The 70,278-nt window shown below is 36.4% G+C and overlaps 7 protein-coding genes and 3 long non-coding RNA genes across 12 annotated transcripts in view; 5 read left to right on the plus strand and 5 right to left on the minus strand.

The window, feature by feature from the left end:
• The first annotated feature begins 323 nt into the window (after positions 1-323).
• LOC137739777 (uncharacterized) lies at positions 324-4,083 on the plus strand. Its single transcript, XM_068479487.2, has 2 exons — positions 324-3,491; positions 3,584-4,083. Exons 1-2 carry the CDS (start codon positions 656-658, stop codon positions 3,931-3,933), a joined length of 3,186 nt encoding a protein of 1,061 aa, XP_068335588.2. The 5' UTR covers positions 324-655; the 3' UTR covers positions 3,934-4,083.
• Positions 4,084-4,596: 513 nt separating this feature from the next.
• On the minus strand, positions 4,597-11,256 carry LOC137739778 (exocyst complex component EXO84B). The gene is made up of 7 exons (XM_068479488.2): positions 10,837-11,256; positions 10,448-10,545; positions 7,931-8,987; positions 7,312-7,827; positions 6,423-6,608; positions 5,548-5,684; positions 4,597-5,101 (listed from the first exon to the last, which is right to left on the minus strand). Exons 1-7 carry the CDS (start codon positions 10,978-10,980, stop codon positions 4,939-4,941), a joined length of 2,301 nt encoding a protein of 766 aa, XP_068335589.2. The 5' UTR covers positions 10,981-11,256; the 3' UTR covers positions 4,597-4,938.
• Positions 11,257-14,468: 3,212 nt separating this feature from the next.
• LOC137739501 (ATP synthase subunit epsilon, mitochondrial) lies at positions 14,469-17,555 on the minus strand. Its single transcript, XM_068479091.2, has 2 exons — positions 17,296-17,555; positions 14,469-14,749 (listed from the first exon to the last, which is right to left on the minus strand). The coding sequence occupies exons 1-2, from the start codon at positions 17,477-17,479 to the stop codon at positions 14,721-14,723; spliced, it is 213 nt and encodes a 70-aa protein (XP_068335192.2). The 5' UTR covers positions 17,480-17,555; the 3' UTR covers positions 14,469-14,720.
• A 13,827-nt stretch (positions 17,556-31,382) lies between these two features.
• LOC137739938 (putative xyloglucan glycosyltransferase 5) lies at positions 31,383-34,952 on the plus strand. Its single transcript, XM_088700094.1, has 5 exons — positions 31,383-32,677; positions 32,885-33,193; positions 33,288-33,578; positions 33,719-33,832; positions 33,923-34,952. The coding sequence occupies exons 1-5, from the start codon at positions 31,982-31,984 to the stop codon at positions 34,571-34,573; spliced, it is 2,061 nt and encodes a 686-aa protein (XP_088556220.1). The 5' UTR covers positions 31,383-31,981; the 3' UTR covers positions 34,574-34,952.
• Positions 34,953-38,341: 3,389 nt separating this feature from the next.
• Positions 38,342-43,759, minus strand: LOC137740398 (uncharacterized). The gene is made up of 8 exons (XM_068480276.2): positions 43,602-43,759; positions 42,976-43,198; positions 41,655-41,717; positions 41,347-41,483; positions 41,001-41,038; positions 40,858-40,903; positions 39,315-39,479; positions 38,342-38,663 (listed from the first exon to the last, which is right to left on the minus strand). Exons 1-8 carry the CDS (start codon positions 43,711-43,713, stop codon positions 38,488-38,490), a joined length of 960 nt encoding a protein of 319 aa, XP_068336377.2. The 5' UTR covers positions 43,714-43,759; the 3' UTR covers positions 38,342-38,487.
• A 1,392-nt stretch (positions 43,760-45,151) lies between these two features.
• LOC137739834 (glutamyl-tRNA reductase-binding protein, chloroplastic) lies at positions 45,152-48,835 on the plus strand. The gene is made up of 5 exons (XM_068479555.2): positions 45,152-45,873; positions 45,979-46,059; positions 47,349-47,453; positions 47,653-47,802; positions 48,358-48,835. The coding sequence occupies exons 1-5, from the start codon at positions 45,490-45,492 to the stop codon at positions 48,583-48,585; spliced, it is 948 nt and encodes a 315-aa protein (XP_068335656.2). The 5' UTR covers positions 45,152-45,489; the 3' UTR covers positions 48,586-48,835.
• Positions 48,836-49,254: 419 nt separating this feature from the next.
• LOC137740297 (GPN-loop GTPase 3) lies at positions 49,255-52,330 on the plus strand. 2 transcript variants are annotated; one of them, XM_068480157.2, is made up of 9 exons: positions 49,255-49,481; positions 50,049-50,157; positions 50,243-50,324; positions 50,528-50,613; positions 50,907-51,010; positions 51,130-51,260; positions 51,361-51,454; positions 51,860-51,915; positions 52,066-52,330. In XM_068480157.2, exons 1-9 carry the CDS (start codon positions 49,437-49,439, stop codon positions 52,160-52,162), a joined length of 804 nt encoding a protein of 267 aa, XP_068336258.2. In that variant the 5' UTR covers positions 49,255-49,436; the 3' UTR covers positions 52,163-52,330. The 2 variants fall into 2 exon arrangements, with proteins under 2 accessions (XP_068336258.2, XP_088556053.1); XM_088699927.1 differs by having other exon boundaries at positions 49,261-49,507.
• Positions 52,331-56,429: 4,099 nt separating this feature from the next.
• On the minus strand, positions 56,430-57,776 carry LOC148694200 (uncharacterized). The gene is made up of 2 exons (XR_015966492.1): positions 56,898-57,776; positions 56,430-56,683 (listed from the first exon to the last, which is right to left on the minus strand). It is a non-coding gene; the product is annotated as an uncharacterized LOC148694200 (long non-coding RNA).
• Positions 57,777-60,382: 2,606 nt separating this feature from the next.
• On the plus strand, positions 60,383-61,371 carry LOC137741084 (uncharacterized). Its single transcript, XR_011069201.2, has 3 exons — positions 60,383-60,949; positions 61,048-61,119; positions 61,201-61,371. It is a non-coding gene; the product is annotated as an uncharacterized LOC137741084 (long non-coding RNA).
• Positions 61,372-62,875: 1,504 nt separating this feature from the next.
• The window catches only part of LOC148694201 (uncharacterized), a 7,784-nt gene continuing 381 nt past the window's right edge, over positions 62,876-70,278 (minus strand). The window contains exons 2-3 of one of the 2 annotated variants that reach the window (XR_015966491.1): positions 70,003-70,124; positions 62,876-63,131 (exon numbers count right to left, since the gene is read on the minus strand). This is a non-coding gene — a long non-coding RNA (uncharacterized LOC148694201). Of the gene's footprint in view, positions 63,132-69,144; positions 69,401-70,002; positions 70,125-70,278 lie in introns of those variants that run through there. The other variant, XR_015966490.1, reaches the window with a different exon arrangement.

The following is a 70,278-nucleotide window of genomic DNA, read 5'->3' on the forward strand; positions in this document are numbered from 1 at the left end:
TACAATACGTTGTGGTCAAAAGGTGAAACGACCCTGCAGGCAAGCACCCACCTGCCCTGATTTCATCACACAATTTCACTAGAAAGTACTCATCTTTATGCTTTGTTCAATGTTCACACACAAAAAACAAATTTTAGTTTTTATTATTTTAGTTGTCAAATAACACACACAAAACACACTGGAAAAGAGTATTGTTTCTTGGTTCCGTCAGGTTATAAAAGTACGATTATAGTCCACACAAGTCTCCAAAATGTGGCTCCACCGCGTATAAACACTCCATATTCTTTGACCAAATAAAAAAAAAAACACTCCATATTCTACTCAATTCTACGCTATTTAACAGCCTCAACCGCCATGCCAAAAACCCCAACACAATCCTCTCTCTCTCTCAAACATTTTTCCACTCAGTTTCCAACTCAATTCAATATACATGCTGCTGGGTTTTACTGTGAGCTCAAATCAGCATGCTTACCACTAAAGCTCAAATCTTTACCAAAATCCCAACATCGTCCTCTCTCTCTCTCTCTTAAACTGTTCCACTCGGTTTCCAACTCACTCAAATGCAAAGGAAAGCTGAATCTACATGCAGTAGCTAAAGCTCATATCTTTACCAAATAATTTTCATTTTTCTTTTCATCTCATTAGACACCAAAGCATGCAGCTTTCTCTCTCAAATTTCTTCTTCTTATTGTTATTCTTCTTTTCTGTCCCCATACCTCTTGTATCTAGCTTGAGCTCTGATGGGGTGGCAATGTTGTCCCTCCTCAAGCACTGGACTATAGTCCCAACCCCAATATCCTCCACCTGGAATGCCTCTGATTCCAATCCTTGCCAATGGGTTGGAATCCAATGTGATAAATCCCACAATGTGGTTGCCTTAAACCTCACCGGGTTTGGAATTTCTGGCCAATTGGGTCCTGAAGTTGGCAGCTTTAGGTTTTTGCAGACTCTTTCTTTGGGTTCCAACAACTTTAGTGGCAAAATCCCAACCGGGTTGGCCAATTGTACTTTCCTTGAGTACTTGGATTTGTCAGTAAATGGTTTTTCTGGTGAAATCCCTGAACCCTTGTTTTCGATTTCCAGCTTGGTCCATATTGATCTGTATGAGAATAGTTTGAATGGTTCCATCCCTGCAAATGTTGGGAATTTAAGTAAATTGGAGAAGTTGTGTTTGGGTTATAACCAGTTGAGTGGAGTCCTGCCTAAGAGTCTGAACAATCTTGGGAACCTAGTGTATCTTGACGTTAGGGGGAATCATCTCGAGGGTAGGATTGATTTGGGTTCTGGGGATTGCAAGAATTTGTTTTTCTTGGATTTGTCACGCAATCAGTTTAGTGGAGGTCTTCCATCAACCCTGGGAAATTGTAGTAATTTAACACAGTTTGCTGCTGTGAGTAGCAACTTAATGGGGACTATCCCGTCGTCCTTTGGCCAACTAGGGAAGCTTGAACTTCTGTACCTTCCTGAGAACCGTTTGTCTGGGAAAATACCTCCTGAACTTAGTAATTGTACGTCCTTGACCGGACTACAGTTGTATACTAACCAACTAGAGGGAGAAATTCCTAGTGAATTGGGGCTGCTGACCAAATTGCAGGATCTTGAATTGTTTGAGAACAGGTTAACTGGTGAAATCCCAATTAGCATTTGGAAGATTCAGAGTCTTCAGCACATCCTTGTGTACAATAATAGCCTCACGGGGGAGCTGCCTGTGGAGATGACTGAGTTGAAGCAACTGCAGAATATTTCGTTGTTTAACAACCTGTTTTCTGGAGTTATACCTCAAGGTCTGGGGATTAACAGCAGTCTAGTGCAGTTAGATTTTATGTATAATAACTTCACTGGTACAATCCCTCCAAATCTTTGCCATGGAAAGCGCTTAAGGGTGTTGACTATGGCTTCCAATCGACTTCAAGGTTCCATACCTTCTGATGTTGGAAATTGCCCCACTCTCTGGAGGTTGAAGCTTGAACGGAATAACCTCAGTGGAGCTCTCCCGGAATTTGCAGAAAATCCAAACTTCGATTATATGGACATCAGCAGCAATGAGATTAGTGGAGCAATTCCATCAAGCTTGCGAAACTGTGGCAACCTCACAACTATCAATTTGTCCACAAACAAGTTAACCGGAGTACTACCGCCGGAGCTGGGGAATCTTGCAAAGCTCCGTACTTTGGTTCTTTTCCACAACAATTTGGTTGGTTCTCTGCCTCCTCAACTATCCAAGTGTACCAAAATGGATAAGTTTGATGTGCGGTCCAACTTGTTGAACGGCTCCATTCCGTCAATTCTGACAAGTTGGACAGGTTTATCAACGCTGATTTTAAGCGACAACAGCTTCACTGGTGGCATCCCAACTTTCTTGTCGGAGTTCGAAAAGCTTTCAGAGCTACAGCTTGGTGGAAATCTGTTCGGAGGTGTGATTCCACCATCAATTGGAGCATTGAAGAGTATCTTTTATGCTTTAAATCTTAGCAACAATGGATTGACTGGTCCGCTTCCTGCAGAGCTAGGGCAGCTGATAAGGCTACAACAATTAGATCTTTCTCGTAACAATTTGACAGGGACTTTAAAAGCGCTCGACGGTATGAGTTCACTAACTGAGGTTCATGTTTCAGACAACAACTTCACAGGCCCGGTACCGGAGACGTTGATGAAGCTGTTGAACTCATCCCAATCGTCATTTTTGGGCAATCCCTACATATGTGTCAATTACCTTCCATCATGTGGCTCATCGTGCGCGGGAAACAACAGTTTTAAGCCTTGCAACAGCCCACCAAGCAACCGGAAAGGCCTTGGTAAAGTGCAAATTGCATTGACAGCTCTAGGATCCTCGATATTTGTTGTTTTTGTGCTTTATGGGCTGATTTATCTGTTCCTCTGGCGCAAAAGGGCCAAGCACGATCTTGAGATCTCTGCTCAAGAGGGGCCATCTGCCTTGCTCGACAAGGTGCTGGAGGCTACAGAAAACCTGAATGGTCACTACATCATCGGGAGAGGAGCCCATGGAACAGTCTATAAGGCCTCCTTGGCGACAGACCAAGATTATGCAGTCAAGAAGCTTCAATTTGCGGGGCACGAAGGAAGGCGTTTGAGCATGGTTCGAGAAATTCAAACCCTTGGGTCAATTAGGCACCGGAATCTGGTTAGATTGGAAGACTTCTGGTTAAGAAACGACCACGGTTTAATCTTGTATAGGTACATGGAAAATGGGAGCCTTCATGATGTTTTACATGAAATTGAACCCCAACCAACTCTTGAGTGGAGTGTTCGCTACAGGATAGCGCTTGGAACTGCATACGGGTTGGAATATCTCCATTACGATTGTGATCCCCCGATAGTGCATCGAGACATCAAACCTATGAACATCCTCTTGGACTCTGATATGGAGCCCCATATTGCTGACTTCGGTATTGCTAAACTTCTGGATCACCGGTCTTCTTCACCAACGACATCCATTGCAGTTGTGGGTACAACCGGATATATTGCACCAGGTAATTATTCTAGGTTATTTTTAATTCAGAAATGGTTGTACATTTCATGCACTCAATGAACTGAATTGTTATTTTTTCATGGCTTTTGACAGAAAATGCAGTTACAACAGCAAGGGGCGTGGAATCTGACGTTTACAGTTACGGGGTCGTTTTACTTGAGCTGCTAACTAGAAAGAAGGCATTGGATCCATCATTTATGGAGCAAACTGACATTGCAGGATGGGCTAAGTCAGCGTGGAGCAGCACGGAACAAATTGATCAGATCGTCGATTCAAGCCTTAAGGAGGAACTTCTGGATTCAACCACCATGGATCAAGTTATCGAGGTGCTTATGGTGGCTTTCAGATGTACTGAGAAAAATCCGAAAAAGAGACCCACGATGAGAGCTGTTATCAAGCAATTGTTAGATGCGGATTCCCAAGTGAGAAGCAAAAAAGGCTAGCTTTTGAATTTTTCCATATCGGTTGTTGTGACCGGTGTACTTCTAGTGCTGTTTAATCTTACCGGATAGTGATGTATCTGTGAACATGTGCAATGTAGGTTCGATATGCAATTTTAAGGGAAATATTTAACATGTCGGTATTGGCACCTCGATGATAAGCTTCTTATGATGTTAACCATGTGAATGACTGAGTCGAGTGCGGAAGAGAACTTGAGTCGACTGAGTCGAAAAAGTAAGACACAAGTGATCAAAATATTGGATTTTTCTTCAATACTACGTAGCACTGAATGCATGCGAGGAATTAACAGTTGAGATTGGAAATAGAAGATCCAAACAGTTCTGAAAATGAAATCTAATGTCTAAAATAGCATCGAAGTCGAAGATACAACCTTTCCAAGCCAATCCGGAAGTGTGGATGTCAAATTAGGCAGGTTTAAATGAGCCCCGGATCTCGATACACTGATGATTCTTTTTTCCCAGAAAGCATGTACCGGCCAAATGTTTAGTGTGATCGTCACACCGGCACATGACAGGCTATACTACTGGTGGGTTAAAATGAACGATACGTAGAGTATTTTAAACATTTCTCTTTGCACCAGTTGCTAATTCTAAACGGAACGCAGTATACTTTACAATGTCTTCTTTTCTCAATGGAAGGAAATATTCAACCTAAGAAACATATCTTCCATGGTTCCAACAAATAAAACATTATTCACATGAACTCGGGGGTAACGACGATATCAATACAGATTATGCGACTCTGCCCGTACTTGTGAAAGAATTATACAAAGTTGTATTCAGATCAAACAACTGCAATCAACAACTTTACAAACTCAAATCATTCAAAAAGAATTCCTAGCCTTGTGAGACGAAACGTCGTCCTCCAGAAAAAAATGAGGGAAAAGGATGATGACGACCAAAATTATACTGGAGGGGAGAAAGAATTCTAAAGGATCCAAGGATAGTTTTCTATTTAATTTACAGAGAGATGAAACTTGATGTGCCTCAGGAACTCCCATGAGATCTAACAGATGAGATTGATTGTGCTGAAACAGAGGCAGTCGGGCTATTTAGATCCCGATCCCCGTTCACAGCTTTTGGTTTCCCACTTAATCTTTCAATTGCGTCTTGACAGACTTCATTGAACCAGTCATCTTCCGGAAGGACACTGATACAAGATTACAACCCAGCATACAGTAAATCAACTGCTCAAACGCTATACGTCATGTAATCACAACAAAATCAGAACTCGGAATACAGTAAATTACAAAGAATATAATAAATATAGAAAAAGATCGATCAAGATATATCAAATCCCTTTAGATTGCTCTCGTATAAATGACAAAATTAAAAATAAATAAAACAAAACAGATAAAAGCGTCCAGCGTAAAAAAGATGAAGTGCCGTACCGGAAGGTTTTGCCCAAAACCTTTTTACAATAGGTGAATTTTTTTTTTTTTTTTTTTTTTTTTTTTACTGGGTCCAGGATATTTTCCAGGATAATTTTTGCTTAAAAATAGAATAAGTTGCAATTACGACTCAATATATGTGCATTTATGTTATGCATCTACATGTATATGTGTGCGTATATTATTGATGATGATCAAAGCATACCTATTGGGATCCATGCCTGTTGCAGAAAATGCTGCCATGGCTTTAGATATGATCTCGTTAATAGCTCGATTCAAATTTCGAGATAGGAAACGACTTTGAGAAGCAAAGCATATGACAAACTTCATATCCAGATAGAACTGCACACAGATGAAAAAAGTTGCATATAATTGGGTGTTCAGTGAGGAGATCCCCAAAATTAAGACGGGAGAAGACAGCTATCATGTAGTACGAGTCCTCGTTAGGATAACCCTTTTAATATTCTTTGGTATCCACTATCTGGTAACCATTTCCTCTAATCTGCATTATTTCCTCACTTAGCTTTAGATTCGATTTCTAATTTATATCACTATCATCACAAAGTTGCGGGTACCAAATGTTAGGTTGTCTAAATTATTAGTAAACTGGGAAGAAATATCAGGCATAAAAAAAAGGAAAAAACTGGGAATCAGCATATCATTCCGAAAGGCCAGGTTACAAAATACCTAGTATCCTGGTATACGAGGAAGTTCTTTTCATGTTCGATACATTGGGATTCAGTTAGCATGGAAAGAGAGTTTCATAAAAAACTAGAGCGATCACAGTTGCAGGCCTTTTACTCTAACTCCCTCACTCAAAATATACCAATCCTATATTTTTCCTTCCATCCTCGTTTCTTTGTTCTCTACATGTTAGATCTTCAATTATTTCCTTCCTTCCTTGTATGATATAGTTCCTTCTCATGTTACTAAAATAGGAACATCCCTTCACATGATTATGGCTATGTGCTTCTTATTGCTTGTACATGTAAGGTTTGAGTTGTTATACTGGATTCAAGACAGATTATCAAAATAAACCACCACGGAGTAAATCAGATGGTGTGACCAGAAATTACATACTTGTTGTAAGCCAAGAGGACCTATAGGTGGCCCATCCTCAATATCATCCCAAAAGCTCTGGTCTTCCGAGAGCCACAATATGACAGTTTCCGTTAGTCTCATTAGAAGCAATGTAGCATATCTTTCCCTTCCTACAAACATTTCTGCTGCTATGTTGGCCATTCTGTTTAGTTTCACAAAAAGTTCCTGAATTGGGACAAAATAACAAAAGAAACTTAGGAGTTAACAAAATTCAATAATAAAAGCATGTAAATACTAGAAAAAAAACTCAGATCACATACACCACAAATAAGTTGAATATGTATATACGCTATACACAAAAGGGGAAATATCATATGCAACCCCCCCCCCCTCCCCCCAACAAAAACCAAACCCACAAGAACTTTTTGGTCAATTCTCAAGTCCTCACTTTTAAATTGATCAATGTCCCTTTCAAATTTTAGATTCTCTCTTTGTCGTTAGTTCGGACAATCAATAACCAACAAAAAGTATAATTATGGATCATGTAAAGACAGCATGTCACACCTGATAATCTTCAGTTGACCATAACATTCAAGGTAATTAGTCCAATTTCAAGGTACCATGCAAGGAGACATATCTACATGTGTTCAGAAATATTTTGACATAAGACATTTGTTTTATACCAACTTTGACATCCTCCACCAAGAAGTTACACAACAGAAGTCAGAGGGGGAGGTCCTCAAAATTTTTCTTAACCCTTTCTTAAGCATAGAGGACATAAACAAGGGTATGAAACATGCAAAGCATACTAGCAGAGGAATGTGTTGAACCGAATAGCACCAACTATGAATAGCATGACAGCTCAAAAGAAGGAAGAGAAAAGAGTTCAAACAGAAATGACACCAGAGAAAATCATTATTCAGCATACCTGGAATATTAAGGATGGGAACCAATCAACCTCGTCTGCATTCCCATCCATGTTTATGTACATATCAGCAGTAAGATGGCTATCACCATCCTCTGTAAAAATGAGATCTAGAGCATGCTGACGACAGAAACTATCTTTTAATCTATCAACCGAGCTGGCAAGCCGCCTCTTCCACTCCCTTTGCTCAGGATGCCGGTTTTGCCTATCTGATGATCTTCTACGTAGATCATCCTTGTAAGCAACCTGATTCGGTGGAGACAGCTTCATGGCCGCACGTGGAAGTAGTTCATCTGCTAACAAGGATGCATTTGCTAGCAAAGCAATCTGTTGGGCTTCATTCTCAGCTATACTAACAATTTTATTCCCAGAACCTTCAAAGTTTGATTCTTCCTCCATTGAACCCGGTAATGCTTTTATAAGCATGTTCACATATGAATTAAATACTTGGAACAAACCCTCCAATGTCTGACCGCCCAACTGCATACTGAGCAATGGTCCTACATCCTCAAAGAAATCCTGCAATATCAGGTAATCTATGAGGCCACAATAAAATGAGGAATCACACACGCCCAAACAGAAAGTTGATTAATTGATTATATGTGGGAGATAAATGATTTACCTGGACCATGAAATTGAACCGATGTGCACTACTTGTAAGTTTATGTTGGAACGCTGTCATATTACCAAGGGATGTAGTTGAAGGCCTGCCAGGTTGCCGTGTAGCAGTTGAAGGATATGTAAGGACCCAGTCATCAGCAGCAGCTAAGGCAGCAGTGCTTTCCTCAATTCTTTTTAAATTAGCACCTAGTGCTTGTTCAACACTAGGCCTAAAGAGTTTCAAAAGCACAGGACAAAGTGCCAAACCACGAGCTTCCAACAAGGAACAATGGCCTAATGCTATTTGAACACACTCTGCGGCAGCTCTTAACCCCCCAGCAGCAGCTGATGAAGCTAATGCATGTCTTTTAATAAGAGAGGCAAAAGCCTCAGTTTGCTTTATTGCCCATATCACAAGCTCAGAAGTATAATTTGGTTCCATGCCAAATATCGTTGACGAATCACCAGCAGCTTGAGCAATAGCAGAGAACACCAACTGTGAGAGTGCAGCAGTATAAGCTCCTCCATATGAGGTGCTCGATGGACGAAGGCTTTGCATATTATATTGATATCTTTGGAAATGTGCATTGAGCAGCAAACTGTGTGCCCGAGGGCCATCCCCAAGCCTTTTCAGTGCTGAGATAGCTGCACGAAGTTCACCACCACGGGTAGAAGGCTGGCAAGCAGCCTCAGCAAGCTGATCAGCTAACTTTTGCCTGCGTTCAACAATAGAAGTCTGCAGAGACACAAGCAAAGCTTGATCCAGCATCTTCAGTTGTTTTGCTTCAGAAGCCACGCGTTCACCTTCATCGAGGGCATCTAAAGCTTCATCCACTCTCCTTTCGGCCAACAGAACATCCAAGAGATCAGGAAATTCTACTAACCATTTCTCCAGGTCAGTAGGATCTCTATCTTCAGAAATTAATGAACCATTTTCACTAGAACCTTCAGGAACAGATTTAGATAGGGAATCAATGTTTACTCCCTCAGCTAGACCATGAATCAAAGCAGCTTGAGTGGATAGCAGGTTTCTGATAGAAGATAGCTCCCCCTCCAAATCTGATATCTCTTTGGAGGTGCTGTAAGAAATGCAGTTTACATGAAATCAAAATTATACTCCACGAATACTGTGTATCAAAAGGAATGAGTCAAATGACTCCATAACTGAAGAATTAACTGGCTAAACCTTCCAGTAGAATTTGAAAACTACACTCAAGTAAACTAACTACATAAAAGTTACCCCAACAGAGTTCACCATACTAATAGGTAGACAAGAATAGAAATTTCTAATAGATAAATAATCACTTTGACTGTGACTATATTGGCACTAAACTACCTCGGAGACCAAATATTATCAATCGTATAATCTAAAGAAACAAGAACTGAAATTCTAGTAACAAAAACGAAAACATCCAAAATAAATACAAGTTTAAGGACATAAACAATCATTTGATTGTCACTATATCAGCACTAAAACTACCCTGAATGCCAACTTTTAAACAATTGTATAAAGCAACATGAAACAAACAAGGCAAGACCGAAGACGTTTTAACTCTTACTTAAAGAAAAAATTACGATCATAGTATACTCTGCACCAAGTACACATAACATTTTGTATCTCAAGTTTAATTGGTTCTGAACTCTGAAAAGTTCAAAATATAAACCAGGATAAGCTGGAACACTATGCCATAACCACAGCAGCAAAACCCAAACTACTTAGAGAAGAATGGACATGCAACCACACGAAACAGGTGAAATTTATAGTGTGTGAAGATCAAGGTTCTAAAAGACACTAGGCGCTAGTCGGGCAGTGAGCTAGGGCCTAGCGCCTAGGCGCCTAGGCGGGGTCTAGGCGGGCGCCTAGGCGGACTAGGCGGATTTAACTAAATCCATTATATTTCATGCAAATAAGTGTATGTTTATACTTAAAATATATATAATTTCAACATAAACTACAAAATAGAATGACACATATATTATGAAGTATTGGAACATAATGAAAACATGGGGAACAAGCATATAATGTGTGCTCATTTAAGTATTCGATAAGTCTCTTACAATTTATTGGAAAAAAAAATGCAAAATGAAAGTTATCTATTTTCTGCCTAAGTGAGTCGATGCCTAGGCGGTCTTGGTGGGCGCCTCAGTAGGTCTATGGGCCCTTTCTTAATTTTCAAACGTCTAGGCATTAATCGGAGCGGTGACTAGCCGCCTAGCGCCTAGGCGGGGATTTTTAGAACAGTGGTGAAGATGGTCTAAGAGAACCGAAGGAGGTTTTCTTTTACTTTTTACCTAGAGCTGGAAGTGGTGGGAATATTTTACATGGTACATTTTAAAACTAACGAATCTCACTATCCAAATCTTGCGTAAAATCAAATGTATCAAGCTAGGCCACCCAAATACCCAACCATATGCTAAGCATATCAACAAGCAAAGGCAGCGCTGTTATTGCGAAGCACCTCGGAACATTAACCGGTAAAATTGCACATACATTATGAACTCATCAACTTGTCACGTTAACCATTTAACGAAAACTCACCGTATGAATGCCGAATAGTTAGCATAGACACTTCTATGCATTTCCTCAGCGGAAGCTCTCTTTAAGTCCAAAAGATACGAACATAATTGTCTTATTTCCTGCAAGAAAATTCAAATACATACATTTAACATTGGCCCCTCATATGATTCCGCAATTTTGAAAAATCGAACTTTATAGCATATCCCGAAATTGTTTCAAGAAACCAAATTCTACAACTAAACAAAGATAGCATTCCATTCCATCAACAATTCAAGAGTTCTGAAAGTTCGTTCTTTCACTTTCCCGTGGTTTCTCAGCAACCAAACAACAGAAAATATACAACGCTGAACACAAAAAACATGTATGCATATTACATACACGTATATGTACAGGAATAGAAAAAAAGTGACCTTCTCGTTGAGGGAGCATCGTGACTGGACGTAGCTCTGGGAATCGAACTTGTCAGACTTGAAGACATTGAGGCCTTCCTGGAGCTTGGCGCCGTTCTCCTTGACCGGCGTGCCTCTCGACCGGGCCGTCTTCGCCAAAGCCATCAATCGCGGGACAGATCAGATCAATCACCTGAACCAGCAGCTCCGAAATTAGGGCTGCGAGGAGCAAACGGGAGAACGATCCGGTGAGGGCAAAAAGGTAATTTCCAAATTATCCGCCGGCGGAAATTAGGACGTGGAAGTTGAGCTGCCGAGCCAAGCGAAGAGAGAGAGAGAGAGAGAGAGGAGACGAGTGCTGAAGAAGCGTGTTTTGGTGGAAGAGATGGGAAACGGTAATGTGATGGAACGACGGTTTGGTTTGACTCTCTGATTTACTAGATTTTGACAGCGGTTAATTAGACCCAGTTTTTGACACGACTGACACGGTACAAAAACGATACAAAAACAACAAGTTTTGGATCAACACGATAACTAATCGAATCATTATCGGGTGATCTGTTAATAACAGATTCTTAATGGGTATACACGTGAGTAATCCGTTTTGACCCGTTAAGAAAAAAATTATTTTGATAATTTTAAAGTTTAATTACTAAAAGATTTATTATAAAATACAATAGCCATATTAATATATACAATATATTATGTATTAAATATATAGTTTTGTATTATTATTCTATATAAGTTTTTAAAAAAATAATGTTTTAGTCATTATTTACTTTTATTATGAGAGTTCCTTATTATCATTACTATGATAAATTTTACTTAACATGTTGTTGTCCAAAAGTATTTGTATAGGTAAGAACTAAGAAGGCATACATACAAGTATAAAAAATGTGAAAGAATATATAAACACTTGTGATTCATCATTATTCCTCCACGAGTAGATAATGGTTACACTTACATTATCGTTTAAATTTTTAAAATCCCCCAAACCCTCATGAATAATATTTTATATTTGAGAGCAAAATTGATAATAATTATTGTAGAAGTGTAAAAAATGTAAAAAAAAAAATTACAATCGCTCATAGTGATAAGCTTTACAACTTTCATGAAGGGGTCAGCTTCGAAATCCAACACTATAATCTATAAATCTTAAATTTATATTTAACCGTCGATTGTCATTTACGCTTTATTCTTCTTACAAAATTTCATTTTTAAAATTTTCTTTTTTGAAAACATGATTATCTGGCGGATGTAAGAAGATAAACGGTTCAGATTTTTGATATCACATTTTGATATTTATGGTTAATTGAAATATGAGTTGATGTCATATAGTTTGTAGGAACTTTATAAATATCAAGCAAAATTTTCACTAACCGTAAAACTCTGAATATAATATCAACGATCCAAACCATTCATCTTCCTACATCCTCTAATAGATCATGTTTTCAAAAAACAAAATCTGAAAAACAAAATTTGATGAGAACAATGAAGCGTCAATGTAAACAACAATCAACAGTTAAATTTTGATCTATGATTTATATGATTATAGTGGCGAATTTCGAAGTTAAGCTCTTCATGAAAGTTGTAAAGCTTGTCATTATGAGCGTTTATATATTTTTTACACTTCTACATTAATTAAAAAACTATTAAAGACTTTACTTAAATAACAGTCATAAGATAAATGAGAGTTAATCTGTATCGTTGGATTCTATTTCACTTATATTATCAGAACTTTTTTGGACGAAAAAACCCCTTCTCTATTCCAATATTTTCCAATTTTACCATTTGATCAATTTAGGTAAGCGAAAATATACTTAAAAGATAAATGTGTTTTTATGTTTTGGATGTGACAATATGGTATGTATATACTCATTTAGTATTATATTCTTCATTTGATTATTTATTGGTTTAAAATATATTTTCCTTACCGGATAACAGATTGGGTCATATTACCTGTTAATATTATCAAGTTGATTTCAGATCGGGTCATTTTACCCGTTTATTTTAACGGGTGTTACACGACACAACCCGTTAAAATATCGGGTATGACACGAACATGGAAAACACGACATGAATGCCAGGTCTACGGTTAATAATATAAAGGAATGAGGTCTGACTAGGATTTACGGCTCCTAATTTTGTGCAATTAAATTAAAGTGTTAATCCCGTTACCGTTCAGTGATATTTATCTATGTAAGTAGAAAGTTTTTACATTTGATTCTCGTCTATTGCAAGTTTCATATCGAATTACAACTAACTCATTGTTTGATTTAAGTTCACTATCAATGTAATTAACGTTTTACATATCAATTAATTCGTAGCGTATATGATTTCTTGGACTAAAGTTTTGTACATAAGTAAATAAGAAATCACATCAAGTAATACGTAAACTACTGTTTCATAGGGTATATGATTTATATGGTATAGTATTTTTCTACATTACATGTAGAATAACTAACTTCGGTTTTAATTTCTTAATTCTTTTTGGTCAAACAATTTAGTCCTTTTTTAATAGGAAAACTAATGAAAATGGCTTGAAAACTTTGAATTTTAACGATAAGAACAAAATAAAGAGTCAAGTGAATAGTATTATGATTGACTTTTTAATGTAAAAATATGGTTTTTCGTTAAAGTGAACAGTATCGAGAGCTTTTCGTTAAAGTTCCATTTTTTAATTTGTTTGCGTTTGTTAATCAGCTGTTAAGTACAAGTGCTATTATTGTTCTAATCTACGGTTGGTTGAACAGAAAGATCCTAATCAACATGCACCCACAATATACTAGATATTTTTGTGTAATTTATTTTAATTTTTTTATCACTGGAGAATTAGTATGGCTCAACCAACAATTCTTATAATAACAGAATACGTTGCCTTACATGGAGGTGTCTTCCGTTGGGATGCTATTGATCCAGAGTTTTTATTTAATGTTCTTGCTGAAGATGTAAACGTTTATATTAGAATTTAATAAAGTTTACCATTTGACAAAAAAAAAAAAAAAAAAAAAAAGATCCTCTCCAGATCCCTTCCACCAATCCGGAACCTTGAAATTGGATCAAACTGCTTTAAGTTATTATAACTTTTAAAAGGAGTCTCCTGTTTTTAGCCGTTGAATCAAATTTCAATTATCATACTTGAATCATTTTCATATTAAACTGTGACAATATTAATTTATTATTTTTAAATTATTGTATCTTATGTATTATTAGTTTGTATATGGCATGGCAAGAGAGATTAATTAATTCTAGAGGATAGGGATAGTTGTGGTGATGATTATGATGCCAATTAAGGTTTCACAACTTGTAGGAGCTGATCATCTAGGCCTTCCCTCTTTAGTATCTTACCTTACACATAACCACTCCAATTAGTTAACGGTGGCAAGTGGTGCTCTTGGTTTTAGAACTAGGCTTGTTACACACTCAAGTTGGGTAGTCTGCGTTCCATGATCTCGCTTTAAGCGAGGTCTTGCCATAGGCAAGTTTGAGTATATACGTCAGAGTTTTGTAACGTCATTAGCATTCGGGAAACTGTCACATTTGTTGTAAATGTTGGCACATTCAGGTGATGTATACAAAGTGATACATTAGGTTTTTCGATTTGTTTGGAAGAAAAAACAAGGGACAAGAAAAGTATCTGTATTTGGAAACAATGGCGTAATGCGAGAAATGAAATTTAAATGTTTGGTCATAAGGACATTACACTGGTCAATAATCAAGCACTTCATCAGTGTCAATTACATTATTATAACAGAAAGATCATGCAGAAACACAGATTAGACTCCATGTCTGAAAGTTTTGGGCATAAAAAACCCCGTTATAATCACATCTATCAAATCGACAACAAAAACGAAGAAAACATCTGTGTAACACAACCGCATGAGCAGTCCAACATCGCTCTCAACTCATGCTTCAGGTGTATCCGAACGAATAGCTGTTGGAAAGAACCAAAAACATACATAAGGATACGGGCTTGGCAGAATAAAAATTCGATTAACAAAGTTCAAAAATAAAATTACGGTGCAATCATATTCATGTTGTTCAAATCCTACATTCTCAAAGATAACGAAAATTTAAAACAAAATGAATATTAAGAACTCATAGTCATTCTGCAGAGTGCCTTGTATTTCCTTCATCGGTTAGCAGATCATGAAAAAATCAACACTCAGGAATAAAGACAACATTGGAAATAACAAGTCCAATTATCTATAATTTGAATTCAAAACCAGCCTTAAAATTGCATTATCTGGGATATTTTCTTCACTAATTACCAGATCCAAAAACGGCACGTCTTCCAATTAAGAAACAGTTCGGAGGACATTGAGAAAACATAGGACATCAACAAATAAAATCTAAATCCAAAATTTCATATTTCAGCCCACCAACGGTTCACAGTGGACATTTGATAACATACAACCAAAGCATAACCAGCGCACCAACTTACAACGAACATGTACAACATCCACAACAGAAATCCTAGAATACAAGAAATTACAGCCAGCAAGACAAAGTAACCAGAGAAACAAGTAGTTTCTTGATTGTTATCAACATCCCTAAAACATAGAAATGAAGTTTAAAAAGCCTTGTTTCAAGCACATTCCAAGAAATATAAATAAGAAGCCACACTGCCCGAAGGTGTTTCAGATTTTACATGTTGTAAAAGAATTTACATACGCATGCAACTATAGGAAACAATATTCTGTGAAAGAGTTCCTTCCAATCATGAGCTGTAACCCAATGATAACCGTCCCTCTTCTGAGGGAGTTGTCCTGGGTTTAACTACTTATATGCAGGCAGCTGAACACCAAGAGGACTAGAGGAGTTCCTGAAGTACAACTAACTTAAAGCAACACAGTTAAGCGGACAATACCAAAGCATTGCAACTTATTTTCCAACATATGCTGAGATCACAAACTAAGGTCACTTTTATTTCCTCTTGGACCAAAAGATGAACTGCTCTAAGATGCATATAGATATCACCACTCTACACAAGAATATATCATCTATAAACAAGAAATGAGAAAACAAAATGTGGCAACCAATAAGATAAATCTGTTAATTAATTTCATCATGTTCCCTGTTTTTATCCTACTCTTTTGCTTCACAAGTTATACAGGCCTCTTAGAGCATACGATTATCCCCCAGCGAGTGCAGTCCCCGCGTTCCATTCTCCACAGCCCCAAAAGAAAGCAACAACAAAAAAAAAAAAAAAAAAAAAACCATCAGAAGCTACTAACAAATGATCCCAAATATCTTTAAAATTGCAGAAATGGGAGAATTGCCTCCGCACCCATTTAGGCTAACCATAAGGTGCAAAATTCAGAGACACGTTCTCATTTCACAAACACAATATGATCACAACATGTTTTCTTTGACATGGGTGGTTCTATGTATAACAGCCCATATTAATCTAAATGTTAACACCTTTGACAATTTCAAAAAATCTTAAATTTGACGAAAACTCACAACTTCAAATAATATTAATTCAATCAAATACATTTTAACCATTATTTGTCACACTGAAAGAAAAAATACTTGCCAAAAAATCCATCATCTGAGCCACTCATTTCACATCAAACTAACTACACAACCCAAATTGTAAATTGAATTCAATCATCCCATCAAGAGATTAAGTCTCATTTGACAAAAAAAAAACCAAAATTTCACTTCATCTAAAATAATCCCCAAATCCTAAACGGCACACGATAATGCCCCACAAGTTATACAGGCATCTTGCTTGGGTCTTACTACAACTTAACTTATCCGGTCCTCTTGCAGCACAGGATAATAACTTATCCGGTCCTCTTGCAGCACAGGATAATGCCCCATCAAGTGCAGTCCTAGCATTTCCCGACCAAAATCATATGCATTCTCTCCGTAACCAAAAGAAAACAATAGGAAGAAAGATCTGCAGCTACTAACAAATGTTCTCAAATGTCTTCAAAATTCAGAGAGAATTGCCTCAGTACCCAGTTGCGCTAACCACAAGATGCAAAGTTCAAAGACACATTCTCATTTCATAAACACAAACTAAGTGATCGTAATGTGCTTTACTTGACGTCGGTGGTTTTAACTATAACAACCCAGATTTATCTAAAAATTAACACCATTGAAAATTTCAAGAAATCTTAAATTCGACGAAAACTCACTATTCCAAATAATCTTAATTCAATCAAATGCATTTTCCCCAGTTTTTGTCACACCCAAAAGAACAAAACTTTACAAAAATTCCAACATCTGAGCCACTCATTTCACATCAAACCAATTACACAACCCAACATTGCAAATTGAATTCCATCAGCCCATGACAAAATTAAATCTCATTTGACCAGAAAAACCCTAAATTCTAATCGCACAGATTGAAATCAACGACTAACAAAGATCAAAAGATGCGATTTTTAACATCCAAATCAACAAAAAATCACGGAAATGGAAACCCAAGATCTGAAATCCGAAAGAGAAATGAATGGACGAGCTTACTGGGCTTCTCAGGCTTGCCTTCAGCCCACTTGGAGACGGTGAAGTGTACCCTCTCGCGAGAAATGGCTTCGGTCTTGTAAGGCTCCTTGAGGCAATTCCGAACCAGATTCGCACAGATGTTGGAGTAGGTGATGTAGGTCATACCGGCTGCGCGCCAAAACGGTGCCGCTGCGTTCGACGACATTGGCTTTCTCTGGTTTTCGTTCGCTCTCTCGCTCTGTGTCAGTCAACGTGACCTAGACGAAGCACCCCTTTAACTTGCAGTGGTAGCTCCCGCAAGGGCTTTGTCTATAGGCCCGATCGAGTTTTATTTTTCGTGAGGCCATTAGAGAAGGCCCAATAATCTGTCAAAGGCCCAATGATCTGTCAATTCTAGTAAGGGTGGTCGGGGTCGGATTTGGTTCGATTTAGTCCTCAAACTACTAGCATAGATGAACCAAACCAATCAGTTTAGTGATCACTTTGGTTCGATTATTTCATTTCATGTAATCAATCGAAGTTTATATTATGAAATGGGATTTTGTAGACCGCGATTTACCGTAATAACGAAAAGTAATTATGTTTATACATTATTGTGCGGATTCAATCTCCACCGATCTCTCTTCCCCCTAACAACTAATAATTTAACTCACTAATACTATTGTTTGTCAAAAAGAAAAACAAAAAACACAAGATTTTGCAACATTAATGAACAATAGTTGCAAAAATTGTTTAACATGGTTTTTTTTTTTTTTTTTTTGGAAGAAGAGTATGATATTTCATTTATTGAAAAAAAATTACAAATACATATTATGAAAAATTCGGCCCCAAAAAGGGTCCTAAAAACTAGATCTGAAAATGGTATATGAAAGTATCACTAGTCACAAAGCAATAAGTAGACTTCAAGAACTTGTCGGGAACAACAAGATTACACAAGTTCATAAAATCGTTAAACCATGTGTCACACAAAGATCATGTGAAAACAAAATCCACAAATCATATTGGGACAAATAGTATAATGCCAATGAGTCTAATCACATCACCTAATCATTGTCATGATCCTAGAACACCAAGTGAAGTAGATATAGCAAATCAAATTACTCCACCCTTCACACGTAGCTCCAAATTTTGGAGCTGTAGCACACCAAAGAGAAATCAAACTAGAAAAATCTCCTAAAGAGAGAAATCAAAATCGAACTCCAAGAACCTTTCTGAAAATTATTAAACTTAAACAAAATAAAAGGATAAAACCATGTCACCGCTCCACATCCTCCAGACATTCGAGAGCCATAACACTACACCCGCTAAACCCATAACATCGTACTGGCTAAACCTAATCCCAACACAATCCGACATGTTCCCTGGCTTTCAACTTCAACCCCATATCAAAAGTGATAACTCGATCTAAAATTTGGTGTTTACTGTGTGCTTGGGCCAAAATATGACAACTATCATGACAACAATTCTACACCAAAATAAATCAAGGGTTCTTTAGATATAGACCCTTACAACTCTTATTTCCTAGATAAAACCCCGTCTAATTCTAAACATCTAAATAAAACCCAAATTTGAAAAAGACTGTCAAGTAAAAAAGTAATTGACCTTTTATTACCAAATATTTACAGCTTGTGCCACAATATTCAAATCAAATCAATAAATGTCATTACTCACCTTAATTATGATGAACAAATAATTATTGCAAGTACTACTATACGTTCAAATATATATATATATATATATATATATATATATGCATAGTGCTAACATATATGTTAAAGTAATTAATTTACTTTTATGTAAATTTATGATTAGCAAATAATATATATATTTTGTAAGTAAATTAATAATGAATCAAATAACATTACATTGCTTTATTTTGTAAGTAAATTAATTTTGAATCAAATAGCATGTAGATATTTTATTTTATATGTATCAATATCATATATATATTTGGCACATTTTATTATTATATGTACAAATAATAGGTAAATTAGTATTAAACAAAATAATATTGTTTTATTATGTAGGTAAATTAGTTTGCATGTATTTTGCATATATGGGTTTGTTATTATGTAGGTAAATTATTTTTCATGTATTTTACATATATTGGGTATATTATTATTATTTTTTTAAGCAATCTAACATTTTAAAATTTTAATAGTAGGTGCACTATTTGAATCAAATGTTTCTTTTTCAGGTAAATTATTTTGTATGAATTTTACATATATCAGGCATTTATATATATATATATATATATATATATGTGTGTGTGTGTGTGTGTGTGTGTGTGTGTGTGTGAAATAATTTACCTACATTAATATGTAAAATATAATTTTATTGACTTAATTAAGCATGTAAAATAACATATATTAGACATGTTTTATGTTATTATATATTAGGCAATGAATTTATAACATTAATGGGCTTTTTTTTTTTTTTTTTTTTTTTTTTTTTGTAAAATCATTAATTCTCCCTTACCATCCATCCACATTGTAAATTCCGGTCCAAGTCCTCACCACATTCATTTGCCCGCTCCACCATCGTAGCACGATATTGTCCGCTTTAGGCTCCGACCACGCCCTTACGGTTTTGTTTTAAAATTTTAATAGTAGGTGCACTATTTGAATCAAATGTTTCTTTTTTAGGTAAATTATTTTGCATGAATTTTACATATATCAGGCATTTATATATATATATATATATATATATATATATATGTGTGTGTGTGTGTGTGTGTGTGTGAAATAATTTACCTACATTAATATGTAAAATATAATTTTATTGACTTAATTAAGCATGTAAAATAACATATATTAGACATGTTTTATGTTATTATATATTAGGCAATGAATTTATAACATTAATGGGCTTTTTTTTTTTTTTTTTTTTTTTTTTTGTAAAATCATTAATTCTCCCTTACCATCCATCCACATTGTAAATTCCGGTCCAAGTCCTCACCACATTCATTTGCCCGCTCCACCATCGTAGCACGATATTGTCCGCTTTAGGCTCCGACCACGCCCTTACGGTTTTGTTTCTGGGAACTCACACAATAACTTCCCAGTGGGTCACCTATCATGGGAGTGCTCTTGTGCGCTACTCGCTTAACTTCAGAGTTCTTATGGAATCCGAAGCCAGTAAGCTCCCAAAAGGCCTCGTGCTAGGTAGAGATGGGAATATACATATAAGGCATAGAGGATTCACTCCCTTGGGCGATGTGGGATGTTACACACATGGCATTAATTATGTACATCAAACATTCAAATATGGTTTATCAAAAAAAAAAAAATTTCAAATAAGGATATTTTAGGCATCCAAATTTTTTTATATGTGTGAAGTCAAGCATAATTAATGAATTTGTTGATGTGGAATCTAGTCAATAAGTTTTATTCAAGTAAAAAACTTATGTCAGATTTTATATGGAGAAAATTAAATTTTAAGGACTAAAATCATATTTTTGGATAAAGAAAACAGAAAATAAGAGAAGGAAGAGACCCATAATGATTATCAAGAAGATTGCCTCCAACCTTAAAACCAAAGGCAGGAGCCGACAACAAAAATTGCTCTACAATAAAGATGGAGAAATCGTGAGAGAGATATGTCGATAAATTGATGATTACGTATTTTTTTTAGGGTATTAAATGATTGATGTCAATGTAAGAGTTGACCGTTGATAGATTTTCATTCACGTACCAAAACAAATAAAATAATTTAGGTGGTATGGTTCAATTTTACAATCCATTAGTGATAGACCAGGGTCTCTTGAGTTAAAATCTCACATCTAGAGGTTTATTGAGATCTACGTAGGGATAATATCAGTGTATGCCATTCTTTTATTTAAAATTATTGTCTAATGATATTTCCATCTGCTTCGTAAGAGGTTCACAAGCAATACTAATTTAATATAAAAATATTTGGTGAGCTGAGCTTGATACCTAATTATGGTTGTTCCATGTATTAAGTAAGAGGTCTAATAAGGAAAAATCACACCTTAAGAGGTTTGGAATAAATTTTTTACACTGCCAATAATTAGTTAATTATAGATGAATTCTTTAAGATTATCTTCTAATTCTTTCCTTTTCGTTTTACTTATTGCCTACATTTGGTGACCGAAGTGACCTTGCGAAGATCACACCTTGACACTTTATGTTGTTCCAAAATCAATATGATTTTGTGCATTAGCAAAAATAACGGCGTAAAGATCGAATTCATAGCTGTAACAAAAAAGAAATAGGCTGTGATCATAAGTTTTATTCGTTAAGGATTTGGGTACAACTCAATTAAAAGATAAATGGGAATGAAACTAGGGTTTGCCCCATCTCTGTTTATTCATGGTAGCCATAGAGCAGGTTTACGTGTTTGTAGAAGGATGCGGGGGAAGTTTACACTCATTATTTGGATCACAGTAACACATGTTTTTTCCATCTCTGTTCAGGTGGCAAAATCCACAATATATTGCGCCAGTCATATGTTTCTTGCAGTAAGTGTCGCAAGGTGAGAATCTTTCACATGGCCCGATTTCATATGGGGGGATTTTTGCTATGACGTAGCCTGCAAGTTCAATACCAATCATTTATGTTATGACCAACGTTATCTGCACTACATGTACTGAGTATGGGTTCATTTGGATGTGCTTTTAAAATGACTGAAAGTGTTTTTAGATAAAATGTTTTTAGATAAAATGTTTCTTGCAGTAAGTGTCGCAAGGTGAGAATCTTTCACATGGCCCGATTTCATATGCGGGGTTTTTGCTATGACGTAGCCTGCAAGTTCAATACCAATCATTTATGTTATGATCAACGTTATCTGCACTACATGTACTGAGTATGGGTTCATTTGGATGTGCTTTTAACATGACTGAAAGTGTTTTTAGATAAAATGTTTTTTGGTTCCAAAAGCATTTAAAGTTCTTTCTGTAAGAATCACTAGTTATGTGCTTATTTCAGGAAGCACTTTAAGTGCTTTTCCAAAATTTACTTGCATTTTTACTAAGGATTTGTTCTAAAAACAGTTTCACCAAAAATGCTTTCAGTTATTTTAAAAGTACATTCAAACGAGCTCTATGTTGATCAAACCATATCTTTGATAAAAGTAGTGTTGATCGCAAGAGAATTCCTTTACTTACCTGAGCTCAAAAGAAAGAAGGTAATGCAAAATAGCACCGAAAAACGTCCCACAAAGCTGACGGAAACCATATTATCGAACATATTCGTTAATATTGTTTGTTTTCTCGGTCTTTTTGCTATATTAGTAGAATGTGATGGATGACTGAATCATATAGTGAGAGCTTTGTATTTATAGCACATTAGATTTTCATGTTGCAAGACTACTTTTGGAAATGAAAATCTTGTTCTAATTTATGAAGGTAATAAATTAAAATTTGCATCTCCACTAAATCTTTGCATTAAATGTAGGATTATATAAAATCCTCTGTATACGTAATATATGGAGATTAATAAAAATTCCTCCTTATTAGTGTTGATTAGTTAATGGATTTTAGATTTTAGATACATTTATTATTTATAAACTTACCATCCGAAGTTCTCTGCCCATCCATAATGTATCTTTTTTTGTGCCCTAATCATAGTAATTGTAACATCCCACATCGTTCAGGGAGTGGATCATGTAAGCAGTATATGTATATTCACATCTCTACCTAGCACGAGACCTTTTGGGAGCTCACTGGCTTCGGGTTTCATCGGAACTCTGAAGTTAAGCAAGTTCCCGCGAGAGCAATCCCATGATGGGTGACCCACTGGAAAGTTCTCGTGTGAGTTCCCAGAAACAAAACCGTGAGGGCGTGGTCGGGGCCCAAAGTGGACAATATCGTGCTACGGTGGAGTCGAGCCTGAGATGTGATAGGGGCCCGGGCCGGGATGTGATAATAATAGATAAAAGAGTGATTTTGTATAAAATCAATACAAAGTTAAATATTAACAATATTTATGTTGATTATAAATATATCAATCATGTATTGTAATACTTAAATGCATCTAAAATAAACAAAAATTACAAAATCTGCCACTACAACTGGCACCCACTTCAACTTATAGTTTTATATTTTGATTAATTTTTCAACCAACAATATTGTGTACACAAACATGTTTTTCAACCAACAATATTGTGTACACAAACATGGGTTATCCATCCAAATTGGGATTCGATTTTATCTTTCTTCTTTTGGGTTGTGCTCTTATTTACTGCATTTTTGCGAATATTCACTCTTACGAGACAATTTTTCCCAGGGGAAGAAATGACAATTTCAAGAACGTCGTTAATCAGCATTGATACATCCACTCTTGTCTCATAAGTGAAGTATGTTAATCTGTTGCATGCCTCAAGCATAACAAATATATAGGTTCCAAACTTTGAAATCCCCAAATGTGGAGATTATAGAGTTCAAGCACGATTTAAATGACTATCCATAGTAATTTATAATTCAATTCTCTAAGTAATTCATCTTTGTTTGTTTGTCATGACAATAGACTTCTCGAAGAGGCACTTGTACCCAAGCATTAAGAATACTTATAAATAAGCAGGCGCTTGAAAATGAGAATTGTTGGATCACAAATTGATGATACTTAATTATTATGATCATGAGCTCATTTGGAAGTGTTTTTAAAATTACTGAAATCGCTTGTAGAGAGAATGATTTTGGATTCTAAAAGCACTTGAAGTGCTTTCTAGAATAAACATCAGTTATGCGCTTCTTTTAAGAAGCATTTCAAGTGTTTTTCTGGGATTTACTTGCATTTTTATTAGGGATTGGTTACAAAAATATTTTCACTAAAAATGCTTTCAATCATTTTAAAAACATTTCCAAATAAGCCCTATAGTAGCTACTTATATCATCAAGGACTATTCAACCAAGTTTTGCTATTAATGTCGACAAAGTAAAAAGTTCACCAAATTGAAAAGAGACAAATTCCATTTTTAAGAGTAATTGAAAAACGTGGAATAAGGGCCTATAGTTTATACCCCAAATGTCATTCTTGGGTGTTTATAATGAGTGAATAAACTCACTAATATGGCATGATGCTTCATAGTAGAGACATGAGTATATTTGTCATCATATATGTAACCATATTTCTATAAATACAAGGTTTCTTTAGATAGAGACTTATGGCATATGGAGACTGCATACTAATCACTTGAGAATTTATTGTCGAAGAAATTTCTTAAAGAATGAAAATGCCGTGAAATCTTTATCAAAGATTTCAAAGAAAGATCCCAAAGCTCAAAGTATGTACTCAGTAGTCGGTACCAATACATTGTACTCTGTATAAATTTGGTATAAATTGCCTCAATGAGTACTCTTGTTAGTTCAAACTAAATTTACATTGTTGCAATATACTGTTAAAGAATTCACATAATTGTATAGTAATATCGAAAGCCTTATGAGGCTATTTTTATACATGGCTTATATTCGCCATGAGACTTAGTGAAGTGTTTTTTTTTTCTTCAGCTTGTATATTTTGAAGTATATTTTTTCTTTTAGGATTTCTCTAACCTTTACAGGTATACAAAAAGCTATTGTCAACTCCTGATAAACTCATGCGCTTCTCAGGATCAAGTTCTACCTAAGTTCAATTTCTTGAAAACAAAAGTCACATTACTTCAAACTTGACAAAGATGGCTAGTCGAATGAGGGTTTACTATCATTAGGGGTATGCACTTATCCAACGAAGTTATTCATTAGGGGGAGTCTCAATTATATGCTGCAACTGAAATATAAGAGTGATGTGCTCATTTCTCTTCGACTAGAATTTTATCCCACTGGGTTTTTCCTGACAAGGTTTTGGTGAGGTTGCATTATTGGTGTCCAGCACCTTACTAGGGTTGGGTTCGGTTGGCAAAACATGCCAAATTTCTTGTGCCACCTGCCAGCGATATATACACAATTACCAAAAATCAGTTACTGTCAGCCAACCTATCTTTTTGTGGTTGCAAAAAATCGGTTCAGCCAAAATTATTGGTTGGTTCGATTGGTAAATGGCACAACCGATGGTTTGCAAATAATCTACAAAAACAACATCTCAAGACCATGCACCAACCCATAAACAACAAACCAGAAAAGAGAAAAAGAAGTTGATGTTGCAAATTTTCAATTGATGATAAGCCAACATAATCATGACTTAACAAATTAAAATGAAAATCAAATCAAAACTTAATAAGCCAAGAACAATGTCAGCAAACATAATTCAAATAGTTATAAGTTCACAAACTCAAAAGTCTAACTAATATAATTGTTTAAATTCAATTGTAGCGACTAATGCATAAACAAAAAACTCAAAATTCAAAAGTATGGTTCTGGTTATAAGATTCCCTTATTATAATCCCAAAACAAATAACTTCTTGTTTTGATAATACAACATTACTGAAGTTGTGACATCCCATATCGCCCAGGGGAGTGATCCTTATATGTATATTCTCATCTCTACCTAGCATGAGGCCTTTTGGGAGCTCACTGGCTTCGAGTTCCGTTGGAACTCCGAATTTAAGTGAGAAGGGGGCTAGAGCAATCCCATGATGGGTGACCCACTGGGAAGTTGCTCGTGAGTTCCCAAAAACAAAACCGTGAGGGAATGGTAAGCCCAAAGCGAACAATATCGTGCTACAGTGGTGGAGTGGGCTCGGGAAGTGATCCGCCCTGGCCGGGATGTGACAATTTGGTATTAGAGCCTAACCCTAGTCGCTTGTGTGCCGACGAGGACATCAGGCCCCTAAGGGGGGTGGATTGTGACATCCCACATCGCTCAGGGGAGTGAACCTTATATGTATATTCCCATCTTTACCTAGCACGAGGCCTTTTGGGAGCTCACTGACTTCGGATTTCGTCGGAACTCCGAAGTTAAGCGAGAAGGAGGCTAGAGCAATCCCATGATGGGTGACCCACTGGGAAGTTGCTCGTGAGTTCCCAAAAACAAAACCGTGAGGGAATGGTAAGCCCAAAGTGGACAATATCGTGCTACGATGATGGAGTGGGCTCGGGAAGTGATCCGCCCCGGCCGGGATGTGACAGAAGTAGCAACAACCAATGCATGTGAAATCTTCCATGAATCAATTCTTCGAAGCACTTGGAATTGATGTTCCTGCTTAAGATGTAGAACCATCATCTATTTCAATTGAAATGTTACATAAAAAATGTATGATTAGAATAAGAAGTAATATTGAATAATAAATTAAAAATATCAATAAACACTGGATTGAAGTACTATAATTAGAATTAGAAAAAATATAGCAATACTTACATTTTTCCAGTTCTTCACATGTCAAGCATGTAAAAAATACCTAAAATATGTAAATAGAAAAAAAAAAAAAAAATATATATATATATATATATATATATATATATATATATATATATTGGTAGGTATGGCATACCGACGGTATACAAAATCCAATACCAAAGCCAAACCATTAATTGTCAGTTCAGTATAATGCCAACCGATTATGAAAAAATGTCAAAACTATACCATACCATTATGAACCGACCGGTATGGTTCGGTCAGTAAATCGATTTATGGAAAAAAATTTCAACCCTACACCTTACCAATATTTCTTAAAATGTGCTCGATTTTTCTCCCTCATTTTGGTTTTGCCCTACTAGGTTTCTAAGCAAGGATTTATCAAGGCAACTACCACTAATTGGTGAACATCCAAGTGAAAGTGTTGTAAATAATATTTATTATGTGGTTGTTCACTTTTGGGTAAGTATGTAATATGTAGTTAGTTAAGACCTTTTTCATGTAAATTTCAAGCCTATAAATAGGCACTCTAATGAGAAGGAAGACGTTCTGAAGGTCAACCACAAATAGAGACACCTCGCCTCCAGCTGTTATTGAGAGCTAGTTCTTCTTGTTCCTGTAAAAAAGAGTAATCCGCATTGGGTGACTAAAGGCTTTCACTCCCAACCTTCTTGTTTGTAAGCATTGGGAGATAGATGTAAGTTCCAAACAAGCCATTTCTTAGATAGCTTCGTGCCTATTCTTGTTAAGTATTCTACGGGCAGCTCAACCAAAGTATGTCAACTTAAGCCTTTTCCGCTTAAGTATCTAAATATGTTGAATCAATGGATGCCGGCGTACTTTCTCCTCCTAATGCCTGTACATTATCTCTTGGTCTACACATTATTTCTAACACAGTGTTGCATTGGTGGGCGTAGTAATATTCTTCTTTCCTTCCTACTCGATATTGACTGAGGAGATGAATCGTATACATGATTTTGTTTATGTTTATATGTAGACCTGTAAACGAGTCGGGTTTATTAGGTTTGGGTCGGGTTCAATCTGACCCGTTAAGTTAATAGATCACTCGAACCCAACCCGTTAAGCTAATGGGTCACCTGAACCCGACCCGTTAAGCTAACGGGTCACCCGTTTCATCCGTTAACACCTGTTAATAATAATAATAATAATAATAATAATAATAATAATAATAATAATAATAATTTTTTGCATAAAGTTTATTTTTTGTTATTAAGACTTTACTGAAATTACTAAAACATCCTCAACTAACGGGTGCTAACAGGTGTTAACGGATGCTAATGGGTTGACCCAAAGTGATCCATTATTTAACGGGTTCACCCGTTAGCGACCCGACCCGTTAAACATCCATCCAAATACTAATATTAACGGGTCAAGTCAGGTCGGGTCCAAAATGCCAGGTTTATTTATATGGATAAATATTCGCAATAACTTGAATTCCAAAACTCTTTCTTTCACAATAAAATAAAATAATAAATAAATAAAATTACAAAACTCTTTGAAGGAGTAGAGAGATGTTAGGTATGTATTACTTCGAAACATTGAAATTGAGCCTTGGACTCGATTACCAGAAAACTGGTCCCAACACATCCTCTCTCTCAACAGATGATGAAATAATTACACTAAATCATTTGAATTATGTAAAAGGAGATTCGAACCTGGCTAAGTTTGCAACATATTCTTTCATTTGAAACCATTTTTCTTTTCAGTTTCTTTCAGAATTTGCCTTCATTTCACTTCAAACTTTTTTTGGTCAATTTTTTACACGTGATCACAAATCAAATTTCTTCTTATTAGTGATGTTTTAGTGGGCTGATCATGTTGACCAAAATGTTAATTTGAACGTTAAGCTAAAGCAACACCCAACAGCCATGACTCATAGGAATGCTGAGTGCTCCAGTTTTAAATTACAAATTTGCCCACATGAATTGCATTGTCTTTACTGGTGAGTTCATAATATAACTGATTTATTCATCAAAATGAAAATTAAAAATTGATTTTTTTAGTCAAAATGGTCTCTGAAATTGACAGAATTTTTCACTTTGGTCCCTAAGATTTGCAATCGATAGAAGTGTGCCCTAAGTTTGTTCACTATCAGTCGTTTTGATCATTTAGTGAAAATCTCCTTTAAATAAGGATAAAATGACAAAAGTACCCTCACTTTTTGTCAAATCATTTGGCCTATTATTTATTAATTTGAGGGTATTTTTGTCATTTTGGTCCTTATTTAATATAATTTTTCACGGTATGACCAAAATGATTAATGGTGGATAACCACTTCTATTAATTCAAAATCTCAGGGACCACAGTGAGGAGTTATGTCAACCTTAGAAAAATTATAATACAAGTTAATGTCTCCAAAGTCATACAAGAAAGGTGAATGAAGAAGATTTAGTTTTAAGAAAACCCAGATTCCACAGTAATGAGATACAATAATATACTTTTATTGTATTTACTGGTATATTTACTTCTCTAGCTACCATTTGCATTACTGCATTTATTGAAGGATAATTTTCTCTCAATTGAGTAAAATGTAAAACTACAATAATCTAGGGCTGAAAACTTTTTCCGAAAATTCCTAACCAAACAAAAAAAATTCCGATCTCATACTGAAAATTCTCAAACCAATATTACCGAAATTTTCGGGACTCCATATTGAACCAATCCTGAGCTTTCGGTACGGAAATCGGGATTACATATTCAATGGTTCAGGAATTTTGAACCGAAAAAATATATTTATTTATTTATTTTGATTGCATGCATGTTTAATTTAAGCAGTTTGATAGTAGATTATATTAGAAATAGAAGTATGAAATTAAGTAGTTTGAAACTTTGGAACATCAATTTAACTTGGTATGAATGAATTGTTATTTCAATTGGTATATAATTTCAAATTTGTATGAGATAAAAAGCCTAAATTTTAATAAATATGAAATTGAGCAACAAAATTTCAGGCCAAAAGCCCAAATTTTTGCCCTTAGTCCAAAATCTCTAATTTTAGCCTAAAAACCCAAAATCAAATCCCGAAATATCAAAAATATTTTGGTTACCCTAAAAATTGGGAATACCAAATTTTTGGTTCGGAATTGATCTTCAAATTCTCATCCCAAAATTTTCAGTTTAGGCTTCGGGATTCCATTTTTGGTTTGGGATCCCATACCAAACCACCCCCACAATAATCAACTGGCCGTTAGTTCAATGGTGATTGTCTCCACTCGGTTGGAGAGGTTGGACTCATATAAATATGAGTACGGTACATATACTTATGATGATGAGTACAATAAACCAATATTAGAAGCGCAATTTTAAAAAAAAAATCTTTATAAACATTTCATCGTTTGTTAATTAACAATAATTAAAATGAAAAACTAAGATTATAGTAGCAACCTAAAGAGCATCAATACAATTTAGAAATGGGAAGAAACTAGTACTGGTTGTACAACTTAACCATTGCATTTTCTTTCTCTCGTTGCATGATAAAAGCGCAAAGAACAAAAAGCATGCACTCAAACATAGCCGTCCAATACAAACTGAAACTTAAGACGAAAATGCAATGAAGTCTTCCTAGTATATTAATATAAGAAAAAAATCTTTATAAACATTTCATCGTTTGTTAATTAACAATAATTAAAATGAAAAACTAAGATTATAGTAGCAACCTAAAGAGCATCAATACAATTTAGAAATGGGAAGAAACTAGTACTGGTTGTACAACTTAACCATTGCATTTTCTTTCTCTCGTTGCATGATAAAAGCGCAAAGAACAAAAAGCATGCACTCAAACATAGCCGTCCAATACAAACTGAAACTTAAGACGAAAATGCAATGAAGTCTTCCTAGTATATTAATATAAGTTTTTTTAATAAACTAGTGAAATCAAAAAAATATTATTATCCAATATACTAACCATCTCCACTACAGTATGATTCGAGACGCAACATATTAGATTATAGAGAGTCAAATAAATTTTTGGTTTTTTCATTTTTTTCGTGATGAGGAAATTTTAAAGATATATGTAAATTAAGAGTATAAAAACATAATTCGAAGTGCGACTCAGCGTTATTAGTTTTGCTGATAAACTTACTCTAATTTAAAACATATAACTTGCTTAGAAAGAATCTTAATCTCCTACTACTTCTAGACACAGTCAAGTTTGTCGAGCAAACTTCATGATTGTGATTTATGAACATGATGAACAATCTTTTTATTGCTTTACATGAGAAAGAAGACCTAAAAGGATTTTTCTTGTATTTTTTTAAGACCACCGACACAATGTGTGCGTGTGTGAGTGTGTGTGGTTTGCCAACAGATTGAGGTTAATTTTAAGACTTGGGGTCTGCATTGTACGTGGCCATTCCACTTTCTTGTCCTTTTTTATAAAATGGATTATATTCTGATTAAAGTTAAAATTATTTTAATCACATGCTCATCTTCCTCATTGTCTGCAACCTTAATACAAATTCCATACACCAATACCAACAAACTGCTCTCTTTCTTTAACAAGAAGATGGCAGTCAGGGATTTTCTAGTGTATTTTGCAGTATTATATGTTTTTTAACGCTTTAACTGTTAAATTTTTATTTTCAGATATAATAATTAAGATTAAAAATTCAAAGTATACAACACTCCAGAACACTATACTCTAAAATTTATACGGAGTGAGAAATTTAGTGCAATATTTTTTCTTTTCAAAAATCGATATTCTAATATACTTTGAAGTACATCAAAGAAAACTCAATAAGAGCTGAATACATTGTTATAGTTAATTATCTTAACACGTAGTTATCGAGGGATTTAATTATGGCTCATTATAACCTTCGTCATCACTTTATTGTATTTACTGTCTGATTTTAGAAACTATTTAATTCCAGTCCAGCAATGGGTAATATGTGGAAAGGCAACGTTGTGTCTCGGTTTTGTTTCTATAATAGTGGATTAATCAAGCGACTGTTGATGACCCACATGGATTAAACGTTTAACAAAATTCTTATATAAAAAAAAAAAAAAAAAAAAAAACATTTCCCCACAAAAGTAATTTCCCATTTCTGGTAGCTTGTGGAGCTTTATCATATGTTAGTCAGTGTTCAAAGAGACCATTCACGCACTCTCTCTCTCTCTCTCTCTCTCTCTCTCTGCCTTTCTGCATTGCTGCATTTGGTTTGAACTGGTTTTTGTCAAGTTGTGCTGTTTTTGATCGATTCTTTTGTACCTGTCCTCAAATGTGTTTGTGAGTTTTCTCACTTTTGGTTTCTAGGTTTCAATTTTTGTGCCAAATTTTCAGTCTTTAGTGCTGGTTCTGCTTTATGTGCTCAGTTCTGAAATGGGTTTTTAAGATTTTCAATGTTGGGATCTGGTTTCTGTAGATTTACTGTTCATAGTTGGATTTCTGTGTTTTTTTTTTACTACTTCAGAAGTTAAAGTTTGAAGCTTGAGAGCAAAAAATGGCTCCAAGCTTAAATTTTTCAAGGTGGTGGGGAAAGGAGAGTACAAGTAAGGGAAATCCAGTGGTGGTAACAATGGAGAACCCTAATTACTCAGTGTTGGAGATAAACGGTCAAGATGAAGTTTTGAGGCCAGTTGATAAGGACAGAGGGAAGAATGCTAAGCAATTTACATGGGTTTTGCTTCTAAAAGCCCACAAAGCAGTTGGCTTTGTTTCTTGGATTGGAAACATCGTTTGGTCATTGCTTGGTTCAATTAAAAAAAGATTGATTTTTGGGACTCTGGAGACTGAGAAATCTGGGAAGGGGAGGATTTTGTATAGGGTTATTATGGTGTTCTTAGTGATGGCTTTGGCTTTTCTGGCTTTTGAATTGATAGCTCACTTCAAGGGTTGGCATTTGCATATCCCACAGAGTTTGGAGATTAGAGGATGGCTTCACTCGGTTTACTTTTCGTGGTTGGAGTTCCGGGCCGGTTACATTGCTCCTGCAATTCAGGGTTTGACTAACTTCTGTGTTGCTCTCTTCTTAATCCAGTCCGCCGACCGGATGCTGCTGTGTTTAGGTTGCTTCTGGATCAAGTTTAAGAAGATTAAGCCAAAGTTTGAAGTTCCATTGAAGTCAGACGATTTGGAAGCTCCAGGATGCAATTATCCGAAAGTTCTAGTCCAAATTCCTATGTGTAATGAGAGAGAGGTAACAATCCAATTCTTTTTCGAGTTGTTGTTCGATAAAATTACTAACTTGGTTTGGTCCTTTCAGTTCAAATATAAGTAACTTTATAATTGGAAAGATTATTAAAAATGTGTATAACTGTAGAAATTGATGTTTTACTGTTTAGTAGTTTTCATAGGTCATTCATTCTGTTGGTGACAACGAATGTAACAAAAAATGTATATATAGGTATATGAACAATCTATTTCAGCAGTCTGCCAACTCGATTGGCCGAAAGAACGCTTGCTGATTCAAGTTCTGGACGACTCTGATGATGAGAGCATACAATGGTTAATTAAGGGGGAGGTAGCCAAGTGGAACCAAAGGGGTGTCAATATCATCTATCGCCATCGTTTGGTCAGAACCGGTTACAAAGCTGGAAATCTCAAGTCTGCAATGAATTGTGATTATGTAAAGGACTATGAGTTTGTTGCAATCTTTGATGCCGATTTCCAGCCAAACCCTGACTACCTCAAGCTCACAGTTCCCCATTTTAAGGTGGCTAGATCTCATTTAGCTCTTTCTCTATGGTTTCTAGCTATTTCTGCTTTAGGTGACTGATTTTTGTGTGTAATTCTAACTTATGTGGTAGGACAATCCTGAACTCGGGTTAGTTCAGGCTAGGTGGTCTTTTGTCAACACAGATGAGAACTTGTTGACACGCCTCCAGAACATTAATTTGTGCTTCCACTTTGAGGTTGAACAGCAGGTTAATGGGGTTTTCCTCAATTTCTTTGGTTTCAATGGTACTGCTGGAGTTTGGAGAATCAAAGCACTTGAAGAATCTGGAGGCTGGCTCGAGCGTACAACAGTAGAAGACATGGATATAGCAGTTCGTGCTCATCTTTGTGGTTGGAAATTCATATTCCTCAATGATGTCAAGGTAACCTTACCTGATCCTATGTTCAGTTTCCGACTATTTGGATTCTTCGTTATCTATTTTGTACCTTATCAGAAGCCATTTTCCATGTTGCGAATAATATAGTCAAATGATTTCTCAAGTTTAAGAAACTGATTTTTCAGGTCCTTTGTGAGCTTCCAGAATCTTATGAAGCTTACAAAAAGCAACAACATCGTTGGCATTCTGGTCCCATGCATCTTTTCCGTTTGTGCCTTCCAACAATTATTAGTTCTAAGGTAATGTTGCAATTTGATTCTTCTCTTTGATCAATGTATTGCCCTGAATAGACCGTTCTGAGAATAACTCTACAAAATGCCATATTGCAGATGAAGTTCTGGAAGAAAGCAAACTTGATACTACTATTCTTTCTTCTTAGGAAGTTAATTCTCCCATTTTATTCTTTCACATTGTTCTGCATAATTCTTCCTCTGACAATGTTTGTCCCTGAAGCCGAGCTATCCATGTGGGTTATCTGCTACGTGCCTGTATTTATGTCATTCATGAACATTCTTCCTTCCCTTAGATCTTTCCCCTTCATTGTCCCTTACCTCCTGTTCGAAAACACAATGTCCGTGACCAAATTCAACGCTATGGTTTCCGGTTTGTTCAAGTTGGGGAGCTCGTACGAATGGGTTGTCACCAAGAAGGCAGGTCGGTCATCAGAGCCGGACCTGCTAGAATTAGAGGAGAGGGAAACAAAGGCGATGATTCACCCACAACTCTACCGAGGAACATCAGATAGTGGCCTCTCGGAGCTCAACAAATTAAAAGAACATCAAGAAGCCGCTCCGAAACCTCCTCCTGTGAAGAAACTGAACAAGATATACAAGAAAGAGCTAGCTCTGGCTTTCTTACTGCTTACTGCTGCACTTAGGAGCCTCCTATCAGCACAAGGAGTACACTTTTACTTCCTTCTATTCCAAGGTGTGTCATTTTTACTGGTGGGTCTTGACCTAATTGGTGAGCAGATGAGATAGAGATTTGAGGTAAAAAAAAATCATGTTAAAAGTAAAAAATAAAGGGTGAATAAGAGAATGCTTGGTGTCCAAGACTGGAACAGGTAGATGCAAAATAGCTCCTTCTCATTAAAATTGCCCATATAGATTATTTTCTAGCTATTTTTTTGTCCTTGTGAATTTTTTTTCTTGGTTTATTTGTGACATACGAAAATTATCGGTGAGTTTTATTTACGTATAAGAATGTAGGCCTTTCACAGTTTTATCCTATGTATTGCTGCTTCTGTGTGGAGTGTTGTTAGAGGAGCCAGATAGGTTTGTTAATTGTTTGAACTTTCAGATTTTACACATGTATAACTCTGTATATTGCATTAGTTGAATTGATACCGCATTCTCTCTCTCTCTCTCTCAATTTTTTCTCGAAAAAGCGATATTTTAAACTATTGTAATTTAAGAGGAAGGAAAATCGAACTCTGGTGCAACCAGACTCTATTGCATTTGTCCATTTGTAAAAGGAGTTTGTCTCTTGGGAAAAAAAGGGCGAGCAAAAAATAGTGTCGGCAGGCAACGGGGGTGCCTTTAAGTATGCCCTGCTTATGGACATTGAACCCCACAGATCTGTCCTAATTATCTTGCCACTAGTACTAATAAAGGGTTTCTGGTTGTGGATGTGTGCCAATCCTTGTTGCGATAAAGGGACGAATGATGGTTGTTGTAGATGCACAAAGAAAAAGAAGCCCTACCTCATGGAAGCCGTGTGGACCTCTCATCACCCACTTCCAATGCATTCATTTTCTTGTGATTTATATTTGAACACTTTTGAAGCGAAATATTAATATGCTTTGGTGTATACTATATATCTGGACTTTTTGCAGATAAATTTTAGCTGTTAGATTTTTAATTGCAGATCTAATGATAAATAATTCATGTATAGAAGATACAACGGAGCGTAGTAGAAAATTTTCACTTTGAATTCAACTTTTGCATTTGTTTGCCCAAGTTTGACCGATGTTTTGTTTTGCTAAAATGACCAAAATACCCCTCCCATCATAAATAGATTATGGGGTTACAACCGCCCAAGGACAATGTGTTACATGAAGATGAGAGGCAAAGAGATCCTAAAGTAAAGCATCAAAAGATCCCCAAATAAATGCATATATAAGTAGGTTGATGGGGTGTCATGCTTATCTTTTGATTCTTTTATATGCTGTGTGGAAGATTATAAGGAAATGGGGGGCTCTAATTCTATTGCTTAATTAAAGAAAGAGTTGGAAATGAATTTGCAAGAATAGTCAATTTTTTGTTGCATTAGAGAGAATCGAATCCAGAATCTTGAACTTTTCTCGCCACTTGAGAACTGGGGTAACCCAAAGACTTAAAACTTTCCTCTATTCATCCCCTGAACCTTGAACTTTCCTCGACACTTAAGAATTGGGGTAACCTTAAGACTAAAAACTTCCCTCTATTCATGTTGAAACAAACTTTTTGTTTCCTTTATGTCAAAAAAAAGCTTTGGATTTCCTTGCCTTCCCCCATTGACATTCTTTTTCTTCTTTTGAATACAACAAGATGTGAACCTACTTCTTCCTTTCATCCTCACAAACCATAAACTTTACTAACTATTACCGAAGTAAAAATGTCACTTTTTTTTTGTAATCCTTGTGCTATGATTGTTCGAGATCGAAAGCGTCAAAAGCAATAAGACGGGAAAATACTAGCACTAGTCGCACATGCATCCAGATTGATCTTAGCCGTCCATTGTAGCATGCACTCCCCATTACGAGGAGGACATGGTCAGCTTCCCTTCCAATTTATAGTGTGGAGACAAAGCTGGGGGACCTGCAAAACAAGCTAAATAACAAAATGAGGATTTCGATTCGATTCATTCTTTGTAAGTTGCAGAATAATGGGTCCGTTTTACTCTAGTCAATATTACATTGAAGAAAATTATAAAGTTTCCACAAAAGGTGACAAACTGATGATTTGATAACTATTTAGTTTTTATTTTTATTTTAAACTGAAAATAAAAAACGGAAATTCATTTTTTTCGGGGTTTCAAAAAAGGAAGTAATTTTCACACATTATTTTTAATCTTTTACACACCCATGTTTAATCATGATTGTTGCATTTAATTTATTCAATCCGATAACTATAAATAAAGAGGGATGTGTGAAAAGCTAAAAAAGACGTGTAAATGTCACTTAGTAGTACTGTATAATATTCCTCTTCACTTGTAAGTGAGAGGCTTAGGTCCGATTTTTGCCAATGGCAAATTTGAACCATATTATTGCTAGCCCATTGTGAGGCTTAACTCACACCCCCACCCCCTTCGTGTAGATAATATCATTTGTTAAAAATAAAAATAAAAAAAAAAGGTGTGAAAATCACATCCTTTTCAAAATTTGGCTTTCAATTTTTCTTTTCTTGAAAACTGAAAATAATTCCAAAATAATACAAACTGAAACAATTAGCAAACGAGTTTAAATAAATAATTTTATGTGAACAAATTAAATAAATAAATAATACAGAAATACAGAATCAAACAAGTGGAGCCATTAAAGAAGAGTGTCTTGTAGCATCGATAAATAGATGAAGGATAAAACCAGATGAGGCCTACTGGTTTTGGAAGATTCTGGCCTACTGTCACGCGCCATGTTTCTTGCCGATTTACTCCATATGTGCATGTCGATCGAGAGAAGTTGACAGCCCATTCGGCCATTTGCATACTTATCACAACACACCAACACACATGATTACAATACAAATTATTGCAATACATGTTTTGTTTTTTGTGAAGAAAAAACGAATTATATGGTTTTCATATACAAGCGATTTTAATGAAGAAGAGATTTTCGAACTTGGGAGTTTAGGTTAAACAGTGAATGTTCTTACCAGCCGAGTTACAAACTCTTTACAAAGACAAATATATATGTGAGGTAAAAGAACTTTCATGCAACATAGCGCATGAAAAGACGAGAGAAACTTACCTGTAATTCAATGGAGCAAGTTTAATTATATGTTGAGTTGCATGTAAGTTAAGTTTTTCTAATTCTTTGGTGCAAATCAATGTCACATGTGAGTTTCGGTGTACACTGAGTTACTGGTTAGTACCGCTCATCCTTCCGTTTAGTGTGCATTTTTCACATACCTTATTGCTCTCATGTGATTATTGATTTGATTATCAACATAATCACATGCTTCTTAGCTACGTGCTACAAGGAATTTACAACTCGAGGCATCATCCTTTGTTAAATGAAAGTCCATTATTGTAGCTCTCATGTTCTTTAAAACCTTCTTTGCAATTAGATCATACGCCATCGATCATTCCTCTAAGTTGGTGTGGTATTCATTTTAGTAGAAAGTTTTCATGTGCTGCATGTCCTCTACCAGTCTACCGAATGTCCTGCCCAACCCTACTACATATATACGTACAATCACGGGATTTTCTAGTCTGCTCCGAGGCATTCGATACACAGGTGCTTTTGGTTGTTAGATATTTCGTCAAAGACCAGTGACCGAGATCCAACAGCCAACAATCCCGGTGTACATGATATGCCGCAACATTGTAAAATTTTCATATAATCACACCTATTTCCAGCCAGCATCAACCATTTTTAACTTTGAAAGTAACATTTGCCTTGATTCAATCCTTGAATCATTTTATGTTGGAGCAACAGAAGGGTGTCGTATACCTGAATTCATCGAAAATAAATGCAGTGACGTGCGAAAACAAAGGCTTTAGAAACTCTGCTTGTAAATTCAAATCAATGTGAATCACTTACCGTTGGCTTTGACTAACAGGTACTGATCTTTATATTGATCCCTACCCTCTGTCCTTTCTGTGCTTGTTTTCTCAACGCCTTACAACATGAGCTACCGAGGTATAATTGATTACAGCGTAACCTTTCTCCCTTCTCTTAACTTCACGAGAACAGTTACTGATTTTCTCTACGAGCAGAATAATCTTTCACCATCAAAATATCGGAGCATAACTTTTGTGGCACCTGTTGTAATTTCCTTCCTTCCTGCCATGCTTGCCCAACTGAAACGCCTGGCCCCAGATGGCGAACGTACACAACCACCTGATCGTTGAAAGGATATGGATGTTTGACTGAAAAAGCAAAATGAAAACATTGCAAAATTACATACAGTTATATATAGTTTAGCTACTGTTATTAATGGATGTAATACGGATATTACAAACCCAAAACAAACTTCTCATGTGGAAAATACGCTCGAGCTTGGGTGATTAACGGCCCTACTCCTAGGCTTGAGCAAGCAGGCAACTTAATGGCAAACAACCGGTGCCACACCTAATCCCCTTAATGGAAAACACAGCTCACTGGCAGTTGCTATGACGAGGCAGTTTCGGTACTGGCTAAAAGTAGGTAGAGCTGATACAAGAACTGGAAGTGGGAATGTGATGGGAACCGAAATCATAAATATTGTACCTTATAATATATTCAACGTATCGGTAAGAATGGTTAGTCTATTCGAAAAAGAAAGGGTTAGAATGGTCAGGTACACATAATATGTTGTATGCACCACATGCGTATGATTGTACATGCATAGGGCTCCTCCATCTTAGGGCCTCTCTGTCTAACTTAATAGATCAAAACATCTCTTCACATTTGTTTTTCTCTCTCGTATTTCTTAGCTTTTCCATGGGGGAAAAATGGGAGCAATTACCATGACACAATTAAATTCCGAACAAACTGTTCTAATAATACCACATTGCATTGGATATAAAGAAAATATATACCTGGTCTTGGAAAACCTTCTGGGTATTCTTGAAGGTCAAACAGTCCATCCCCAAACTCATACGCTAGATCACAAGGTTGTTCAGTTGGCATTACTTCCTTAAGCTGTCTCACCACAAAGTACAATGGACTAAAGGAATTTGCAAGTCCGGTTAAAAATGATCCACCTGATTCATTACGTTAATTGTACAGAGTTATATAAAAAAAAACTTAATAAGTAGTTGCAAATCAACATTTAGTTTTGGAATTGCAAACCATGCAATGACAGAGTAGATGTAACGTAAACCATACATAATAAACTCATGTTGGGATACTACAGAAACATCAAGAATCGTGTTTAACACCACTGCCTTACACAATTTACCAAACTGTAACCTATCAGAGCAATTCACTCCCTCTGCGATGCCTCCTAATCAAATCTATAATGTTTCTGTTACATCAGCCCATCTGTTGTTGGACCATTCTCTACTTCTCTCCAAATCTCCCAGGTTGCGAAGTTCTCCACTTCTCCCATCACAGAGGATGCAGAACAGTTCTTGCGTCTTTAGTTATACATTGAGATTTCCCCTTTGTCATGTGCTAATCTTCCTTAACGACTCCTAGCCCTCCATCCACACTTGGTAGGAGTTTCCTCTAGTTCCTAATGAAATTATCTTTATACTTGAATTGGGCAGCTTCCCTGAGAGATTTACTATCCAAAAGCCACAACCCATACTTTGAAGAAGTAGCTTCTCAACTTGTTCCTCTCTGTAACTTTAACCTCACCACCCTAGAACTCCTCATCCGCATCCAGTCATAACAGTTTCTGTTCTATCCTAAAGTGTTTGCTAGATGTTTGTAAGTTTGTAACTCATTCTTTCAACTCCTCTCGTTCCACTGAAATAGTTCCCCGTTAACATTGGAAAATCACTCAAACATTCAAACCAAAGAATTAGAGAAAATATTAACATGATTTTTGCACTAGATAACTGCATATTCAATATCCAGATTGATGAATTACACGACAATTTGCCCAATCACCTTCTATGGACACGCCATTGCATCACATTTAAAAAGATTATCAGTGACATGGAAAAGGTTGTCAATACGCACACTTCATGTGCTCAATTCCCACATTACAGATCTCAGTTATGCCCATAATGCTACACAAACGAACTATACATTCTACATAACGGACTAATACACATCGAAATTAGTAACCAAATAATATTAAGGCAAGGTCTGTCAGTCATCACTTGTCTTAACTAATGAAACATGGGAGTGAGGCATTAAACAAAACAAATTTGAATTTATCCTAGCTTTATACGTATGACTTGAAAAGTCAATTAATTGAAACCCTTCTTTATTTGCACATATAAGAATACCCACTCAACTTTAATGCCGGCCTTAATAGTTGAACTGTAAATGGGCCAACCCCCATGACTATTAAGAAGCAAGGGACGGTCCCCAACATAAACTTCAATTTAATGTTAACTTTCAATTTGATAGATGTATAATAACGTATAATAAATTCAATAATAAAATCATAGAGGGTAAAGAAAGTACCAATAAATCGTCCATAAATGTTCCCGTCTGTGCTAGAAAATATTGCCTGAGATTTGCAGAACATCCAATTTTGCAGTCCCAACAATTCATGCATATACAAAGAGATAGAAGAAAGCAAAAATCAATAGGAGTAGAGGAATTACCTTCTGGAAAGAGTTTATCCAAGAAATGGGCATTGGTCCTATTAAAGAGATCAGTGTCAAACTTTTTACAAGGTAACATAATGAACAGGTTAAAATACGCAATCAGAAGTTTGAGAAATGCCAAATAATCATTCAAATGTGACCAGAAATGGGCTATTTGCTCATCTTAATCAGCAGGTGGATTTTTAATGTCATACAATTAGAAGATTCATGTTTTTAACATCTTTAGTTTGATAAAGAGTAAACTAATAAACTACTCCATCAAACGAATTACAGTTATTTTTGAAAAGCACTAATGGGGACATTAGAACTTCCAGTATAAAATGGCTTGATTTACATGACCTACCTCCACTTGTTCGGCAATTATAATATTCAAGAGATGTTACACCATCATCATTAGACAACAATGTAGATGCACTTCTCTTGGCTAAGTTGGGATCGCCGTATCGTGTGCCAGCTATCTCCCAAGCTCTTGATACGAGCCTGCATTACAAGTGCCCAAACATCAGTGACTCTAAAATCTAAATTCCACCTTATTAAAATCATAGAGAGAAATGCTATGCAAAATATCCGTGCATCAAGTGCTTTGATTCTAATTTTCTACATAACTTAGTAGGCTACTACAGTAAGCTGATATTTAATGAATATCATTACCTTGGTTCTAGCAAGCGCAGAAGTCGATAACGCCTTTCTGGAGGAATATCATCAATTTTTTTCCTAACAACACCAGACAAACATTTTTGAACAGTAATAATAGATTAAGAAATCCAAATGGAAATAATATCTACTATCTACCAATTAGAATCAGGGACAAATGATGTTCACTAACCACTCAACCAGTTACTAGTCAAATTCAAAATTGATAAACCAACCTAAACACGACCCTTTTAAAAGAATATATATATCAAAAAATCTGCTGCTAGGCTAGGGGCACTGAAGCCATGAAGAATTTCGTATCTTTCTCATCCGATGAATGAAATTAACTTACAATTGAGCTTATATAATGAGCTAAAAAACTTTGGCTAATCAAAACAGAATCTAACTAATCAAAACTGTACTGATAGTAGTTTTAACAATCCCAACTTATTTGACTAATGTTGACTCTATTGACTTGCTGGCTAGGATCCAAGTGATGACTAGTATTCTTTGACTCTGGGGCTTTCTCTTCAGGTTCTATGTTTTAAACTTTCACAGACATAGGGCCAACAGCCTTCAGCCTTCAAACTGAATCCACTTGCATGATTTTCGCACCAAATAAAAAATCTATGCATAACAAGCCCACACACAGCTCAACCATAACTCTAGTAAATGTACAAACTGTCCGACTAACATGATAGAAAATGTAACAAAATGGACTTTCTTATTAGTAATTACTCACAATCTGCAAAAACTTTAAAGACAGTTAATGTTACCCATAGTTATAAATTATAATTATCACTACTAAATAAACGTTCTTATCTGAGGATTCATGCAGTTAAAGGGAAATAGATGTCATTTCATATCCTAGTCAAATGAACCACAGCCTATTCTGTAGACTCAAAGAAAATAAAAACTTCAGTCAAACTAACCTAATCTTACTTAGTTCCTCATTTAAATTGTTTTCATTTTACAAGATAGTAGTATATCACATATGCAGGATAGTACTATATCACGTATGCAGACAAGGGAAATATGTGCAAGTTTTAATGGCATGCTGTTAATTGTTTAACTGTATGATGAAGTCAAATTGATCAATGGCGTCCATAATCATCATGCGTTGATCTTATGCAAGCAAAAGTGACACTCCCTATACATGTGTGTTATATATACAACACTTGTACTTTTTCTCGGCAATTTCACAACCAAAGGGAATAACTTGAAATTACTAAAATTAGCACTGACATTACATAAAAAAAATAATAAGTCAATCAACTGAATGAGAAAATAACTCAAACAAAGTTTCGGAATGAAAGGGTCATAATAATTCGATACAAACCAAAGATATACAGCAGGATTGTAGGAAGCCGAGTCCAAAGGAATCAACTCCTTAGGAGGATCAAGAAACGTGACAACATCTTGCTCATCCAAGTAAGCTTTTTTCCCACTTGGAAGATATTCATATGGCTTCTCGTCCCACGAAGATACGTACCCTCTCCCGCCTCCATTGACAGCACAAATCACACCACAATGCAAAGACCTATTTCCGTATAATCGAAAACCTACACACCCAATTAAACACAATAATCACTTATCCATACATGTACATACAATTATTGCACCATTAGAACCAACAAGGCAAAACCAAACAAGCATAATTTGCAGTTACAACACACAAATAACATGGCTGTTTGGTTGCCGAGAAAATGCGAGAAAACAAAAGAAAAATGAAAATTTGATCTTCATTTTTTGCAGTTACTCCGGACGTACTGGAACCGAAAGAGTGAAACTTTAGCTAAACCGAACAAGAAGCTGGTTGTTAGCATTTCATTGAAGTTCTGAGTTATCCACTTACTGGGTTAACGTATCTCCGCAACCAAACACGAGGAAAAAAGCTTTCAATTTTTTGAAATTTTTTGGGAAATTGAGTTGTGGAGTTCAGATAGGAGTGAAGAAAGAACTCACCTTTGACGGAATTATATCGAAGAAGCGGAGACCGTTGGCGAGGGAAGTTGATTTGGCGGGAAACGGGTGAAGCGAAGGGACGAACGGGACTGTTGAAGGTTGCTGCCGCCATTTGCTTCTCGTTAAAGTGGAAAAGTTGTAGTTTTGGAGGGGAAAGCAAAATAATGGAAAAGGTTTTACCTTATTTCATTTTTTTTACTCATCTTTCAAAAGGGTGAATTGTTGTCCGACTCCCTAGACTATCATTTCAGATGAAATTGATTCTCTAAATTATATTTTTTTGGTAAATTAACATTATAAGTGTTTAAAATCAGTCAATTAACCCCTTGTTGTTAGATTGCAGAATTAATTCCGTCAAATTCAAGGGCAAATTAGTCATGTCATCATCAATTATTACTTGTCAACTATAACCATCAATAAAATTTTGATACATGAATATATAATAATTCAAAAACACATAGCATAATGAGAAGAAAAAAAAATAAATAAATAAACCAAACGTTTACATAACGGAGCATCACATTATTTTGTCTTCATATGTCATAATTTCAATGGTGGTTATAGTTAACAAGTAAGAATTGATGAAGCAAATACTAGTTTTCCTTTGAATTTGAAGAAATAGTGGATGGAATTTACCGACAAGGGGTCAATTGGCTGATTTCAAATAGTTTAGGACGTTAATTTACCAAAAAAATAGTTCATGAATCAATTTCAACCAGAGTAATAGTTCAAGAGGTCAAATGACAGTTTACCCCTTTCAAAATGCCCCATAATTATATCTTAAATATCATGTTAGCCCTGCTTTTGAAACAGAACCGCATTACTATGCTCTTGAAACATAACCACTTTACTCCCTTTTTAATTAGAGGTTATTTGATGTGTCGTCAGTATGTTATCTTCAGTATTGTTAGTTTACGATACCATGGATTAGAAGTTAAAAAGTTGTTATGAAGTCAACAAAATAAAGTAATGTGAGAGACTAAATGTTTGCTAATGTGAAAAATAACTGCTAATTTGAATAGCTTATGACGTATTTAATATAATTTCACACACCAAATAATGGGAAACAAATTAAAAAAATTAATACTTAGTTTATGCTTCACCACTAGTCAATCACTTTAGTGACCTATTTCATTACAAACACATACAATTAAATAGTACTTTCGTAATTTTGTGTTACCTTTGTGTTACTTTTTGAAAAACCTAAAACGCACAAAATGTAGTTATCACTATCCCAAGAGGTGAACAAGCAAGAGCAAAAACAGTTTTATGTTATAAATAGGTCAAAGTTAGAGAGATAACTTTTACTTGTGACAGAAGCGAAGTAGGTGTAAAATATTACACTGTAACTATAACACAAGAGGATGATAAATAAAGGAGGTAGGAATAAATAATGATGTTATTGATCTTTCCTTTTTTTCTCTGTGTTTTGATTGCAGTCGAGTGCTCTATTTATAGAGCAACTCGCATTATTACATTTTGAAATTTACATCACATAACTTTGAAAATACAATCTTTTTGTTTCCAAAATCTTCATCACATTTGTGAGCATTAAAAAATATGTATGTGGGCATTCATAACAATGCCAATATTTTCAACACTTTAGGCCCTATTGTGTAAAATTACACTTGATTTTGCCCTCATTTTCTCACATTTTTCTGATCCATTTTCCCAATTCATCATCATCATCATCATCCTCATCCTCATCATCATCATCACCTCTTCCAACCCAACTGTATGTCCAAACTGTCACTTTCCTTTTCTTCAAAGTCTGCAGCCCTCTCCATCCCATTGACTGCCAAAACATTTCCCCACCATTTCACTCCACTCCTCTCAAATAAAAAACTCAATTGAATCAACAAACCCTAAACCCCAAATTTACCCTCCAATGCTTCTCCAAACTCAATCTCTCACAACCCATTTGTCCCTTCCACTCCCTCCCTCAAAACCCACGCCCAAAATCCTATCTTTCACTCCCATAAAACAGAACCCATTTCGCAGAACTAGGTTCAGAGCCCTAAGATGCTCGCTTTCGGCGGTTTCGGAGCCGACCCAGTTGGAAACGAAGACTCACAAGCCGGTTCCAGCTGAGGTTTCCAGGACAATTATGGAGTTGGTGTCTGTGGGCACGCTTTCTACTCTGACTCAAGAGGGTTGGCCTTTGGGGATTGGCGTTCGGTTCGCGGTCGACCCGGAAGGGACTCCGGTGTTGTGCTTGAATGCCTCTAATCGGCAGTTTTCTATTGACAGGAGGTCTAGCTTCCATGTCCAGGTGCTTTAAAAGGGTCTACTTTTTTTAATTTGGATGATTGATTATGAAGTTTAAGGTGATTCTTGAGGTTTTCAAGGTGGTGGTGTTGTTTTATTTGGTACACAGTTGGAGCAAAGCGGGCTGCGGACACCTCAGTGCACGATTTTAGGCAGCATTGACAAACCAGAAAATAGGGCAATGTTGAAGGTAAATCGTTTTTGCTCATCTGGAACAAGCTTCACTATGAAGTGGTTTGTTACCTATGGCTTTACCATATGTGTGTTAGAATGCGGCGTGTTGCTTGAGTTGTAAGGAAGCATCTTGAAAACATAATTGTTGCTGATTTATGCGGACTAAAGATAGAATTCACTAAGAAGAATGCAGAATTAGAAAAGTAACACAGTTAATGTTTCGTGTATGTCAGACTTGCATAGTCTTCAACTAACTGTAACTAGTCCATTTCTGATTCCATTGTTTGCAGTAGGATAAAATACTGGATCGTTATGGCAGACTGCCACAGCTTTTGTCAAGTAGATGTTGGAGCTATCACTTCAATGTTTGGCTTGCGTAACATTTGTGATTGAATAATTGTTTACAATGTTATATGCTTGACATTTGGATTGGGTTGGGTTTGGGCTGTGATCTTAGAACATCTCCAATGGAGACCCTAAATGGAGTCCCTACAATTGTATAGTCCCTAAATATAGGGACAAATGACTTCCAATGGGCCGGAATTGAAGTCCTCAAAGTATCTCAATACATAGGGACTCGCCGGATACCTGAAAAGAATTCTCAAATATGGGGACTACATATAGGGACTCAAATAGTGGATTCCATATTAATTTTGAGTTGGAATGGTGCTTCTCTTTATGTTTTTTTTCCTTGTTTTTTGAACCCACCCAAGTGGGGCAACCTTCTCATTTGCCTTTTTTTTTTTTTTTTTTTTTTTTGAATTCTTGAAAAATCAATGGTAGAGATAGTTTTTTTATTTTTATCAATGGTTACAATGTTTCAGTGAAATGAATAATAATTTTTTAATATTTTAGTCCCTATATTTAGGGATTATTGTATAAGGAATTTCCTTTGTAGATAATATTCTTTTAGGGACTCGAATATTCCTCTAAAGCTCATAAATGAGTCCTCAAAGGTTGTGGTGGATTTCCCTAAGTAGGGATTCCCATTGGAGATGCTCTTAGAACTTGGATTTGAATCCAGTTTTTGTACAGACATGAGTTCCAGCATATGTGGCTGGATTTATTTACTGGACTCAGTTCTCCGACAGAAGCATACACAGACCCATGTAGGTGTTACGTGTAGTGGCCTTTTGATTTGATTCATTCTTAAAAGAAAAAAGGAGAACCTTGTGATCCATTTGAAGCTCATAAAAAGCATTAGTTTTTTATCTGTTTTAGTTTCTGCTAGTATCTATTTATGAGGTGGGATGTTATATCGTTTTAGTCAGTATTTCATCTGGATTTCAATGCCATTTCTTTCAGTACCTTCATTCAGTATGGAAAAAGAGGTTTGGAGAAGAAGTTGATGAAGATCTTATATATGTTGTTTCTGTGGAACGGGTACTTCAGTTGGAGGACTTTAAAGAGGTATTATGGTATTTTACTTGCCCCTGTGCTGGGCTTAGCAGTCGTAAGCAATAGGTATTTTCTATACTGGTAGTCTGGTAAGACTGGCGTGGGCTAATGCTTCCAAGTTTTGCCCATAGCTCTTAAGTTGGCACATATTTGAGATGGAGTAGTTATTCAAAAGCAGATCTGTTTTCTAACTTTTCTGATACTCTCACAGGTTGGTATGTGGGTTACATCTTCAGATTATAAAAATGCACAACCTGATCCTCTTAGGGATTTTGCGGTAAAGCTAGTGAATGAGATAAACACCAACAACGTTGAAGATATTAATCGTTTTTGCAACATCTATGCTGATTTGAACTTCCAGGTTTGTGCCAACTCACTTTTTGTGATTGATAGTTGTGTTGTCTATTGCATATTGACAGCTTGTTAAGTTGGTACCAGAAACACTGAATTACATACAAAATTCTTAACTTAAGCTAGAGAGCAGCAATGATAGTTGCAAGGGAAAAACTACATTTGACCAATAAATGTCTTTGTTCACCAAAAATGAAATTGAGAAACTAAGGAACCAATGACTGAGATTTCAAGTTGGGGGTTCGTGCTATTTGATGAAATAAATCATCCTAGACTAAATGGCATTCCCAACTAAACCGCCATGTTACTTTTCAATCACGCGAACCATAATTTGGATGCTTTCAACTGTATGGACCCGTCTGCAAAGTTATAGCACCTTTCATTTTTATTTACAGGGTTACGATAAACCAAATAATCATTCTACTAGAATCTTAAATGCATTTTACCCTGAATTATTGAATCCTTATTGACATTCCTTGAGGACTTTATACATCACTTTATCAGTGAATCTGCTTTATATTGTGTTTTTCTGTTGCAATATGGTCATGGTAGCTTCCTTGTGCAGGTTTCTGAAGCAAAACTGGTTTGGGTTGATCGGTTAGGCTTTGACCTGCATCTTTGGTCTCCTCAGGAAGGTATATTTGAGGTTCGCATTCCCTTCTCCCGGGAGGTGACGGATGAGAAGGGTGCAAAGTCAATGTTTAACTGCATGTCTCAATTAGCTTGGGAGGTGGAAAAGAATTTCCACGCCCCAGATTTCGAAAGGGTGAAACAAGTTAAGAAGATAGCCTAAGAGTAAACTTGGTACATGCCGTTTTTATAAAATGTACGGATATGCTACTTTAGATGCAAAAAGGGCAACTTGGTTGTGCTGTGTTATCTTCGTAGGTTACGACGGCCAACCCCTTGATTGAGTTTGTTGATTATGTACGTGGGTTCCGTATGCCCTTTTTACCAACTCCCACAGATGTCAAGATTCAAAATTTTGAGATCGTATTTGAGTTCGATATAATTCGTGAATGAATATTTTTCTTTCCTTGTTATTGCATAGGTGATCCTGTTATGCTCTAAATGTCTTGAAAGTTTGAAAGAGCCCCAAATTTTATTTCTGATATTTTGTTCGAGGATTGTAATTCTCAAAATTTGGAGTCGACGTTGCACAAAACCATCCTTTTTCCTTTGTAATGTGGTTGCCCGTCGCCTAGCTAAATACGCACTTACAGTTAATAGTGCGATAATGTGGAACGAGGGCCCTCCTGTTGTAATTCAAAACGCCTCTTCCACAACATCAGTTGTATTTGAGTTTGTTCAGTTCAACAGAATCGTTTGTAACAAAAGAAAGTATAGTAAAGGATCAAAATGCAAGAAAAAAACCACGGAGACGAAAGTGAAAGTACAAGTGAACTGCAGGGACTGGTATTGCAATTTAGCTAAAAGAAAATGTAGCGGCCAAAGATAAAGAAAAACGAAGCGAAAAGAAAAGGAACCTTCTTTCAGTGTTCATCTCGTCCTAAAATATCATAAACCCTGGACCCTCTCTCTAGGTAAAGCTTAAATTAGGGGTTTTTTTAATACGGTATTCTCATATCTCTCTATCTTCTTCTCTGAATTCGCAGCCCTAGCAAGAAAACCCAGATTTTTGAAATGGGTTACGCGCAGCTGGTTATTGGCCCTGCCGGCAGCGGCAAGGTGAATTTCACTACCCAAAATTTACTGTAACACTCACTCACTTGCAGCACAATCATATGGGAAATCAGTAAAAGTTAATATTTTTTTTGATGTTTTTGTGTACCCATTACAAGTTTTGATTAGTTTGTTTGCTTGACTTTCCATTTTTTGCTGTAATTTGCACCAACCGTTTGAATGTGGGATTCATAAGCTCATGGGTATTATTATGTTTGTATTTTTTATGTTATTATGTGCCCTTTTGTAGTTTTGATGAGTTTGCTTTGCTTTTCGGAACTTATCGGCTTGTTGATGTAATTTGCGGCAACATTGTTTGTACGTGGGATGCTTCATAATCACATGGGCAATTACTATGATTAACATTTCTTGATGTTTTGGTGTGCCCAGTACTAGTTTTGATGAATTTGTTGACTTCTTGTAACCTGTCAACTTAATGCTCTAATTTGCCCCAACAGTGTTTTGAATGAGGAATACATTATGATCACGTCAGGATCGCTTGACTGCATTGTTGTGATGTTTTTTATATACCCATTGCAAGTTTTGATAAGTTTGTTTGCTTATTGGAAACAGTCGACTTATTGCTCTAGTTTGCACGAACACTGTACGGCTATTGGGAGGAGTATCAATATTGTTAATTTGGATCCTGCTGCAGAAAATTTTGACTACCCTGTGGCCATGGGTAAGTAGTTAATTCATTTAGTTGCTCGCTTGTTTGGTTTCATGAACCGCACTTAACTTGTTCTCTGTTCTTTTCGCTCCTGCAGATATTAGGGAACTTGTTTCCTTGGAGGATGTTATGGAGGAACTTGGTTTGGGTCCCAATGGTGGACTTTTATACTGCATGGAGTATTCTTTTTCCAAATTGTTCTCGAATTTTCTTATGTTCTTTTCGTTCTTTTACTTGGAATGATTGCTATTCTTTTGAAGGGCACCGCATGGAATCTTTGCATGTGATAACAGCAGTGAATCATTTTGTACCACTTCTAGCTGTACTCCTCTCTCTAAATCTTGTAATTTCTTTGGTGAATGTCCTTAATCTTGATTCCTAGACACCTGGAAGACAATCTGGATGAATGGCTCACGGAGGAACTGGACAATTACACGGATGATGACTACTTAGTCTTTGACTGCCCAGGTATCCATACTAATCCGCATGTTTTGTTGTCATTATATTTTGTCATGCATTGTGGTTGAGATCTATTGATGGAAAAGTGGACTAAATTAAGGTTAACTTTTTCATGAATGATATTATTGTTACTTTACAAGGAAACAGCTGTAGTCATAGCTCGGTGACATGTTTCTGGAGTTGACAGTAAGTCTCGTACTAGTAAAAGCAAAATTATGTCTAGGCTCCTAGTTCTCTGTGCGTGGGTGTTTGGAGGAATTTCTGTGAAACATAATAATCTTAGGCTTCCACTTGTGTTATAGGCCAGATAGAACTTTTCTCGCATGTGCCTGTGCTACGGAACTTCGTGGAGCATCTGCAGCGTAAAAATTTCAAAGTCTGTGTCGTCTACTTGCTTGATTCTCAGGTCTGTGATAAGTTTCTGTAGTTCTATCATGTAATCTTTTCTCAACAAATATTTTCGTCCTTCCTTGGAATTACTGTTTATAACCCCAAATAAATATATTTATTCTTCTATTGAAACAGTTCATTACGGATGTGACTAAGTTTATTAGTGGGTGCATGGCGTCTCTTTCTGCCATGATTCAACTTGAATTACCACATGTTAATATCCTCTCCAAAATGGACCTTGCACCGAGAAAAAAGGATATTGAAGAGTGAGTTACTCTATCCTCTACTACTTCTATTAACCCATCCTTATTGATCTGTTTAGCTTATTAAAAAGCTCAATTTTGTTTTGTATCTTTAATGTTCCAGCTTCTTGTATCCGGAGCCTCAAGTTTTATTATCCGAGTTGAATCAACGCATGGCTCCTCAGTTTGCAAAGCTAAATAAATCTTTGATTGAACTGGTGAGTTATAGTGCGCACGTTTCTTATATAATTGTATCCATTTGAGTTTGTGAATTGGAGATAGCTGTTTGGCGAAGCATACTTTCTTCTGGATGAGATTTTCCTTTATGGTTGTTCTGTATGGTTTGATTTGGTCCCTTGGTTGTATTATCTGTATCAGTTATCCTGTCAGTTGGGAAGCCATGTAACCTTCACTTGACTTCGGCTGTGGATTATATAGTCGAGGTTATATATAGTTTAGGGTTGTACCATGTCCTGTACCCGACTAACATCAAGTTTTGTGTTGATGGTTACGACTTGTGGTACTTAGAGGCGTTTGTTTTGTTAAACAAAGTAGTCATAATCTTACTGGCCACGATAAATTAGTGCATTAAGGAGTGACTATCTTGTTGGTTGGTTTGTCAGGTCGATGATTATAGCATGGTGAGTTTTCTGCCGCTAGACTTGAGGAAGTCAAGCAGGTGCACACTCTCTCTATGCACATTTTTCTGTATCTGATATCCATCCATGCACGTTTTCCTCTACGGTCTTTTCATGCATGTATTGACTGTTCGATTGATATCATCTACGATAATGTTGGGGTTTCTTTTGCGCACACATCTTTTTGGCAGCATGAGCTATGTCCTGGCACATATCGATACCTGCATTCAGTTCGGAGAAGATGCCGATGTGAAGGTTAAGGAATTTGATCAGGAAGAAGATGACTGAGCTTATTAAACTTTTTTCCTCTTGATCGTGAAACTACCGTTGCAGCCCCTGCTGCAGCTGTTTTGAATTGTGAGGAGTGAAAAAGGTGACTCAGGGTAGTATTGTCAATCTACAAAACCAAATTATTAACGTGAATTATTGATCGGTATTTCAAAGAATTTTATCTTATATGTGTCTACTGTTAACGTGATTTTGAGTGTCTACTGTTGGATTGACGACATACTGAAAAACTAATCATTTTAACAATTGAGTTTAAAATGCGAACATTTTGGTCAGATTGTCCGTGTTAGAATTTTATTTCCTTTTGGTTGGCAATGAGGCATTTCATCAATTCATCCAATTTCGTATCCGACGATCCACCTTTCTCCACGGCATGACGGACCATGGTCCCCTGTACTCCTGCCCTTTCCCTAGCCCTCCTCCCTTTCTCACCTTCCATCAACTCCTCCATTCCATCACAAATCACATAGCGATCTACGGTCGTGATCTTCTCTGGTTTAACCATCAGCCGGCCCTGCCTTCAGTCCCGTTGCAACATACATGGCATTCAGTGGTTGCTCTGCTCCCATTGGCCAAGCCAGTAGTGGGACCCCCGCTGACAAACTCTCCATCACTGAGTTCCACCCACAATGGCTCAGGAAACCCCCACCGTCGGATGCGCTAGGATGCTCCGCTGGTCCGCCCAATCACGTACAACCAACCCTCTCCCTTCTACCCTTCTCTCCCACCCTTCATCCGGTCTCCACGTCTTTGATCGAACGCCCGATATAAACCGACACCCTGCCATCTCCACCCCGTAAGCGATCTCGTCCATCTGATCATCCAACAATGGCATTTGTGTACCAAATGATTCGTAGGTCACCACACTAGATCCGTCCTGCTTAAGGCCAAATGTCAGACACGTGGTCAACCCATTAGATGGCACACGACACGTGGAATGTCAATTGGAAGACACGTGAGCAGCCCATCCATGCCACACGACAGGTGGAATGTCAAATGATAGACACGTGTCCAACGACCTAACTGTGGAAAAAGTCTGAGATTACACAAAGTTGGCGGGACCCACCGTCAACCATCTCATGCAGAAGGGCTTCAAATCGTGGTTTCATTTTCTCTTTGGCTTCAAACCATGATCTCACTACAACTATCAGAATTAGAATGAGCGGGAAAAGATTTTGAGTTAGGTTTTTTTTATAGAGTTTAAATGGGTTGATTTGTTCATAGGATTTTGTAGAGAGTTTAATACATAGATTTTGTGAGGCGCTACCTTTGTATTTCAATGTATTTACAATTAATCTAGGATTATATAGGTTTCAATTCTCTGTACGTACTTTGCCCTATTTTTGCTGAGTGAGTAGATTCTCTATGCCGATGTGATTACAATTCACTGCACCTAAAGATGATGAAACAAGAATAAAATGTGATTAATTAGGACACCTTCTCAGTATGTTTCATGGACTTTTCATGGATTCAAATTTGAATTTTTTTGCAACAAAGTATAGGAAAATACTGCAAAGTTGATAGTTAGTTTATATCATGTGGCCCGCTAATCAAACTTAACAAAAACAAACTTAAACATACGAGGATTCTCCATTTCTTATTGAGCAATTTTTTTATGTATACATCCGCCTGACGTTTTTAATTCACACAAATTATAACTTGTGATTAAGGGAGACATATTAACTATGTCAACCACTCTTATTATAATGCATTGATAGCACACCATGAGTTGTGTTATCTTTATACAAATAAAAATTGCTCCTACTTTGTTAGGTTTTTTTTTTTTTTTTTTTTTTTTGCATTACTTCAATTCTTCTGAACTTTGGTATCAGGACCTTTTTGCATTACTTCAATTCTTCGTAACAATTGGCATCTTTATAAAGAGATCATCTACTTGAGCCATATTTTGTAAACTATATATATGTGATATGATAGTTTGGTGGTTCGGTTCATTCTTTAAATCATCAATGAGAAAGAATTCAACCATCAACTGCCGGTTTGCAAAATATTATCTAAAAACATGATCTTCAAGGCATTTTCCTACTATATAATATTTGGGGCAGTTGCACACCAGATGCCTGAATAAAACTATGTCAAAATCGACTATGGTGAATACTAAATTATTTTTCCAAGTTCAAATTGGAACTCGTAAAGTAGGAACAATCGTGATGGAGCTGCGTAAGGACAAAAGCTCCTACATCATTCAATGATTTGAAGATATAAAGTGGGGTTTAGTTATTTGTTGTGTTATTATAGCTTGACGTGTTTTGAGATGTTGAATTTGTTTGTACAGCGGAATATTTCAAGTGAAAAACTTGCTTTTAGAGTGTTTTCGCCCCTCTAAATTGCACCACGTGGGTGGTTATATTTTTCAGACTCCAGGTGGTCGTAGGACCACATGGGTCTTTATTTTCATCCACGCCTGAGTCCTGACTACTCCAACAATTGAAATATTGTAAAGATATGTTCCTATTTACTTTTCTTTCTTCAAACGGGAACCTCACTCACACTTGTATCAATTATACGTGATTAATTACGTATGTTGTACACCTCTCCCCAAAACGTAACCTCTAGTCACGATGGACTCTAAAAACAACTCCCTTACAAGCATAATGTATCTCAATATGGCTAACACTCTTCCTCACTTCATGAACAAGTAAATTCTTTTTTTTTGGTAAATACAACTAATTTCTCTGTAATTTATGGTGGTCATGCATTGTTACATATATATATATATATATGCATGCATAAAACATCTCTTAGACGACCTACATTTTGTGGCATTGACACCATATTGATGTAAAGGGGATGCTCCACACTTTCCATAAATGAACTCAAAAATAGGATATTGTCATGAACACTTCACAGAACATCACATGGGAGTCTCCTTCAGTTACGTCACTACCCTGTTAGTAACTATATGTTCAAATAATGCAGGAGAGAGAGAGAGAGAGAGAGAGAGAGAGATGAAAAACTTTGAACAGAAGTAGTACTCTTGGGGAGGTCAGAAAACAAATCTAGATAAAAGGGCAATTCAAAAATCCAAGAAGCAAAAACATGAGGGTCCTCTCATTTTTTTTTTCTCTTCATAAAGACCATGACCTTCCTCTCCTTTTTCTTGTCTTTACATGAAAATAAAGCTCTTGAGTGCAACTTCTAGCATAAATGGATCCCGTTCAAAAACCTCCATTCATAAAAATAGGCCACTCTCCAAATACCCTTGTAACACAATCGCACACACACACCTTCCCTTTTTCCCATACATGAAGAGATGGACGGTTAATGGAGCAAGAAAGCAACACACATCAATGAGAACAACCAATAAAAAAAAAAAAAACAAAAAAAAAAGCACAAAGAACAAAGAAGCTATGTAGACCATTGGATTCCCATCCGTTTTTTTTTTCAAAAAAGAAAAAAGAGAGGAAAGCCTTCACGTGGGTGAGGCTTTTGTCCCACACAAAATCAATTTCAGCCCCCATTTAAGAGTCCCTATCTGTGGCGATTTTTGTGTGTACTCCAGCGAGACACTATACTATTGGGACAATTACTCCGCCCCATTAGAAGTTCTACAGTCCTTATATATAGGAACATATGGTGGTAAAGATGGCTTTGAGAACTCTTATTGGAGATACTCTAAAACTTAAAAGAGAATCTTGTGTCCCAAAAAGAATATTGCCTCTAATAAAAAAAATCTCTATAATGCATATCTTAAATTCGAGATTTATATTATTACAAATTTCATATCAAATTTGGACCGTTGATTTGTAATAAAAAAAGAAAAAAAGAAGAAAAAAAAAGCAGCATGTGATCGCGGGACTCATGCTACAGCTGCGTCAACCGTTGTGCGAGACCGTTGATTTGTGTAGAAGAATATCATCTTGGGTGTTGAATTGGTTTTGATGTATCAAGCTTAGAAAGAAACAGTCAAAGTTATTACCTGTTTGATATAATTTTGGTGTTTTTTTTTTTAATTTTTAATTTCAATGCTTGTCACAATCAGCTTTAGAGCCCTCCGGCTGTATACATTTTGACAATTTTGGGGATGAATGAATTTTGGAATCGCAAGTGGAAATTCAGCAATTTGTTTTCAAAGTTTGAATCTTTACCCAAGTTGGAATCGCAAGTTGAATAATTTTGCTACTGATCGAGAAATATCGATCATCTATTTAGAATGTAAAATTTGCTAAATGTTGTACTGTTGTCACCAACTATTGCACTCAAACACCACAAGTTGAATGATTAATTATTATTTATATGTTTGCTAGAATAAGAAAAAATGTCAATTTATTCATATGTTTATCGAATTACAACCCTTGCGCTTTAGTAGCACAATTATTCGAAGAACATCAGTGAACTCTCAGTTAAGGGTTTCCTTCTCAGAAATTCACTTCGTCTTAAATTTTGCTGAACAGTGACAAGTCTCCTCGATGCATTTGCAGTGATAACCCACCTTGTTGCAATCCTTAGCGACTTTGCATGAAGCGTCGAACTGAAATTTTGCTTCGACCTCAAATTGTACACCTGCGTCGAACTAACAAATATATATATGCATGTGGAAAAGATAAGAAAAAGATGGAGAAAAATTGTAAATAATGTATGCTTGGTTAACTACTATTTTATATTAGCAGAGAATTGATATTCTATTGTTCAATTGGATTCACCAAAGCGAATATATTTTTTAGAAACAAAGCCGTGAGAACAGTAACTACAAACTAAAGAAAGTTGGTGAGAGAACCCATCAGCAACAAAGCCATCGAAGGCAACAAGGCCATCGAAGCAAATCTATGAGAGGTGGTGGTGTGAACACCCGCACCAAAGCTCTACATACTTCCCGCGTCAAAACGCGTTCATGGAAAGTGGCAACATATCCGAAATCATAAGGTTTTGAGGAAATCCATGGAGGTGGAGGTGGGGAAAATGGGGAAGGGAGAATGGAATTGATGGCTGACGATTTTGGAAGTTAAAGCACAGATCGGAGACGATGAACGAAAAAAAATGCAGGGGAAACTAAACTCGGAAAAAAAAAAAAAAAAAAAAACTCTCACAGGAGAAAGACTCTCACGAGAGAGAGAGAGAGAGAGAGAACTCTTGATTTTTTATGTTGTCATGGTTCTCCTCTAATGAGAGATTGATGACGTAAGAATAATGGTTATAATTCCCAGAATTTTGTCTAGAAAATTATTTTCACTTTGGTGTTGGATAATCCATGGGTACAAGAACAACAATTATTGTCTGCAGCTTGAAGCATGAGAACGAAATACTATGATTTGGTCTCAAAATAATTTAGAGAGAATTGGATCCTCTCCTGAGCAGGATATCAGGATCTTCCTGATCTACTAACACGATCCGTAAGATTTTGATCAACGGTTATAAACAGGGGATTCTTTTAAAAGTTATAATAATTGTAACCATTTGATCAAAATTCAATGACCCATGTTAGTGGGTCAGGAGGATCCTGATCTCTTGCTCAGGAGAGGATCCAATTCTGAGAGAGAGGGAGAGGGAAGGAGAGAAAGAAGTGTCGTGGAGAAAAGCGATTTTGGATGGCAGCTTTTGCTTTTCTCAGTTCGGCTTTTGAACAAGTCTCTGGGAATAACTGTCTGGTGAAGGTGAGAAGAGGAGAGCATGTGTGAGATTGTTAACAGATAGTGCTTTGTGGAATCTTAAAAAGCTCCCAACATTTCCAACCCAAAAGCTACCAACATTATGATTAAAATAATTATTATTAGTATTTCAAAAAATATAATTGTGCATTTTAAAATTTTTATATAAAACAAATACTTATATAAAGATTGCACAATTAAATTTTTGAAGTGTCGATAATAGTTTTTTTTGAAAAATATCCTATATATATACACATATTGATCGTATTGCCAAATGATTTTATGGTAGAATATCAACTTTCTTCATAATATCATAGCAGACTGTCATGCGTGAGGCTCAACAGCTACACGTGCCATATAACATCTTTGTGTTGTCCACATGTTCGGTACACTTAAGAGGGCATGTTGAGAGTATCAGTCTCACATCGGAAAACAAATAACCTTGCATGTGCTTACAAATAAATAGATTACTTTCTATATTGTCAATTAATTTTACGAAAAATCTGAATTTTTTTGCATATATAAAAATACATATAATATAAATATTCTGCATGATGTAAACAAAAAATTCAAAACAAAATTGTAACAAAGATCCTCTCATGGTGGTCATGGTGGTTGGTGACCAAATCCACCATTACTTTCATGTCCTCCTCGAGATTCTCACATTCTCATATTTCTTGAAAAAAGAAGACGATGTTTTTGTAATTTTACTGAATGGCCAAGCGCAGGGAATGTTGGATTCCTTATGGTCTCAAGCAAGGCATTTCTCTGTTCCACATACATAATGACCGTTTTGTGTTCAATATTTGAGAAAAATTCAATAAATATCACCGGATAAAATTAAAAAAATATATGAAATAACACCCGTCTCTAGGTAAATGATATGTATGACTCATAAAAATTTGGTTCTATTTGTAGGAAAGTTTATAATATTATTCAGCATTTTATTTTTTGTTTTCTTGATTACCCAATTAACACTCTTAATCGCAAAAGATACAAATTCATTACTTTATTTTTAATTTTTTAATAATATTCGTCATTCAATGGGGATTATGAGATTATCTTTACAATAAAGAGATTATGTCATGTATCAATTTCAATCTCATTATTTGTCTATCTTTTTTATCACGCAATTAAAAAAGTAAAATAATTACGATAAAGATTTACCCTTACAGTGCTAGAAACAACCAATTTTCCTGCAAGGATCCGAGTACCAAATGGTCCAGGAATGGACGGCCATAGTTAATCCTTGAGATCTAATGGCTGATGGAAATAGAGAATTTTTTTACTAATTTAAATCCATTGTAAAAACGAAAAAGTAGTCTGCATAGTTTCCAAAAAAAAAAAAAAGTAGTCTGCATTGTGATGAATGAGTGGAAGAGCCCTCCATAAACTTGTAAAGGCTGTAAAAGCAATAGGCCATGCATGTGGTATCGTGATGAATGACTCAGCATGGGGTCTTTTTGGGACTGTTTTTGGATTGGTGTTTGTCAAGCTGACTGTAGGGGAAATGATCCAATAAACTTGTATTTGGAAACCAAGTCCAAATACATACATGCGCTTGCCCTGGCCCTTGGGCTTAGTGTTGGTGTTCTGTTCTAGCATTTTTCTTTCGGATGTAAAAGTGCAAAAACTTAGTCATGTGTTATTACAGTATAATGATATTCATCTTCGTTTTTAAGTAAGAAGTCTTTCATTTTGTTATCGTCAAAAACGAATTTGAATCAAATTATTATGACTTGTCCATTATGAGATTTAGCTCACTTTCACACTCGTTAGTATATGTAATGTTAAATGTAGCAAAGAATGTGAACACTCAAATTCGACTCACGTAAATAACAAAAATGATCGACTTAGTTTGATACCTAACTGTCCCATTAGATAGCGTAGCCTAAATATACCACTCACCATGTTTTCTTTATTTTGTGCAAGAACAAATAGAGAAAGAAAGCATATTTGGGCTCAAACAACTTTATCTAATTCAAGCAAGGAAGGAAGAGGACATTTATGAAAAACGGAGCCGAGGTTTGTGAGTATCTGCTCACCTCGGGCTTTCAGTTAGGTCCATGTGCAGAAAGAAACTCGTACAAGGAAGTGGAATCTTTTGCCATATATTTATTTTAAAATTTCGCGGGGTTTTTGTAGTAAGACTTGCTAATGCCTTGAAAGTCTTTACATGCCACCAAAAATAGTAGCTCCACCGATTTCTATCTGACTCGCTTCAACCTCTCTCTCTCTCTCTGAAAGAAGCAGAAGCATACAGTCACTGCCTCTCTCTATAAATTGGAGCAGAAGCTCCCCATTAATCACCACTAACCTTCTTAATCACCCTCCCCTCTCTCTCTCTCTCTCTCTCTCTCTCTGTCTCTCTCTCTGTGTAAAGAAAGCAGAAGCACAGTCACCTCTCTCTAAATTGGAAGCCGAAGCCCACTCACCTTCAGGCAATCACCCTTCCCTCTCCCTCTCCCTCCGACCCCTCCAGATTATACCTCATGGCTTCACTTTTGGTGTTCATAACCTTCTTGTTTCTCCGGCTCTGCACTGTCCAAGCAATGGTTCTAACGCTGCGGCCTGCAGTCTCCCCCATTTATCCGGTCGACTTACACCAAGTTCGCCTACAACATGTTTGAATATTTTCACGTGTCTTACGTGATCCCGTAGACGAACCTGGTGTAAGTCGACCGGATAAATGAGGGAGACTGCAGGCCGCAGCGTTAGAACCACTGCTTGGACAGTGCAGAGCCGGAGCAACAAGAAGGTTATGAACACCAAAAGTGAAGCCATGTGGTATCATCTGGAGGGGTCGGAGGGAGAGGGAGAGGGAAGGGTGATTGCCTGAAGGTGAGTGGGCTTCGGCTTCCAATTTAGAGAGAGGTGACTGTGCTTCTGCTTTCTTTACACAGAGAGAGAGAGGGGGGGAGGGAGAGAGAGAGAGAGGGGGGGGGGGGTGATTGAGAAGGTTAGTGGTGATTAATGGGGAGCTTCTGGTCCAATTTATTAATGGGGAGCTTCTGCTCCATTCCATCACAAATCACATAGCGATCTACGGTCGTGATCTTCTCTGGTTTAACCATCAGCCGGCCCTGCCTTCAGTCCCGTTGCAACTTTGTATCGTTTCAGAATGGTGTTACTACTTGGGAGATTGCATTTCAGAAATCTCAGGGACCGGTCACAATCTTTGGAGGTTAGATCCGAATTACTACCTGGTTGTTAAGTTTTAAGGGAAAACACACTTGCTGTTTGTGACATAATAGTATGATGTTTTTTCTTCTTCCATTGCAGATATTATTCTCAAAGATAAGATAATCGAATACGATTTAGCACGACAGCGCTTGGGATGGCCAACCCGAGATTGTACGTTTATGAATCTACATGAACTGTTTTTTGTTTTTCTGATTTTTACGCTGATCATGTTTTAAAATTAATCTTTCTCAGGTTCCTTGCCTATGGATGGATGTGAACGTAAGTTTTGGCAAAAATGAAGGCAGTAACTTGTTAAGGAACGGATGTACGAACTTGCTAGTTGGATTACTGGAGGTGCAATTGTATTGGATTTTATGTAAATAAACCTCAAAAGTTATAAAATTTCCACTTTCTGTTGTTGAATCTGTCTGTCTGCCTCTGGCCACTTCTACTAATAATAATACTCATATACTGTCGATCTTATTAACCAAAATAAACTTAATTAGTTGGAATCAGGTGGGACTTATCTTCAAAACAGTTAGAGGTAGTTGGAGTTAAGGGTAAAGGGTAAAAATGTAAAACTGTGCAACATAGTCTCTATATAAGTATAGTCTTAGAGCCTTAGAGACTGAAGATGTAATATTTCCTTTTACTCAGAATATATGATTGAAAGCTCTCTCTCCTCTTCTTCGATTCCTTTAGTTTCTTCTTCTTTAAGATTTCTGTAATTCAATAGCGTTAATAGATCTTGCCATCGATGTACACTTCACAGTCGCGGACCGAATCTTCAATTTCATCAAGAAAGTAATTTGAGGAGGAAAAGAAAAGATGATGAATATATCGATTGAAAAATCGGATTGGAGTGTTGATTGCAGTAAACACTCCAATGCGAATGTTATGGGATCAATAATCGTAAAGGAAGAAAAGAGGGAGAAGTAGAGAGAAAAGGGGAAAGGAGATGAACTAAAACATTTATATTTTCATTCATAATCCTCCAAATGAGTAAAAGAGACTAAATACATAGAGCCTGAGCAATCTACAACCCGAAATATGTGAATGGGATAACTATACTAAATGGAATAGGCCCAATAGAATGAGGAACCTAACAACTCCATCCCGCCCCGAAAATAGGCTTGTATTCAAGCCTTAAGGGTAAGTACCTGAGCAGGACTGAAGCACCTGCCCCTGATGATTCCAGTCTGTTTTTTCTGCTGCCCAGTTTGTGTAGAAAGCCAGAATGATACCGGACTTAATTGAATCGTTCAATTCACCAAAGCTCTAGTGGCAAGGTAGCCAATGATTCCATAGCCCAAGCCAGAAGAATAATACCAATCCATTCATTAATGGTACCATGGAGTGCAGCTATCCACTCAATTTCCTCACCCGCAAGCACTGGGAGTAAAGGAGGAGACTTGGGCTTGGTACCACTACCAAGCTTCTTTTGTAAAAGATAGAATGGACAGAAGGAGCAAGTAAATTCACCTTGGTGAGCAAGGTCAATTGACTAGGCTGTTTGTGGTTGCTCTTTTCAATGGTTTGTGTAATCTTCCTTATCCTCCTGCTGAACATTTTCTCAACATTGTCAATATTTCTCACAACCATGTATGTTAGATGCAAACTCATTCCGCCAAAACCAACATTCTTTGAAAGTGTGTTATCAAGTGCTTCCATGGGTATAGCAACAGACTCTTTCCAAATTGATGCAATGAGCAACCATTGAAACATTATGTGTTAATCTACTTGTGTGAGTGAGGTTAACCTGTTGACCTGAACGTATTGCCTCTACGTTTCATATTGTGCTACTGATCGAGAAATATCGATCATCTATTTAGAATAAAATTTGCTAAATGTTGTACTGTTGTCACCAACTTTTGCACTCAAATACCACAAGTTGAATGATTAATTATTATTTATATGTTTGCTAGGATAAGGAAAAGATTTCAATTTATTCATATGTTTATCGAATTACAACCCTTGTGCTTTAGTAGCACAATTATTCCAAGAACATCAGTGAACTCTCAGTTAAGGGTTTCCTTCTTCAGAAATTGACTTGGTCTTAAATTCTGCTGAATAGTGGCAAGTCTCCTTGATGCACTTGCAGTGATAACCCAACTTGTTGCAATCCTTAGCGACTTTGCATGAAGGGTCGAACTGGAATTTTGCTTCGACCACAAATTGTACACCTGCATAATATTTATTTGGTTATTAACTAGAAAATATATATGCATGTGGAAAAGATAAGAAAAAGATGGAGCAAAATTGTAAATAAATGTATGCATGGTTAACTACTATTTTATATTAGCAAAGAATTGATATTCTATTGTTCAATTGGATTCACCAAAGCGAATATATTTTTTAGAAACAAAGCGGTGAGAACAGTAACTACAAACTAAAGAAAGTTGGTAAGAGAACCCATGAGCAACAAAGCCATCGAAGGCAACAAAGCCGTCGAAGCAAATCCATGAGAGCTGGTGGTGTGAACACCCGCACCAAAGCTCTACATACTTCCCACGTCAAAACGCGTTCATGGAAAGTGGCAAAATATCCGAAATCATAAGGTTTTGAGGAAATCCATGGAGGTGGAGGGTGGCAAAAATGGGGAAGGGAGAATGGAATTGATGGCTGAAGATTTTGGAAGTTAAAGCACAGATCGAAGACGATGAACGAGAAAATGACAGACACGTGTCATTTTCCCACTCTTCATTCGGTGTCCACGTCTTTGATCGAACGCCCCATATAAACCGACACTCTGCCATCTCCAACCCGTAAGCGATCTCGTCCATCTGATCATCCAACAATGGCATTTGTGTACCAAATAACATGTAGGTCACCACACCAGATCCGTCCTGCTTATGGCCAAATGTCAGACACGCGGTCAACCCATTTGATGCAGACAACACGTGGAATATCAATTGGAAGACACGTGAGCAACCCATGCATGCCACACGACAGGTGGAATGTAAAATGATAGACATGTGTCCAACGTCCAACTGTGGAAAAAGTCTGAGTTTACACAAAGTTGGCGGGACCCACCGTCAACAATCTCATGCAGAAGGGCTTCTAATCGTGGTTTCATTTTCTCTTTGGCGGTGACGAAGGGAACCCACGAGTCCATTGAAGGAAGGTCGGCGGTGTTCTCACAGCCCTCCGGAAGGTCCGGGACGTGTGGAAACGGAATGACGGAGACGGCGATGGACGCCTGGTTTGAGAGTTTGGAGTGGACACACGGTGCGTTTAGTTGATGGTGACAATGGTGACTTTTACGCCACCGTTTGATAGTTCCTTGGATATGTCTAGTAGTGGAATGGTGTGGCCTTGAGCCATGAAGGGAAATATCACTACGTGGGACGGCGTTGGAGGCGGCGGCGGTGAGGGTGAGGAAGTAGCCATGATCTCACTACAACCATCAGAATTCGAATGAGTGGGAAAAAATTGAGTTAGGTTTTTTATAGAGTTTAAATGTGTTGATTTGTTCATAGGATTTTGTAGAGAGTTTAAGACATAGATTTTGTGAGGCGCCACCTTTGTGTTTCAATGTATTTACAATTAATCTAGGATTATATAGGTTTCGATTCTCTGTACGTACTTTGCCCTATTTTTGCTGAGTGAGTAGATTCTCTTTGCCGATGTGATTACAATTCACTGCACCTAAAGATGATGAAACAAGAATAAAATGTGATTTATTAGGACACATTTCAGTATGTTTCAGGGACTTTTCCTGGATTCAAATTTGATTTTTTTTGCAACAAAGTATAGGAAAATACAGCAAAGTTGATAGTATATATCATGTGTGGCACGCTAATAAAACCTAACAAAAACAAACGTAAACATACGAGGATTCTCCATTTCTTATTCAGCAATTTTTTGATGTACGCCTAACGTTTATAATTTTTGTTAATATATATGTTAAAGTGAGACATATTAACTATGCCAACAACTCTTATTATAATGCGTTGATGGCACACTATGAGTCGTGTTATCTTTATACAAATAAAAATTGCTCCTACTTTGTTTGGTTTTTTTTCTGCATTACTTCAATTCTTCTGAACTCTGGTATCAGGGCCTTTTTGCATAACACTTGGCATCTTGAATAATACTTTATAAAGAGATCATCTACTTGAACTATATTTTGTAAACTATATATGTGATATGATAGTTTGGTGGCTCGGTTCAATCTTTAAATCATCAATGTTTAAGAATTCAACCATCAACTGCCAGTTTCTAAAATATTATCTAAAAACATGATCTTCAAGGCATTTTCCTACCATATAATATTTGGGGCAGTTGCACACCAGATGCCTGAATAAAACTATGTCAAAGTCGACTATGGTGAATACTAAATTATTTTTCCAAGTTCAAATTGGAACTCGTAAAGTAGGAACGATCGTGATGGAGCTGCGTAAGGACAAAAGCTCCTACATCATTCAATGATTTGAAGATATAAAGTGAGGGTTTAGGGATTTGTTGTGTTATTATAGCTTGACGTGTTTTGCGATGTTGGATTTGTTTGTACAGCGGAATATTTCAAGTGAAAAACTTGCTTTTAGAGTGTTTTCGCCCCTCCAAATTGCACCACGTGGGTGATTATATTTTTCAGACTGCAGGTGGTCGTAGGACCACATGGGTTCTTATTTCCATCTACGCCTGAGTCCTGATTACTCCAACAGGTGAAATATTGTAAAGATATGTTCTTATTTACTTTTCTTTCTTCAAACGGGAACCTCACTCACACTTGTATCAATTATACGTGATTAATTATGTATGTTGTACACCTCTCCCCAAAACGTAACCTCTAGTCACGATGGACTCTAAAAACAACTCCTTTACAAGCATAATGTATCTCAATATGGCTAACACTCTTCCTCACATCATGAACAAGTAAATTCTTTTTTTTGGTAAATACAACTAATTTCTCTGTAATTTATGGTGGTCATGCATTGTTACATGTGTATATATATATATATATATATATATATATATATATATATATATATATATATATGCATGCATAAAACATCTCTTAGACAACCTACATTTTATGGTATTGGCACCATATTGATGTAAAATGATAGCACAGGGAATCAAAGGGGGTGCTCCATACTTTCCATAAATGAACTCAAAAATAGAACACTGTCATGAACACTTCACAGAACATCATATGGGAGTCTCCTTCAGTTACGTCACTACCCTGCTAGTAACTATATGTTCAAATAATGCAGGAGAGAGAGAGAGAGAGAGAGAGAGAGAGAGAGAGAGAGAGAGAGAGATGAAAAACTTTGAACAGAAGTAGTAATCTTGGGGAGGTCAGAAAACAAATCTAGATAAAAGGGCAATTCAAAAATCCAAGAAGCAAAAACATGAGGGGTCCTCTCATTTTGTTTTTTCTCCTCATAAAGACCATGACCTCCCTCTCCTTTTTCTTTTCTTTACATGAAAATAAAGCTTTTGAGTGCAACTTCTAGCATAATTGGGTCCCATTCATAAAAATAGGTCACTCTCCAAATACCATTTTAACACCATCACACACACACACACACACCTTCCCTTTTTCCCATACATGAAGAGATGGACGGTTAATGGAGCAAGAAAGCAACACACATCAAACCCTCTTCTGTTTTGTCCATCCCTCTTTATATTTCTACTACTTCCTCTCCTCCATTACTATATAATCCAACCAAGCTAGGCAGATAGATACACATATATAGTAAGCATATTTCCACACTATCATCCTTACAAAGCAAATAATGGAGGATTTGTTGGGCGATGGTTGAGACGTCCATTTTTGCTGTCCTTAGATACCAATCTCTTTAACCAAAAAAGTTACCCACTTCCCACTTCTGCAATTCTTCCTTCCTGTTGCCAACTGTAACCCCAAAAGAAAAACTCAAAGTCGAGAACTAATTGTATTCTTTTTGTGTATATATCCCTAATCTTCCATTCCTACTTTGCTTTGTTTTCTTTTAAAATTCTTTTAAAAGTTGGTTTACTGGTCTTAAACAAAAATAAAGCTCACACGTAACTCAATAGGTTAATCTATGTCTATTGCTTTATTGCAAGTATGGTTGTCAACTGATCTTGATCATGCTTTTAGCTAGAGAGTGGTTTTTTCTTGGCTAGCTAGCTGACAGAAAGAACCACAATTCATCTATTTGGAGGGGTTTTTGCCATTTTTCATCAGTGCAACAATGGAGTACACAGTAAGAGGATATTCAGATCCTTAAAAGAATATTGTCTCCAATAAAAATCTTTATAATATATCTTTAAATGTAAGGACTAAAAATTAAATAAATCGTTATTATTTTTGTTGGAGTATGGTTGTCATTGATCTAAAAACAATAAGAACAAAAAAAAAAAAAAAAGAAAAAAAAAAAAAGAAGAACAAAGAACAAAGAAGCTATCTAGACCATTGGATTCCCATCCCCTTTTTTTCAAAAAAAAAAAAAGAGTAAAGCCTTCACGTGGGTGAGGCTTTTGTCCCACACAAAATCAATCTCAGCCCCCATTTAAGAGTCCCTATATGTGGCGATTTTTGTGTGTACTCCAGCGAGACACTATACTATTGGGACAACTACTCCACCCCATTAGAAGTTCTATAGTCCTTATATATATAGGATCATATGGTGGTTGTAAAGACGGTTTTGAGAACTCTTATTGAAGATACTCTAAAACTTAAAAGAGAATCTTGTGTCCCAAAAAGAATATTATCTCTAACAAAAAAAAAAATCTATAGTGCATAACCTAAATTCGAGATTTATATTATTACAAATTTCAAATCAAATTTGGACCGTTGATTTGTAATAAAAAAAAAAAAAAGCATGTGATCGCGGGACTCATGTTGCAGTTGTGCAAGACCATTGATTTGTGTAGAAGAATATCATCATCTACTCCAAATGAAATTTGCTAAATTTTAAAGAACATGGCACGAATTGGATGAAGTTGAATGATTAATTATTATTTATTTGTTTGGTAGGACAAGGGAAAGACATCTATTTATTCAAATGTTTCTCGCATCTGCGACTCTTGCACTTAGCACAATTATTTGAAGAGTAGTGGACTCTTTGTTAGGGATTTCCTTCTGCGCTTGCGAGCGCGTAAACACGTGTTCAGAAATGAACTTCATCTCTAATTTCTCAGAACAATGATAAGTTCTTTGAATTTGTTTGGTGAATGTCCTTAATCTTGAGTTCTAGACACCTTGAAGACAATAACCTAGATGAATGGCTCACAGAGGAATTGGACAATTGCCCAGGTATCCGCACTAGTCCACCTGTTTTGTTGCCATCATATTTTGTCATGCATTGTGATTGAGATCTATTGATGGAAATGTGGACCACCGACCACAATAAGGTTAAAGTTTTTCATGAATGATATTATTGTTTCATTACGAGGGAAAAAAACTATATAGTACTGTCTAAGTGACATGTTTTCTGAGTTGACAGTTGCAAGTCTCATACAAGTAAAAGCACAAATTATGTCGAGGCTCCTAGTTTAACGTCCCATTTGAAACAAGCCTCATGCTTCGGAACTTCGTGGAGCATCTGCGGCGTTAAAAAGTCATCTGAGAGATGCTCTAAAACAGAATAATCAAGCAACTTAGAACCAAAAATGATAACACAATATGAACATCTACGATGCACAAGTAAAAGCTCTTGAAAAAACTCTACATAATTAAGGAAGCTCTTGTTCATAATCTGCTCGAAGAAAGTTAAAAAACACCCACATAATTGTGAATTGGGTAAACATGTGATACTGATATGTTTTAGTAGTCTAAAGTTATATACAATTATACATAATTTCGTGCAAACTCGTTCAACTTGGGTGTTGAATTGGTTTTGATGTATCAAGCTTAGCAAGAAACAGTCAAAGTTATTACCTGTTTGATATAATTTTGGTTTTTTTTTTGTTTTAATTTCAATGCTTGTCACAATCAGCTTTAGAGCCCTCCTGCTGTATACAATTTGACAATTTTGGGGATGAATGAATTTTGGAATCGCAAGTGGAAATTCAGGAATTTGTTTTCAAAGTTTGAATCTTTACCCAAGTTGGAATCGCAAGTTTCATATTGTGCTACTAATCGAGAAATATCGATCATCTATTTAGAATGAAATTTGCTAAATGTTGTACTGTTGTCACCAACTATTGCACTCAAAATGCTACAAGTTGAATGATTAATTATTATTTATATATTTGCTAGGATAAGGAAAAGATGTCAATTTATTCATATGTTTATCCAATTACAACCCTTGCGCTTTAGTAGCACAATTATTCCAAGAACATCAGTGAACTCTCAGTTAAGGGTTTCCTTCTTTAGAAATTGACTTGGTCTTAAATTCTGCCGAACAGTGGCAAGTCTCCTTGATGCACTTGCAGTGATAACCCAACTTGTCGCAATCCTTAGCGACTTTGCATGAAGGGTCGAACTGGAATTTTGCTTCGACCACATATTGTACACCTGCATAATATTTACTTGATTATTAACTAGAAAATATATATGCATGTGGAAAAGATATGAAAAAGATGGAGAAAAATTGTAAATAAATGTATGCATGGTTAACTACTATTTTATATTAGCAGAAAATTGATATTCTATTGTTCAATTGGATTCACCAAAGCGAATATATTTTTTAGAAACAAAGCCGTGAGAATAGTAACTACAAACTAAAGAAAGTTGGTGCGAGAACCCATCTGCAACAAAGCCATCGAAGGCAACAAAGCCGTCGAAGCAAATCCATGAGAGGTGGTGGTGTGAACACCCGCACCAAAGCTCTACATACTTCCCGCGTCAAAACGCGTTCATGGAAAGTGGCAACATATCAAAAATCATAAGGTTTTGAGGAAATCCATGGAGGTGGAGGGTGGGAAAAATGGGGAAGGGAGAATGGAATTGATGGCTGAGGATTTTGGAAGTTAAAGCACAGATCGGAGACGATGAACAAAAAAAAATGCAGGGGAAACTAAACTCAAAACCGCTACTAGGATTAGGCTTGCTCAAGCTTCGATTCCATTTTGCAGTAAGTGAAGGAAAAAAATAAGTGTTCGGATTGTATATTTTACCGCTAGATCCAGCAAGGAAGATGAGCGCGATGATGAAAGCTACTTTGAGAGTTTTCTCCATCTCTTCGGTTGTTGGCAGCAAAAGCAAAGGAATCTGATAGTTCTGCTTTGAGTATAATTTTCTGCAAATGTAAGTAAGATATATAGAGCTGTAAATGTAGAGGAAATGGAGGAATGGTCCCTTAACTATCTTAGAATTGCAGCTTAGTCCCTACACTAAAAAATCATTATATTTGATCCTTGAACTTGATAAGATGTGGAGCGTTAGCCCTTCAT

The sequence above is a fragment of the Pyrus communis genome, chromosome 9 (assembly GCF_041283825.1).
Source record: "Pyrus communis isolate YQ-2024b chromosome 9, ASM4128382v1, whole genome shotgun sequence".
NCBI lineage: Eukaryota > Viridiplantae > Streptophyta > Magnoliopsida > Rosales > Rosaceae > Pyrus > Pyrus communis.

What these genes read in the sequence shown, in the direction of transcription:
- LOC137739777 (XM_068479487.2), top strand. Translation starts at nt 656, where the DNA reads ATGCAGCTTTCTCTCTCAAATTTCTTCTTCTTATTGTTATTCTTCTTT. An exon ending in AACCGGATATATTGCACCAG is followed by an intron (nt 3,492 to 3,583) that starts GTAATTATTCTA and finishes GGCTTTTGACAG; the next exon opens with AAAATGCAGTTACAACAGCA.
- LOC137740398 (XM_068480276.2), bottom strand. Translation starts at nt 43,713, where the DNA reads ATGGCGGCAGCAACCTTCAACAGTCCCGTTCGTCCCTTCGCTTCACCC. An exon ending in TAATTGCCGAACAAGTGGAG is followed by an intron (nt 41,039 to 41,346) that starts GTAGGTCATGTA and finishes TCTCTTTAATAG; the next exon opens with GACCAATGCCCATTTCTTGG. An exon ending in GGATAAACTCTTTCCAGAAG is followed by an intron (nt 40,904 to 41,000) that starts GTAATTCCTCTA and finishes TGCAAATCTCAG; the next exon opens with GCAATATTTTCTAGCACAGA.
- LOC137739501 (XM_068479091.2), bottom strand. Translation starts at nt 17,479, where the DNA reads ATGTCGTCGAACGCAGCGGCACCGTTTTGGCGCGCAGCCGGTATGACC. An exon ending in AGGCAAGCCTGAGAAGCCCA is followed by an intron (nt 14,750 to 17,295) that starts GTAAGCTCGTCC and finishes TCTTTCCAACAG; the next exon opens with CTATTCGTTCGGATACACCT.
- LOC137739834 (XM_068479555.2), top strand. Translation starts at nt 45,490, where the DNA reads ATGCTTCTCCAAACTCAATCTCTCACAACCCATTTGTCCCTTCCACTC. An exon ending in AAAATAGGGCAATGTTGAAG is followed by an intron (nt 46,060 to 47,348) that starts GTAAATCGTTTT and finishes CATTTCTTTCAG; the next exon opens with TACCTTCATTCAGTATGGAA. An exon ending in AGTTGGAGGACTTTAAAGAG is followed by an intron (nt 47,454 to 47,652) that starts GTATTATGGTAT and finishes ATACTCTCACAG; the next exon opens with GTTGGTATGTGGGTTACATC.
- LOC137739778 (XM_068479488.2), bottom strand. Translation starts at nt 10,980, where the DNA reads ATGGCTTTGGCGAAGACGGCCCGGTCGAGAGGCACGCCGGTCAAGGAG. An exon ending in GATGCTCCCTCAACGAGAAG is followed by an intron (nt 10,546 to 10,836) that starts GTCACTTTTTTT and finishes ATTTTCTTGCAG; the next exon opens with GAAATAAGACAATTATGTTC. An exon ending in AACTATTCGGCATTCATACG is followed by an intron (nt 8,988 to 10,447) that starts GTGAGTTTTCGT and finishes CATTTCTTACAG; the next exon opens with CACCTCCAAAGAGATATCAG.
- LOC137739938 (XM_088700094.1), top strand. Translation starts at nt 31,982, where the DNA reads ATGGCTCCAAGCTTAAATTTTTCAAGGTGGTGGGGAAAGGAGAGTACA. An exon ending in TATTCCTCAATGATGTCAAG is followed by an intron (nt 33,579 to 33,718) that starts GTAACCTTACCT and finishes CTGATTTTTCAG; the next exon opens with GTCCTTTGTGAGCTTCCAGA. An exon ending in CAACAATTATTAGTTCTAAG is followed by an intron (nt 33,833 to 33,922) that starts GTAATGTTGCAA and finishes GCCATATTGCAG; the next exon opens with ATGAAGTTCTGGAAGAAAGC.
- LOC137740297 (XM_068480157.2), top strand. Translation starts at nt 49,437, where the DNA reads ATGGGTTACGCGCAGCTGGTTATTGGCCCTGCCGGCAGCGGCAAG. An exon ending in AGAAAAAAGGATATTGAAGA is followed by an intron (nt 51,261 to 51,360) that starts GTGAGTTACTCT and finishes TTAATGTTCCAG; the next exon opens with CTTCTTGTATCCGGAGCCTC. An exon ending in ATAAATCTTTGATTGAACTG is followed by an intron (nt 51,455 to 51,859) that starts GTGAGTTATAGT and finishes TTGGTTTGTCAG; the next exon opens with GTCGATGATTATAGCATGGT.